Source organism: Neomonachus schauinslandi, chromosome 7 (assembly GCF_002201575.2).
Source record: "Neomonachus schauinslandi chromosome 7, ASM220157v2, whole genome shotgun sequence".
NCBI lineage: Eukaryota > Metazoa > Chordata > Mammalia > Carnivora > Phocidae > Neomonachus > Neomonachus schauinslandi.
In genome coordinates, this window is record NC_058409.1 from 123,760,853 (window position 1) to 123,832,656 (window position 71,804).

Genomic DNA, 71,804 nt, shown 5'->3' on the forward strand with positions numbered 1-71,804 from the left:
TGATCAATTGGTAACTGGCAGAACCAGCTCTGGAACACTCTCGTCCCACACCCTCTGTGGCTCGTGTCATCTCTCTCTAGTGATGAAGGTTATTTTGTACCTGTCCAAATCCCCACATGTGTCAGTCCCAAAGGGTGTGAACTTGCCTTGGATCATGACTCCAGTTTGTATTCAACCCCAAGCCCATGAAAGAGCCCCTCGCAGCCTCATGGACTCTTATTTACCAGTGACCCATGCAAGCTGCCAAGCAAGAAGGCAAGGTGGACTTGTGGCTAGAAAGAGCACACTGATATGACTTTTCTTAAAAGACCCCTTCTAGACAAATGCCGATATCCAGGGAATGGTATTCCTGGCAGCCTCGGCACCAGACTTCCTGAATCTCTTTTCCTATGCACAAGACACAGGCAAGTACTGTTTTCCTGGGTCCCAAATCTCTAAGTCTGCAGTGGGAAACATGCCAGTGGCTTTTGCTTGCTAGAAAAAGATCCAGAAAACTGGATCGGATTAGTTCATGTATTGGACTTTCAATAGTTTGGGCCAAATATTTATGACTATTTATAACAGCTGACAAAACTGAGCTCTGTGAACAAAAGCAAAGGGGAAAATGCAACCAGCAGTGTCTGCCATGCTGTTATACCCAGGGCTGTGAGTTCCCTCCCCAGGGAAGCCGCCCAGCTCCTCCACCAGGTCAAATCTGCCCACCATTGGCTCGCATGGCACCTGCAGAACTCCCTCGTAATATATGGGTCATTTACATGTAAGTGTTTTACTAGCTTATGTCTTCACTACCAGACTGTTAGTACTGAGGGGGTTGTTTTAGCACAACACTGTATTCTCAGGGCCCTGCCCATGCCTGGTGCGTTATAGATGCTCAGTGGATATTTGTTGAAAGATGGATTGATGAGTGGATGGGTAGATGGATGTGTGGATGGATGAATGTTCCAGCCACTAAACTAGGTAGACCCTGCCTTTTTCTGCAAATGCATTAAAAAGGGCTGAATCATGGTTTTCCTTTTTCCTCCCCATTCTCACTTACTGAAACTGCCCTGGGAGTATTTACCCCCAGACCCAGCCTAACTCAAGGACCTTGGCCATTACATCTTCGATTGGACAAGTGGCTTTTTGTTAAGAAAGGGCTTCTTCCAAGGGAAGCTGAGTAAAGGGAAAAGAGAAAAGAGGGACTATAAGCCAGTAAGAGACAAGTAATTATCTTGCTGCATAAGTAGTTCACATATTTTGAAGGAAGAAGCAAGTTTGAAAGAACATATTGTACACGACTGAGAAAGGGTGATTAAATCCAGTAGAGACAGGATGTGCTTGTACAAGATGGAACAAAGTGAGGGAAAAGAGGGCGATTTGGGGACTGGTAGTGGTTTCAAGGCTGGGCAACAGGCAAGGAGGTGGGCCTTTAACCCTGGAGCACACAGGCTGTCCCACCTCCTCACCACTCTTTGAACTTCCAGATCTTCCTGCTCTGCATACCAAGGATGAATAGAAGCTGAGGGGCCAGGGTAAAACAAGTGGCCAGCTTCGGAGAGAGAACCCTAACGAACTCCTTAAACTCCTCTTGAATAAGATGACCCCCACCCTTCTCTGAGGCTCTGAAAAAAAGAGTTTTTCCATGAAATTGCCTTTCACCCACTTGTCAGAAGCTTAATGGCAAATAATGGCTAGTTACCCCCTGGGTATTTTAAAGAATTCTCAGGTGGACACAGTAACGGAATTCAGAGAAGTGGAGGGAATTCTTAAAAACAAGGAAGCAGGGGCACCTGGGTGGCTCAGTCATTAAGCGCCTGCCTTCGGCTCAGGTCATGATCCCAGGGTCCTGGGATCGAGCCCCACATCAGGCTCTCTGCTCCGTGGGAAGCCTGCTTCTCCCTCTCCCACTCCCCCTGCTTGTGTTCCCTCTCTCGCTGTCTCTCTCTCTCTCTCTGTCAAATAAATAAATAAAATCTTTAAAAAGAAAAAAAAGGGAGCAGGCTATGGGACATCAAGAACTATTGCAGTCACTCTTTACAGCCTGGGCAGAGATGGGGCTCAAGCTCAGACTCACACACTGATTAACACAGGGAAGTTGGCTGTCAACATCTGCTGAAAATTTTGCCACAACATAAATAAGTAGTTTCTGTATTCTCCAAATGGGGACCTTTTCCATGTATTTACACCATGAAAGGACAGGTTTTTATTAGGAGACTCTTTTTGTGCTGTTAAAAATTTTATTGTGACTTTTTCCCCCTCAATGACAAAAGTGATAACTTTTTATTTAAGTATTTTAGTAATATTTTATTTTATTTCAAAAGTAATCATTTACTTTATTTTAAAATCATCCTCCTAGAGATAACTACTGCTAATATACTGGTGTGTGTATTTGCTAGTCTTTCTTCTGTGCACATAAAATAGAGAGAGATACAGATATTAGAATTGAGGTCAAAGACATTTACTTTTCATACCCAGTCTTCTTTTTCCTTTTCACAGGTTTCTATATTATTAAGTTTTTTATTGTATTTTTTTAAAGATTAGATAATACTTTATTGTATGACCATACCATGATCTAATTAAATAAGCCCTTATCGTTTGATATTTAGATTTCTTCCAATGTTCTCTTTTTACAAATAGTGTTGGAGGGATTTTTTCTTTTTTGTATGGAATTGTTTTTGCACATCTCTGTTCATTTGGAACAAATTTCTAGAAGTGTATTTTTCATTTCAAAGTGTATCTACGTTCACGAGGCTTTTAATATATGTTACCAAAAAGATTGTACCAATTTATACTCAGAAGATAAAGTGCCAGTCCCATGTCTACCCTTGAGCAGCCAGAAGTGTTTGCAAACTCAGTGATACCATCCTGAAATCTTACAGGGGTGGGAAAAGAATAAAATAAAATATTTTACATGAAAATACTTTGAAAATTGAAAGTCCCATGAAAACGCATATTGCCATTATTATCAATTTTTAAACCACCCAAAACGAAAAAGGCATTACCTCTCTCGACCACATATTCCAATAAGTAGCAGCACTTTAAAAAATAAAATCCTTCTCAATTTCCCTCTAAATACAGCTGACACCCAATAAATTCCATTTATTCGAAACCATTTACTGAGCACCTTCTATGCATTGAGCTTTGCATTAAGTATGAGGAATATGGAAGGAAAAAAAATAAACACAGTTCTTGACATCAATGAGCTTCTAGCCTCAGTAGATACAGGGAGAAAGAAGGGTAAATCGGGATTCATTATCAGGTCCTGGAACCTCTGTTAGGGAGGGCATCCCCCATTTGGGGGAGATCCAAGGAAGTCCCAGTCTGGAGGAAGGAAAGCTGAAACTGAGGATAAGGATGCAGGTGAGTTTTGGTTGGGTGGCCATGTGCCAATCCTTACTGCTTCTGAAACAATACAGAGAAATCACAATGAACTAGCAGCTATATTCCTGCACAGAAAGGGAGCTGTTTCTGGGGGTGAAGACTTTAATAAGCCACATGCTGGGAAGGCTAAGACCCCAATGAGGGCATACTTGGAGGAACACTGGATAGGTGTAATTTCTCTAGAAATCAGCCTGGTATTTTTTAGTCAGGCAGGAGAGCAGAAACCGAGAGGAGAATTGCTTGGGACCATAGAGGGGATTTTAGAGAGGTCTGGAAGGAAGATGAAAAGGGTGAGATATGGCATTGATGGGGACAGGAGCTTTGGAGGGGAATACAGAGATGCCTAATAAGGAATTTTGCCAAGTGACTGTTGTGAAGTATGCTTCCTGTCTACCCCCCAGATCCTTGCTCTTGTGAATACATAAAGCGACGTAGGGCTGCGTGTGTTGTCCAGATGGGTGGAGAGTGAGAACGGGGGCTGCCTGCTGGAGGCTGCCACACCTGGTTAACTCATCTTTCATTCTGTAGGCATCTGAGCACTCCTGTGTGCTCAGAAGACTTCTGTGAAGCAGGAAAGCCCTCTTCTGAACTGCATAGGATATTAAAGTGAATGTTATCTGCTGTTCCTCTCATCCTGGTTCAGCGTGCCCACTTGGGCTCCGTGTGTCTGGTACATGCACAGAGCTTTCAAGAAGAGGCTGGGATTATAACGGGGCCTTGTAGGCAATCAAGGACATTCAGAAATGCATGCCAGAAATCCAGGTGTGTATCAGCCCCTCTGCTTAGGCAAACCCATGGAAAGCATCCCAGGCCATTTATATTTTGACTTGTAAATAAATTGGCAATTAACAGAACTTTGAGTATCAGCAAAGCAGTAAATTTCCCTTTCAAATCATACTGTTCTTGTGGTGATATTAAAATTAATTTCTGTCTCTAAAGCTGAGTTGAGAAGCATGGGAATGCAACAATAGGATATCTGCCAGGCCAAGGATGAAAATCATTATGGATAATCTTCCAAGAAGAGCGTTTACAAAAATAGGGAAAAATTGACTAACCTTTTGAATATTGACTTCCTAATCTTTTTTCCTTTGGTGGTCTTAGGGTTGTCTGGAAAACACACCATCAATTATATGTTATGCAAAGAGGTGATGTTATTATTATAAAGCTATGAGTCAGCAATGACTTACCGGATTCTGCCAGGCCAAGGTCATGGTGGCCAAGTATGCAGGTATTTGCATAAGCCCACTCACTTCTGTGAGCAAATACATTGGTACAGGAAGCCTAGCAACCAACTGAGAGTTAGACCTACTGTTTGTTGTTGTGCTAATGGTCTGGTAGACTTACTAAGAAATACAAGAAGAAATCCTTTTATAATTGACAATAGCATTTGCTTTTTAAGATGTTAAGCATATTTTAGCATATTTTTCTAAGTGCATTGTCTTACTTTGGGATACAGAAACGCATCAATATTCAAAGCTCACTTATTCAGCAACCACATCTTAGTTAGCTTTGTTACCCATCTGTCCTTGAGTTCAAATTAATATACATGAACAGCTTTATTGGAAGAATCAGTAAGGGCTCATATCCCTCAGTAATAGGAAGGGCCTATTGATTAATGGGAAGAATGGGTTTCAGAGCTCAAGGTCAAGTGCTCTTTCAGTGGATCTGTGAATCAGAATAATGTATTACATATGGCCTTATAAACTATTCAGTCAATCAGTCGTCCAACAAGTGCTGTTGAACACCGTGAACATACATAAATGTGACAGTGAGGTGGGGGGGTGCGGAAAATGTAGAGGAAGCAAGACAGGTTACTCTGAGAGTTTGATGATGGTATTCAAGATGGAACAGTGGCAGTTGGCCACGTGTCAGAGATTTCCCATTTATTTGCAGGTCTTCTACTTGGTTAAATATAGTAGTTACCACCTAACTAAGCTGCACTGACTCTCCCTGGATTAGCCAGACTAAGTAATGCGAGCCATTATAATACCCAGCCTCTCTATATCTTGGAAGTTTGATAACCAAGGGTTTACTTGTCACGCAAGTCACAGTTCATTGGGTATCAGCAGGGGATGCAAGCTCCTTCCATCTATTGGCTATGCTTGGCTCTTAGGACCTTCAAGTCCTTAAGTTCATCTTCCCCTGGCCAGTAATGGATGAGAGAGAGAGAATGAATGAACAAGAGAATGAGAATGTATGAAAAGTTTTAAATACCAGGACCAAATTAGAAGTATATCATTTTTGCTCACTTTCAGACACCACAGCTCAATCACCTGATCCCATCTAATTACAAGAGAGTCAATCCAGTGATCTTTAACTCTGCACCCAGAAAGAAAAGGAGAACCAAATTTCTGATGGGCAACAGAAGTTTTTACCACTCCTGTGAATGGTCTCCCAGGCTTCTAAGATGATGGGGAAAAGCAGGAAATAAGGAGGAAAAATGCTTTTGACACATTCTTGAGAATTTCTTCTTAGACATGTTAACTTTCTCCAATGTGCGCACAGCCCACTCTCAATGTTTTAAAGATTCTCCCATTAGGCACTTGGCCAGTGCACTTCATCTTTCCAGACCTTAGTCACCCCATATATAAAAGTGAGAGATTGGATCAGAATTATTTAAAGTCTTTTGGTTACTTCACATCCAAAATTCTAGAGCTCCTGCTCTGCATTTCCTCCTGAGACAAATAAGCAGGGAGCCAAGGAAGCAATGCCATGAGACCAATAATTTATTTTTTTTTAAGATTTTGTTTATTTATTTGACAGAGAGAGAGAGGTAGCGAGAGCAGGAACACAAGCAAGGGAAGTTGGAGAGGGAGAAGCAGGCTTCCTGCCGAGCAGGGAGCCGGATGCGGGGCTTAATCCCAGGCCCCTGGGATCATGACCTGAGCCAATGGCAGACGCTTAACGACTGAGCCACCCAGGCACCCCGATAATTTATTTTTTATTTTAATTGTAACTTCTCTTCTTACTTCCCAAGCCCAGGTTTCTACAAATTAAACTATACGTAATAGACAAGACTATTACCAATATAATAGTGATTTTTTTTTTATGGCAAAGTAAAGTTGTTTTGTGTATGGGTGAACAGCACATTCACACACACACACACACATATATAACGTCCACAAAGATCTCTCTGTGAGAAAATAATCTTGTTCAAACAGTCTTGTAAAACATGTTCTCCTCCTACTCTCCTGCCCTGTATTAGTTTCACAGTGATAACAAACAGCGCTGTCTCCGTGGCTTTCAGCAACACTTATGTTTTGCTCACTCTATGTAAGGATGGCAGATGAGCTGCAGGTTGGCAGTGGCTCTGCTAGGAGGAGTATAATCCCGTCTTCTCACCCCCACCACCTCTACTGAAGTTCTAAATACAACACTTCTCATGGAGAAGTAGTCACTTGACCTCCCTCCTTCTGTGGTGGAAAGTTCTTGGGTTAGAGACAGTTTGGGAAGGAGAAGCAATCAGCAATGGGGAAATGGAGGGACTTAGCAAACATTTATATAGTCCTCATTATAGGCTGGGCACTGTTTCAAATTCATTGCCAGTAGTAACTCATCTGATCTTCATCACGGCCCTATGAATTTGGACCTCATATTGTTCCCATTTTACAGATGAGGAAGCTAAGGCACAGAGAAGTTAAGTAAGTGGCCTATGATCACACATCTAGTAAGTGGCAGAAACGGGTTTCCAACCCAGGTAATCTGGCTCCAAAAGCCCTATTCTTAGACACCAAGAAGGGAAGAGAAATGGGAGTGGTCCAGCACCACAGACAAGCTGGTTGCTGGTAAGCTATGCTTCTAGAGGAGACATAATAATAATGTCTGAAAGGAACAGACCTTATTTCAGTAAGACAAGTATTACTGTATAATAGTAATGTTTCCGTAATACTTGTATGTTTTTCAGAATATACACAAAACTGGACATTCTCAGATTGTTGGGATATAGGTCACTGTCCTAGGCACTGCCCTGCATGAATCTCTTCTCTCATGGAGTTTATGCTTTAGTGGAGGCAGGCTCACAATCAACACATAGCTAAGGAAAAAATATCATAGGTCAATGATGGTAAGTCCTGTGGAAAACAATAAAGTAGGACCGGGAGATGAAGAATGTGGAGCAGTGCTGGAGATGGGTTGCAATTTAAAGACGGTGGTCAATGAAGGCCTTGCCGATAAGGTGACATTTGAGCAATGGCCCAAAAGAGGTCAAGGGGATCGGTATTTGATGAAAGAATGAATGAATGTTCAAGCAGATCTAGCTATCCCTGTAAGCCTTTAAAAAATAAATAAATAAATAAAAATTAAAAACAAAACCAAACCAAAAGACCCAATTACTTATTACTTATGCCCAACCCAGCCACCCTCTGCCCTGGTGTCTCTCAAGCTTAGGTGCTGGCTGAGCCCTGCTCCTTCTCTCTCCCTTGGCTGCGGCCACTCCCATTCCACCAAAGGATTTCCTGCAGGACAGAAGGGGACACAACCGTTAACTCCTCTTTAAATGGCCAATGGATTTTTTCTGATTGGGAATATGCAGGGGTCATGTGGTGGTGGCTGTTCACATTGTTCTGGGGGGTGGGATGGAAGGAGAGGGCTTGACGTGGGCTGTTATTAGTATGTCTACACATGCGTGCGTCTAAGACAAGGCTGAGCATGTTTTGCTCAACAGGATAGTGAGCCAGAGATGACAGAGCTAATAGAATTGCTCAGTAATGAGCAATGAGCAAATGAGAAGGTGTGAAGCCTTTGGTGGTGTGCAGCAGAGATTAAACCCGGCTGATATCAAGAATGCAAAAGGAAAAGACAGTATCTGATTTCCTGCTCTCTGACTTCTCTAGGAATGAGAGGGGTCAGATCAAGAGGAGCCAGAACCTGCAAACCGGTCATCCCCGCAAGAAGAGCCGGGGAGTGGAGAGGGAGGAGGAGAGGGATTGCACTAGAGGGAAGGGGGCAGGCAGCCAGCTGAGCTGTGACGACTGGGCATTGGGCAGAGAGCCAGGATCTGCTGGGCCTGGTCATGGGAGAACTAGGGCCTTCACAGTTGACGGCAGAATCACAGAACCAGGGCACCGGGTGGGACCCATGCAAGACTTCCTTGGGCTTCTCTCACTGGACAGACATTCGTCCCAGCGCCTACAGATAGGGCTCCAAGGGCCCCAGCCTTGGGAACCTACCGGTAGAGGTAGCCAGGCAGATCAGCGCGCTCTCCAAGCTGTGTGAATAGACAGACGCTAAAACCTTTTATCACAGAAGCCCCAGGCTAGGGAGAAGGCACACTTAGGAGAGTCCAGCTAGGCTGAGGATTTGTTTGTTTTTTTCATTTCTTTAGGCTATGGTTAAGTTTTTGTGTTTGTTTGGTTTTTATTTTGGTTTGTGTACCATATTTAGAAAACTGATTAAACAATCTGCCCCCCCCATCTCTGATGCAGTTGTCAGCCAGAAGGAACAAATTAATACTTTGAACATTAACATGCAGAACCAGCAATGGGCACTGCCTGAGCAGGGGAGGAGGGCCTTCTGAAGTCAGCACAGGAGAGGGGAGCAGAAGAGGAAGACAGGGAACTGTCTCCTTGAGAGGAAAATGGAAGAAGGGAACGAGTCTGGGCTCACGGGGCATCTCCCAGTCAGAGGGGATGAAGTTTGACTCCCACGTCCTCCTCTCACGTGGGAGAGCATCGAGTCCAGAGCTGGACCCACGTTGCAGGTGTGCCGGAAATATTTAACAACTGCCCCTGAGAAAAAAAGAAGAAACAAGAAATCCTGATTTGTAGCATTTGCCAATTCCCGTGGTACAAACACTCCCACTGTGGCTGATCTCAGGCTACCAACATGACGCCACGCGGCTTCCAGCATTCTGAAAATTTCAACAATTGCCTCCTGGTCTGAGCCAGCCTCGGTGCAACCTGCAGAGAGTCCCCTTGATGTCACAGTTTCTGACACGCTGAGCCATCCGCACAGAAAATTCCCTCAGGTCTCAGGAAAATGCCCTGTCTAGGCCCAGAGGGTTGGAGAAGCAGCCAACTCTACCTTCACCACCACTATCTTCCCTCCCCACCTCTTTGCCTAAGAACCAGCTAAGTGCTTGTTGAAAATGCCCCTTCTGGGACAAACTTGCAACCGGTAGATAAATAAGTCCTAGAGATCTAATGCGGAGCCTGGTGACTATAGATGACAATGCTGTGTTACAAACTTCAAAGTTGCTAAGAGACTAGATCTTAATTGTTCCATCAACGGGGCGTGATGGAGGTGTTAACTAACACTACGGTGGTAATCATATTGCAGTATGTAAATGTAGCAAATCAACATGATGTACACCTTAAACTTATACAATGTTATATGCCAGTAATATTTCAATGATTTTTTTTAATTTTAAATGCCACTTTCTAGGTCCTGCCCTCTAAAACTTTTGGCCCATTATATCTGGGATGGGCAGTGGTGCTTAGAACACTCTAGAAGCAGTGATCCAGGAACACCCATTCCTATTGACGGACTATCCCTGCATCCCCATGGCACCCAGCCCCAGAGCCACCTCTGGGTAGGGGGAGTGTGCTGAGGGAGCCCTTTATCAGGTAGAGGGCCCCTTTAAAGGGCACAGAACCCACAGCCCCAAGGGCTTCTGCTGGCCATGGCAGGGTGGTTAACAATACAGATCTCAGAGCCCAACTGCTGAGCTCGTCCCCTTCCATACAGTGCTCACTGGCTGTGTGACCTTGGACAACTCATGGAGCCTCTCTGGGCCTCTGTGTCCTCATCTGTAAAATGGGCATATTAGTAATAGTCCTTGCATCTCAGGTTTGTTATGAGGGGGAGGCATGTAGTGTATCCTGTGTGAGGGTTTGCCAATTTTCTCACCACACTTTTTTTTTTAAAGATTTTATTTATTTATTTGAGAGAGAGAATGAGAAAGAGAGAGCACGAGAGGGGGGAGGGTCAGAGGGGGAAACAGACTCCCCGCTGAGCAGGGAGCCCGATGCGGGACTCGATCCCGGGACTCCAGGATCATGACCTAAGCCGAAGGCAGTCGCTTAACCAACTGAGCCACCCAGGCGCCCCTCACCACACATTTTTAAGCACGCTGGAGGCTTTTAAGATAAGGTTGTTGGCCCAAACCACTTACCCCTTTGAGCTTCAGTGTTCTTATCTTTGAAATGGGAGCAATGATGTAGTAGTCATAGTAGCAGTAGGAGGAGTAATTATAGTAGCTTCCCTGCCCACTGCCCAGGATTATTGTAAAAATAACATGTGATAATGATGAGAAAGTGCAAAGTGCTTTGTAAACTATAACTCACCATGTAGACAAGAGGTTTGTCAACTGATGTTTGATGTTGTTAGTAATTTGAGGCAGGACTCAGAGTCTAAAGACCGGATTCCCGCTTTTGCTCTGCCTTCTACACTGAGTGATGGCGGACAGAGCCCGTTACCTCTCCCAGCCTCAGCTTCCTCTCCCGTCAAACGGAGCCTCTTAGCAGAGGCATGACATGTGTCAGGTGATGCTGTGCCAGTTAGTGCTCCCCCACCTTCGCTTCACACTGGAATATGCCGGAGGGCCTTTTAAAAATGCCTGCGTTCAGGTGGGTCCAACCCTCAACCAATGAAGCAGAATCTCTAGTGAGAAGGCACAGGAATGGGTACTTTTAAGAAGTCGCCTATTTTGTCCTAATGCGAATCCTGGATTGAAAACCACTGATTTCTGGGGCGCCGGGGTGGCTCAGTCGGTTAAGCCTCCGACCCTTGGTTTCCACTCAGGTCATGATCTCTCAGGGTCGTGGGATCGAGCCCCGCATCGGGCTCCGCGCTCAGTGGAGAGTCGGCATGAGGATTCTCTCTCCCTCTCCCTCCCATTCTGTCTCTCTCTGAAATAAGTAAATAAAATATTTTAAAAGGAAACTCACTAATTTCTGTGGAGCAGCGATGTAAAACACAATTTACAACGTAGGGTGTTTTTAAAAATGTTTTTAGCTGATTGATGATCTCATGAGAAACTACTCTGAAAATCAGGCCCGCGTCTATTTTGCGCCTTCTGCCCGAAGCGTGCCCTTGCCGGGGAGGATTGCAGCCCCGCCGCGTGCTCTGGCCTTCCAGCCAGGCAGGCCGTGCGAGACCCAGCCTCCCTCAAGTCCGAGATGCCGCTGGGGTGCCGCTGGGGTGCCGCTGGGGTGCCGTGGGAGGGGAGTTGGCGTGCGCGACGCCTCCAGCCACACGGACGCGTTCGGCGCTCCGCGTTATTAAAAGTGAGTCCGGTGCAGAGGTGCGTGCGCGGCAGTGTGGCAGCTTACCCCGCTTGGGTCAGGAGCCGGGAGATCTTTCTACTGAAGTGCCGTGCGCGTGCGGGACCAATGCAGGGTCAGCTCCGATTTGGACAAACGCTGCCTCCGCCCACCCTCTGGCTCCCAGGGCTGGGCGCGCCCACCCGGCGGCCTCCCAGCAGCGTCTCCACCACGTGCCCCCTCAGTGGCCCCTCTGCGGGTCCTGGAAGAGGGGGGCGGGAGGCTGTCTGAAATCAGAGGTGGCCAGTTTCTATCAGCCCCTGTATTGTTTCTAATAACTCTGACACAGCCATGGTGTTCTGACGGCGCCGCCGGGCTCTCGTGGGATGGTCATTTATAAAAGTCGTTCCCTTGTGGAAAGTGCCAGACGTTTCCCACCAAAGGATGTAAGGAATAAGATGGACAAGTGTTTGAGAAGCAATAAAACGTCCACTTGATCATTGCAGTGATAAAAAATAATAATAACGGATGGTCACATGAGCAAGGATCCCGCGGTGAAGGTTCCCTGGCAAATGTGTAAATATGCTGTCGGCGCTCCGGCCACAGAAACAGGTCTTCCCTGCAGCCGCCCCCCCCCCCCCTCCCCCCCCCCCCGCAGGGTTCCCCTGAGCACCGCATCCCCAGCTTTCTGTGCCTGCGTCAAAGAGCAGCTACCCCGTTCTCCCTAAAACCTCTTCCCTCCCTTCTGTCAAAGACAGAAAACTAGGCCGGCTCCGTCTAGTGTTAGGTAACAGGAACACAGGACCAGTTCTCTTGTATGCAGAGTTTCATCCCATATCTTATTAGGTTCTTGTTGGGCTTTTTCACCTTTACGGCTTCAGGGATTCACTTGGTCACACTACAGGCAGTCACTGACCATTGACTTTGATCAAAGTTTATATAATGCTCTTAATCTTGAGCCTTAATCTCAGCCCTCTGCAGCTCTCCCCACCCTGAGCAGATTATGGCTTGTCTTCCAGACTGAAAGTTGGCATTCTATATTGGAAAGACAAGCCAGACTATTGGAAATCAAACGGTACCTATGGGGTTCTCTCCCTGTTATTTTAGCCTCAGGCCATCTAACCAGGGTGGAATCGCAGGTAAGGAGACCCGGTGGCCAGACAACCCCAACCAGGCAGACCCCAAAGGAAGCACCTACTACAGTTCCTGACGCTTAAAACCAGGGATGAAGGGCGCCTGGGTGGCTCAGTTGGTTAAGCGACTGCCTTCGGCTCAGGTCATGATCCTGGAGTCCTGGGATCGAGTCCCGCATCGGGCTCCCTGCTCAGCGGGGGGTCTGCTTCTCCCTCTGCCCTCTTCCCTCTCGTGCTCTCTCTCGTTCTCTCTCTCTCAAATAAATAAATAAAATCTTTAAAAAAAAAAAAAAAAAAAAAAAAACCAGGGATGAATACATGTAAAATTTGTTTGCAAGAAATAAGACTTTTTACATTTTTAGGACAAGAGAGACATTTGAAATTTGATTATACCCATTATGAGCCTTTAGCAACTTGATTTAAATTGAATGACCCAAGGAGTTGGATGGGGTAGGTAGTTTAGAGTGTGCAACCTGGGGAGGGGGAGGCATTTGGAAGGATTCCTGGAAGAGCAACTAGAAGGTCCCCAGAGAACAACATACTGGCTTCCTCATAGGAGCCGTTACTAAACCAGGAGACCCAGTAGAAGAGAGTGCTTGATGGTGCCTGGATGCCCCAAATCTCTGTTGCCACTAAGATTTCTATTTCCAAGTATGTCTCAGAGGGAGTGGTAGCAGGTAGAGAAAGGCTTCTAGAAGTTGTCCATGAGGCGGTGTCCAGTGGGCACGTGGGGAACCAGCTGTGGCCAGGAGGGACGGGCGAAAGCTGGTCTCTTCAGGGCTCATCAGACAACACCCAGTCATTCCAAACGTCTCAAATGGGCCTCTGGATGTTCTTCCCTTGATCTGTATAAATCGTAAGATTTAAAAGAAAATATATGCCATGTGTTTCCAAGAATTTACAGTTAGTTCATCAAGTCTGTTGTTTTCTGAGAGTTTTTTTGGAGTCCAACAAGACTAATGAGCCTTTTTCAAATGTCCTTAAAAAATGTTTTCTTCTCAGAAGGACATTTAGAGGCTTTGAAATTTGTTCCAAGGGTAAAAATAATAGTATTAATAATAGATTGCTCAAAACTCTCAACACGTGCAGGTTCAAAATTTATTTAATACTCCCAAACCAAGAGACATGAATTATTACTGGGGTTTGTCATTGCTTGAGAGAGGAGAAAGAAAGCACAAGGAGGTTCAGTAGAGTTCACTCTGTGGTTCACAGTTATGCCCATAGCCCAGCAAACTTCTTGCTCAGCCTACACTTTCAGAGAAAGCCCCCCACCTAATTCGGCATCCATGAGGCCAGGTTGATTTTGTACTGAGGCGACTTACTGAGCAGCTGACTTTTCAGCCTGCTTTATTTTTGGCTGGTCGATCAAAGCCCCTCCCAGGATGGTTCTCTCGTAGGGCATGCAATCTGTGTCACGTAAAATGGGTGATATATGGTTAAGTGACCACAGGGTGGAAAGAGGACACTTTTTCTTGGGGGCTCTGCGCACAAGAGCGGCGGCCCCGCGGCTGCCCGTGAACGTTGTCATCTGGTGACCTCTGGTGGTAGAATTTTTCCTAGCATGTGTGCATGGATGCTTCTGAGCCAAGCCATCCAACCATGTTACATTTTCCTACATTCCTTTCCTCCTGTTTTGTCATTCACATTAAGCAAGGAGCAAGGATCAGTTGCAAACACCCAGAATAAAGTGGGGCGTGTGCCTGGCCAGAGTGTTACTTTACAAAAGTTGCCCGGTGCCTTCTCTTTCAGTGAACGTCTGATACATTTCCTGTAGAAAGAGAAAGGAGCCAAAATGAAGGAAAGTGTGGCATCCACAGCTGTTTTCATTTTGCTACTTTTTCTCAACACCAGTCTCCTGAATGGTAAGTAAGGGACTGTCCTGCTCTCTTTAATTCCCTGGGGTGTTTCTCGAGAGGGTGGAGAGTCCATCTCATCCTGCAGTTACAAGAGATGAAAATGTCATTGGCTGCTACTAAATTATCTGCAACATTTTTGGCATTAAAATCAATGCAGAAATTAATGCAAAAGAATGAATGCAGTGAATGCAAAAGCGTGTCCCTGTGCTCTGCCTTCTATCCTCACCCCGGGACTATAGCGAAGCATCTCCTATGAATGACAAGACCAGAGTCTCAGTCCAGCTGCTGTCAGCTGCTACTAGCTATGTGACCTTGAGCCAATCACCTAATCTCTCTGGGTTTCCACATTTTCAGTGAGGACTATGATGTTCCCTCCACCTGCGATGCAATAGTGTACGTGGAAAATCTTTGAAAAACAGTAAAGAGATAAAAGGGATTGCTGTTATATGGTGGGAAACATGTAGCTAACTCTATTATCTGGGCTAATGGGAGAAATAAAGTTCACAGCTAGAGTGTGCATGCTGGCGTATGTACATTTCTGTGCGCCCAGCTCTGTGCATCTTTGAGTGTGGATACTTTTGAATATACTTCTGTGTGTATTAACTTCTCTATGTGTATCTGATTGCAAATGCTTCTCTGTGTATACCAGTGTGTGTGCCTCCATGTATGTGTATATTTCCATGTATGTTCCCGAGTGTACTTCGGAGTATGCAGCTGCAAAGATGTCGGGGCGGGGGGGGCTGTGCATGTGTGTGTTTGTGAGGTGGGCTCTAATGTGGACGTAAGTGTGTACGGTACCTAGGTGGTTGTCCCTCTGTGTGCATTTTATAAAGATAGTGAGACAGTCCATTGATTTTCACTGTCTCTGCTAAAGTGAGTGAAAGGAACATTTGACTAGTTGTAATTTCACAACTGTGCTCTCCTCTCCTGAATTTCCTAGAGGTACCATGAATAACCAGTGAAATGTGAAAAAGATAAGCTTCCAGAGAGAGAAAAAAGAGAGCAGAGATCAGCATAATCCATAGAGAAACTTTTAAGTACTCAAAGAATCAACAGTTGCCTTAATTGGCTTCCGAGGATGCTCATTATTGAGCCATAGGGTTTGGGTTTGGTCTTTTTTTTTTAATTTTCTTTCTGTCCCACATGCTCGTCCCCAGCCACAACAAAACACAACAAACAAATCACTTCAACCTGTGACATTATCCTAAAGAAATTTTCCCTGGAGCATAAACAATGTTACAAATTTTGGCAGACCTAACCCCAGGCTGGCTGGCATGGAGTTTTAAGGTTTCCTATAATTCTTTGATGGTTTTCAGGGTGGCTGGGAGCTAGAGGGTAGCTTAGCCCACACTGACACGATCAGCCTGCTGTCCTCAGCCCCAGCCTGTGCACTGCATCATATCATTCCATGACTCTCTGGCCAGTTTTGCCTGGTGTCCCCTCTTCTCATGCATGTTCTCCTCAAACTTACTCTTTCTGATCTGGTGCTCAGAGAGAAGTTCTGGCCAGGAACCAGTGGGAAGGGGTGGGGGGAGACAAGTATAAGAGAAAACAGAGAGAACACCCCTGAATTGCTGAGACTGACACCTTTCAAAAGCTCTCCTCTCTGCTGCTGATTTTCTGAACTAAACAGTCAGTCATCCAACTCGGCCAAAAGGAAGATCACCTGGGGTTAGTTATGTGGATGGGCAAAATGGGGGTCCTGCCCAGCAGCACAAGGCAAATGCCCAGGGCCACCCTTTTCCTCTTTGGATCTGACAGACAAGGAAGAGGAGAGGGGGGCCAGGTCATCAAGAGCTTTGGGGATTCAGCAACTGAAAAACCCCATCCTTTTGATATCATACTTTCCCCATCACCTTATTCAGACCTTCTAGCTTCCAGCTGCGTTGAGATATGGCTCTTGGATAATAATGGTAGCTGGTAACCAGGAGAACAGCTAGCCACCCCCCCCACCTCTTACCATGCCTCCCCCCACCAAAAAGAGCCAGAGAACTACAAGGAAGCCCTTTGCTAACTCACCACAAAAGAATCCAAGAGGAAAGAGGGAAATATAAGACAAAAAGGGACTAAAAAACAAGAATCGGAAATGGGGGCAGGAGAATGAGGAGATAGACGGTGAGGCTGGGTGAGAGGTCCAAGCCAAATGGAATTAAGGAAAAGTGAAGGGAAACAGGAAGGAAAGGAGAAGATAGGGGAGGGGAGGGGAGCAGCCAAAGGAGCGTCAGTGATGCAGAGAAAAAAAAAAACAGAAGGTCCCAGATGGAGTTAATTGTGTGGGAATGGCAGAAAAATGGAGAGTCATGAGCAGATGGAGAAGTGCCAGAGAGCACTGTGTCAGCAAAGTGTCCCAGGATGCTTGTGCCTGGAGCAGAATTCTTTTCATGGTCACCCTTCTGCTATGGGAGGATGTCAGCTGCATAGACTCTGGGATTGTGGAAGGGCCACATACTCTTCAGTCCACATGCATCCAGCTTACCCTTCATGTTCACTCTGTTAGAATTTTACAGTTAGTGACCCATCCTAGTTAGTGGCCATCTCTACCTCACAGGGCACACACACACACACAGCTCTCTCTCTCTCAGTCCTGCCAACACCGGGACAGCCCACAGAGGAATGTTGCTGGCATTTCTGAGCACCCCACCCTTAGGCCCCATCACACCTCATCACTGACCTTGTCCCATCAGTCTGCTTCTGTCACCAGCAGGAGGGTCCAATGGTTGAATGCACCTTGTTCCTAAGTGACTTCTGGCTTTTTCTAGGACAATCACCTCCTGGAAAACCTGAGATCTTTAAATGTCGTTCTCCTGAAAAGGAAACATTCACCTGCTGGTGGAAACCTGGGGAAGACGGAGGACTTCCTACTAATTACACGCTGATGTACCACAAGGAAGGGTAAAAAGTTCTCTTCTCTCCTATCAACTGCCACGTGACTGCTCTCAATCTCCCGGCCTAAAGTTAGAGTTACCACACTCCCCTGGATTGGCATGAGTAAGGCTCCTACCACCGGGGAAAAGAACTTCACTGCCCATGCCTACACTCTCCTGTTAATGTCCTTGACGAGCTCTCCATGTATATAAGGTCATCCGCTACCCCAGCAATATAGTACAGCATTATTCCCAGTGTCTGTCCCAAGGTCAGGTTGTATCCCAAGGTCACATATGGATCTTTCCTAAATGCTAGTTACTTTTAGATGTAAACCTTGTGCCATTTGTTACTTTTGCAATCTCAGCGAGATTATCATGTAATCCTTTTGACCAAGAAAGAGCCCTATAAGCCAAGAGAGGTAAGGATTTTTTCCTTAGCATTTGCTGATCCAGGATCTCTGATCTTCCAGAGGGCATATTTGGAGCTAAGGTTGCAGTGAGGGCTAAACAAGGTCATCTCTGGGTGAGGATCTTGTTTTGCTCACAATGAAACCATCCTGGAAAGCCCAGGAGGGCTGTATCCTTCCTCAGTGAAAAAAGCATTTACCGGTTGCAACAGCTGACCCACATCCCAAAGACGGCACTTTGTTGTACACAACGCTGTCATCCCTTCTGGGACCTGGAGGAGTATCATGTAAATAGAGTTCAGGAACTCAAACTGACGACCAAAATGAAATAAGCCTTCACACCTTGTGCTGTGTCTTGCGTTGAGGCCCTGACATCTACATGTGAGCAGCCTAATGAGGCCACCTGGTCCTGAAATAGCTCTTTTCTTAGTCATGTTACTCTGTTGCTGACTTAGGGCAATCTGGAATATACTGATGGCAATGCTTACCCTCTTTCATCTTTTTTTAATGAAATGTAATTCAACACATATGCACAATAAATGGTACGTCGTGCATGGCCCCCGGGATGTATGTACCGGGGAGAGTCACATTTCCTGAGATGACCAGCAGCAGTTCCCTGGGTAGGGCGGCGCCTTGGCCATCGAGAGCTCAAGCATTTATTGGCAGGGGGCATATATCCCAAAGCCCACAAAAACCTATCGAAGGGAGGTGTTGATGAGCAGCAGAGTCACTGAGGACCTCACGTAACCCTTCCACCATCTCCGGCACCCTCTTTCTTGTCACCCCCGGCTGACATGGGCAGGACACAGAAGTTTGGGGAGTTGTTCCTCACTCTGGTTCTTGCATCCCAAATGTCTGATCCATCCCCAAAAGCCAGTGTTACTAATCTACTCAGGAGATTAAACTCTGTTTACTACTTTCTTATTCACTGCTAATATATTACTCATTGCAGAGAGACAATCACACACGAATGTCCAGACTACATAACCAGTGGCCCCAATTCCTGTTACTTCAACAAGAAGCACACCTCCATATGGACAATGTACATCATCACAATAAATGCCACAAACCAGATGGGAAGCAGTTCCTCAGATCCACGTTATGTGGACGTGACTTACATAGGTAAGGGGAAGGGCGACAGGTAAGGAATGTGTTATTCAGTTATTGATTTACCAATAGTCAAACTCAATTTGAGTCTTCTTGGCTTTTGGTTGCATCCCCAAAAAGAAAGATCAGAAATTTTACAATATCCTTCTCAACTGAGTTTCTCAAACCAATTTTTATCAAGTCATTCATGGCAATAGGACTGGCATGTGGGATCCTTATGCTTCTGTGCTTTCCCTTAACCCTTCTTCTCATCCTCTTGCATCCAGAAGGAATGTTCTGCTTATGCGTCCCTTATCACTCCTTCCCTCCAGCCCTCCTTCTGCAACCGATGTCCCCTTCTCCCTTACTTTCTCTCTCCCGATGGAACACAGAGCTGCTCCATGGAGTAGCAGCTCCTAGAAGGTGTTCATCTGCTTCTGCACCCACAGAGATTGCGCCAAACCGATTTCCCCCAAATTCAATTCTCAATATACCTGTGCTTCTTAGCAACTGGAGCTATTATTTTAAAAATAAATAATTTGAGGAGTAAATACTACTACTTGAACAACAGGCTGAAGGCCAAGATCACAAGTACAACGTTTGGAGAAGTCATTAGCAAAGTAAAACAAAGTCAACCCAAACGCTGCTTCTGGCTTTGCATGATCAACAGTGAGCTGCAGGGCAATTAGGCATCACTGTAGTGGCCTGGACGGTGTGGCAGGGGTGACAAAGGGAATCTTAGGACAAGAGATGGCTTGGCCAGGCCGGGGTTCAGCCTTCATCTTGGGTAATAATCTAGGGAATAGCTAATTAGGTTCATGTTTACCCAAGTCTTCTAGATTTACCTAACACCACTCAGCAAGGAAAATCAGATTAGGATTCTGAAGTGTTCATTTGCATATCATCCCAATGGCATGTTATCAGTGGTTTATCCTTAAAAACTAGAAAAGCTTCCAACACCAACCAGTACACACAAATAATTTCTCTTGCAGCAAATCACTGGAATGAGCCTGGGGGTGGAAACTGAATGTGATCTTAGTTTAAGAAACTCAGAAAGGCAACGCCAGTGGCAAGTAGGAATAAAATAAATTCTAGTCATATAAATTACTTGAGATGCAAAGTCTTGAAGATGCTAAATGCCAAATAATTCCTTTGTCGTGGGCTCTCTCTTACAGATTTAACATATGAGGGCAAAACAGCAAAAGCAAAAGAAGTTCTGAAATGAGCCATTGCTACAATGAATGTAGTCACAAAAAACGGAATCACTGAAGAGTAGTGCATTTAAAAAGTGAAATCGATGAGGGCATCAATTTCACATGAGCTGTGGAAAACAAATTCTCTGGTGAAAAATTGTTGGGCTGTATTTTCCAAAATAATGGAAGAAGGGTTTATGGAACTCTCATATCACCCTACATCATACAGTGTTGATGACAGGAATTCTATGTTGATGCCATAGAATTCATCTAAAAATCAGTGTTGGGTGCCTGGGTGGATCAGTCAGTTTATGCCCAACTCTTGATTTCAGCTCAGGTCATGATCTCAGGGTTGTGAGATGGAGCCCCATGTCGGGTTCTGAGCTGGGTGTGGAGCCTGCTTGGGACTCTCTTCAAAAAAAAAAAAAAAAATTTTTTTTTTTTTTAATCAGTATTAACCACAGTACATTTTCTATCAGCCTGAGTCTCATCCAGTGATAACCCGCAGTTCAGAATGACAATATTGACAGATAATCTCTCAGAAATAGATTTTGTTCTTGTTCTTGTTCCTACTGCCCTTGAATTACATTTAGCAATGTTGAAGATGCTTGAAAGCAGTGATTCTCAACTCGGGGCTATGTTGCCTCCCCCAGGATATTTAGCAATGACGGGAAACATCTCTGATTATCACAACCGAGGGAAGAGCTCTCAGGATATTATGGACATTTAATGGGTAGAGGCCACAAATGCTGCTAAGCAGCCTACAGTGCTCAGGACGGCACCCCACCCACCCACCCTAACCCACCAATGAAGAAGAGTCTGGTCCAAGATACATAATGCTGAGGTTGAGAAACTGTGCTTTCAAGGATTCATCCTAAACATTTTGCTGGCAGTTTTGTACCAGTGGTTTTTGATCAGAGGCATTTCTCAGTATACAGATGATGTTTGTTTAGTAAGTACATATAAAATGATCTTTCTTAGGCATTTACTTATTAACATATAAGCATTAGGATTAGTGGCGAATGTTCTAAAGTTCACTTTTTTAGACAACTGTAGGTTATAATGCCAAATATACTACAGTTACACTCACATCCCCCCCTGGCATGGAGACTGACTTGAGGAGGTAGTAAATGAATCAAGAAGATATTACTGACCAGCAGGACTGAGATTAGGGTAAGACAAGCTGGTACCCAAGGCACTCTTCAGGGCTACTCACAGACCTGTACTTAAAGGAACCGGAGAGTAAGTGCCTCCTTATTTTTGTGTGTGTGGCATAATACACATAACATAAAATTCACCATTTTACCCATTTTAAAATGTGAAATCCAGTGGTATTAGTTCATTCACACGGTTATGCAACCATCACTATCTAGTTCCAGAACACTTTCACCACTCCAAATGGAAACTTCATACCCATTAACCAGTTACTCTGGATTCCCCGCTTTATCCTAGCCCCAGAACAACCACTAGTCTGCTTTCTGTCTCTATAGATTTGCTTATTCTGGAATCATATAGTATGTGGCCTTTTGTGTCTGCCTTCTGTCACTTAGCATAATGTTCTCAGATTCCTCTATGTTCTAGCGTGTATCAGTATTTCCTTCCCTCTGTGGCTGAATCATGTTCCATGATATAGACATTATTTATCCATTCATCAGTTGATGGACATTTGGGTTGTTTCCACCTATTGGCTCTTCTGGATAGGATATTATGGACATTTAATGGGTATTATGAACACTCAGGTACAAGTTTTTGTTTGAACACCTGCCTTCAATTCTTTTGGGTATATACATAGGAGTGAAGTTGATGGGTGACATGGTAATACCACATTTAACTTTCTAGGTAACTTCTAGACTTTTTTCTACAGTGGCTGTACCACTTTACATCCCCATCAACAATGGACGAGGGTTCCAGTTTCTCCAGTGTCCTCACCAACACTTATTATTTTTCACTCTTTGAATTCTAGCCACGCTAGCGGGTATGAAATGGTATCTCGTTGTGGTTTTGACTTGCATGTCTCAATGACTTTTGAGCCTCTTTCCTATGCTTCTTGGCCGTTTGTGCCTTCTTAAATTTTGCATCTTGCTTGCTTCAACCTAACCCCAGTTCTGCTGACCAGCACCTGATATCAAATGCCAAGAGTCTCATAACCATAGTGGAGTGAAACAGTAGAGAGAGCCGCCTCTAAGTCATACGGTTCTGTGTGCAGATACCACTTTTACTAAATGTGGAGTTTCTTTCCTGTCTACAGTTGAACCAGACCCTCCTGTGAACCTAACTTTGGAATTAAAACAGCCAGAAGACAAAAAACCATATCTGTGGATGAAATGGTACCCACCCACCCTGGTTGACGTTAGATCTGGTTGGCTCACACTCCAGTATGAAATTCGGTTAAAACCTGAGAAAGCAACTGAGTGGGAGGTGAGTCAACTAGAAGCTTTTGGAAAGAAACAGGTCCTTGGCAAAGATGAAGCCCTCGCAGCTGAGAATAAGTCATTCCTCCTCATTTTGGGGTAACCCTGTTGCCCTCTTGATGCTGATGTGACCCACCCCAACATGGAAGGGCCTCCTCCCCTCCACTGGGATTGATGGGGGTCATCTTCATACTCACCCAAAGCTAGCTCCTTGCACTGAACAGGTCTTCCACCAGGTATCCAACCCACCTCCCTCAGGATATCTTAGATTGAGACACTTGTGAGTGTACTTACGTGGCACTAAGTAGGAGGAAAAAGTCTCAGTGTAACCAGTCCATGATCAATGGTATTTTTATTCACTTGCAAATACTTCAATGTAAGGAAGAAATAATGCAGTAAATTACAGGCATTATAATAGTCTACTCTTAAATATTTTAGTATATGTTTCTTTTATTTTTATTTATTTTTTTATTATTATGTTCAATTAGCCAATGTATAGTACATCATTAGTTTTTGATGTAGTGTTCAATGATTCAATAGTTGCGTATAACACCCAGTACTCATCACAACACATGCCATCCTTAATACCCATCACGCAGCTACCTTATCCCCCACCCCCCTCCTGGTTTGTTTCCTGGAGTCCAGAATCTCTCATGGTTTGTCTCCCTCTCTGATTTCTTCCCAGTCGGTTTTCCTTCCCTTACCCTGTATATGTCTCTTTTAAAAAGAGAACATTTGAGGGGTGCCTGGGTGGCTCAGGCAGTGAAGTGTGTGACTCTTAATCTCAGGGTTGTGAGTTCTAGCCCCACACTGGGCATGGAGCCTGCTTAAAATTTAAAAAGAAAAAAAGGGAACATTTGGTTTCACTCATATGTGGAATTTAAGGAACAAAACAAATGAACAAACAAAGAACAAAGAGACAAACAAAAAAACAGACTCTTAAATACAGAGAACAAACTGGTGGTTGCCAGAGGGCAGGTAGGCTGGAGGATGGACGAAATAGGTGAAGGGGATGAAGAGTACACTTATTGGGATGAGCACGGAGTTATGTATACAATTGTTGAATCATTATATTGTACACTTGAAACTAATGTAACACTTGTATGTTAATTATGCTTCAATTTAAAAAAAGATACTCTCAAACCCATTAGCGATGATAACAATGCAAATTTTTTAAAAAGGGAACATTTCCAAACATAGCCAAAATAATAGGATCACACTTAGAAAATTAATTAAAATTTCTTAATAACATTTAATAGCCAGTCCATATTTTAATTCCCCCAACTGCTTCCCATCCAAGTACTAACCAGGCCCGACCCTGCTTAGCTTCCGAGATCAGATGAGATCCGGCGCATTCAGGGTGGTATGGCCGTAGACTCCCCCAATTGCTTCAAAAAATATCTTTAACAGCTAGTTTGTCCAAACCAGAATCCACTCCAAGACCACACGTTGTGGCTGGTTGTTCTATTGTTTCCATCTCAACGTGCTCAGATGATGTTCCATCTTCTGCATTTGTCTGATGAGTTCTCTGTGAGGTCATTTGGCTAATTTCTCTGCCCCTGTATTTCCTGTAACCAGACAATTAGATCTAAAAACTTGATCAGATTCAGGTTGAACAATTTTTAGCAAGAGTACTTCAGAGGTGATATTAGATCCTTCATGCCAGGAGATGGAAATCATCTGGTTAACCCACCAGAAATGACTCTAAGGCCAACTGTGGGATCAGAGAGGTGACAACCTGATCCCTCAATTGTAAAGTTATGTTTCTCTTGTATGCTATTGTTTCAACAAACTTGAAGGCCTGGTTCTCTTTATACTTTATAAAGTATAAAGGGGCTTTATACTATTTGGTAATCCTTGAATCAATAAAATTATTAGGGTTGACAAAATAACCAATAACCATTTTTCAATTGTATTCACCGGCTGTCCTCCACAGACTAGAATTTAGAAGGGGGTAGAGGATAGGGAGCAGAATGTTTGACTCTATGTCGATAGTGTTCCCCATGGAGAGTTAGAAAACCCATTAATTTTTGTGTGAGCAATGCGAGGAGGAAAAAATGAGCTAGGAGGGTGAAGTGATGAGAAGAACAGAGATTTATCTACAAAATTGAATCTGCTGGCCTCGGTTCTCCAAAAGTTTATTATCTAGAGGAAACGTCTATGAAGAAATATAACACAAGTCAGAGTGACTTCTATCTTCCTTGTTTGTCCCTAGACTCATTTTGCTGGGCAGCAGACTCAGTTTAAGATTCTCAGCTTATATCCAGGACACAAATACCTTGTCCAGGTTCGCTGCAAGCCAGACCATGGATTCTGGAGTGAGTGGAGCCCAGAGAGCTCCATCCAGATACCTAATGGTGAGTGTCTTGCCTCGCCTTTGCCTATACTCCAAAATATTTCTAAAACAAAATGAATCTAGTAAGTTTGCATGTAGTAACTACTAAGAGAGAAACTATTTTAGGCCTTGGCCAGAAGAATAGATAGAGGTGGGTTTATCATCTCTCCATCCAATACAAAGACACCTGGAAGTGTAGCACTGCTCCCTAGGTCACTGTCAGTGAGGACCAGTTTCCAGGATAAGGCTACAAATGCGGACTTGGCAGGTTTCAGAGGGCTTGATGGTCAGCCATTCTGCCCTCCCCATCTGCCCTATCCCTCTAATTCACTCAAGGTCATCATCTAGTTGTCCCAAAATTTGTAAGGTGGTATGCCATCTCAAAGGCATGAACCAATTTTCAGTCCATGAGGTCAATTACATCTTGACCCTTGTATGAAGGTACAGTGTATAAGAGGTGCTCAGTTCTAAGTGCCATTAAACATGGCAGCCTGTGCTCCACAAGAGAATGATTTATCTTGCTTTTCTAAAGTATGTTATGGTTTATAAAGTCTTCACCTTGTTTGGCCCTTCCAACCCTCTCAGGTCTTCAGAGAGAATAGGATTAGCATTAGGAATCAAAAGTGAGGAAAATGAAGCTCAGTGAAGTTTGAGGTCCTACCCAGAACCCCATGGCAAAGCCTAGCTCCTCTGCCAGCTTGCCCAGCCAAAGTACAAAACCTGCTTTGGCTTGGCTTTGAAACAGCCCTGAAATGTGGGCCATAAGATTCACATGTGCGTCCAGTTCAGCCCTGGTTCTTATTAAATAAATCAAAGCACAAGGTCCAGAGGCAGAAGATCCAGGTTCAAATCCCAACTGCAGCTTTATAGTTGACATGTTTGTGGGGAAATCGCTCTTTGAGCCTCCGTGTCCTCATCTTTATATACCAGGCAGTGTTTATAAAGAGGTTAGTTAACAAAACCTTAATACGTGATGGCCTTTATTATTATTACTGCAGTGGGCCATGTGACTTTGAATTTCCTCCTAAAGGGCCAAATAAAATAATATGTAAAAGGATTTTGAAATTTATAGAGTACTGTAAAATATATGCAACATATTAAACTTTAATAATAAAAATTAAACCTGTCACTGAGACACTCAGTGACCTGAGCACTCTTTGGATTGCTGTTCAAATCAAAAGAGGGGTAGGGAAGTGGGGGGAAACTCTTTGGTTCATGACTTTTGCTTATTTGGGGTTTTTTTGTTTTTGTTTTTAATGATGCTTTCATGTGATCAAAGCTTTCCGACTGTTTGCTTTGTAGATGTCACCATGAAAGATACCATTGTGTGGATCTTTGTGGCCGTTCTTTCTGCTGTTATTTGTCTGATTATGGTCGCAGCTGTGGCTTTGAAAGGCCATAGGTACTTCACTGTCTATCAACCCTCCTCCCAATCATGGTTGTCAGGGATCGCAGCCAAAAAGGATAATGCAAAGATGTTGAAAACCTACACATAAGCCAAGCACTTCCTTTGAGCCATTAGCTACAGTGTGCTCGCCCATAGAAAATCTTTTATCGGTGCTAGCAAAAGGAGCAGGATGGACTCCTTTGAAGCTGGTGCTCTTTCCATCAAACTGAGGTTCCCGGTGGTGCATTAGTAAAACCCCCATTAAAAGCAGCTCCAATCAAGAGAAGCAAGTAGGCCAAATAATCCACTCATTTCAGCATCGGCCTCCTCAATGAGCCAGAGTTAAATACTATGTAGGCCCCTAAAATTATTGTCTTCACCATTGATCGTTAGTCTCATAGAGCCTATGAGAGTCTCCCAGAAATCTAACTCCTGTCCACTGTAGTCCGTGTAGCAGGTAGTTAGAGAGAATACTAATCTTTCAAAAATTACAAAGTGAGAAGGTGAGTCATCTAATTCTTTTTCACAAATTATTTTAAAGCATGGTGACCTGCATCCTTCCACCAGTTCCTGGGCCAAAAATAAAAGGATTTGATGCTCATCTGCTGGAGGTAAGTGGGAGAGGTGGGGAATGTAGTGTGACTCACTGCTTTGGAATAATGACCTTTACACGGGCGCACAAAATTCCCGTCACTTCCGCCTGGCCGGCTCAGCCCCCGCCCAGCTCAGCCCCACTCCTCAGCATGCATGTTTCCAGAAAGACGGTTGGAGGCGTGAGGGTCCTTACCTTCAGACACGAGACGTCAGAGGGCAAGGAGAGAAAGTCAAGAAAACATGCAAACACATAGTAATACTTGGCTAGCTTTACCAGGTCTGTTCATAAGCATAGAAATAAACATTTTGTGCAAATAACCAATTTAGAAAGAGGGTGAATATTTTAATTAATACAAAACAGGGACCCACCACCACCTCCTTTGTCACACTTCGGTTAAAGTTTTCACTTGAATGTTCTTTGCATAATTGCAATATCCTCTTGTAATTGTTGCTCACTTTGAGCACTCAGTAGAGACTGGATCAGTACAAGGGGGCTAGTGTTTGCCAGGGCCCACTTAGGCTGATTCAAGAGGGATTTAAATTCAAGTGTTTTGCATAAAAAGAGGGGTTAGAACATTTTACATTTCTGTCCAGATTGAAATATGTAGTTTCAATTTGACTTCAGCTTAACACTGATGTATCTAAAAGCAATGACCTGCACATTACATCACTTGACCCAGCCACTGTGAGGCTAACAACACAACAAGAATGTGAAAAGTGAGTCCCAGAGAATTTGGCTTGACTGCATTCAGTTTGCAAATACCGGATCAGGGCTTAGAGCCCCAGAACTTGGGCTCCTGGTCCAGTGCTCTTACCTCGCTACCCAGTCCTAGTACTGACCTGCACAGAACCAACATGAACATCTCAACTAAGTAAATTAACCACTGTCTAGCTCGAAATTTGACCTTGTAGCCACAGGGACTTAATAATAAAATAACTACTGTTGGTGTCACACACACAAAAAAGTTTTCATATTCTTAATCACAATTACCTCTCATCTTCAGAAGAACCCTCCCAGATGGCTACTATTATTCCCATTTTACAGATGGAGAAAGTGAGGACCATAGAGCAACTTGTCCAAAGTCAGTACCCTTTAATAAGTGATAGGGTCAAGATTTGGGTACCAGTACCTGACCTAAGTCAAGCAATCAGGAAGAAGAGTGAAAAACAAGAGAAGGCAGGAGGAAGGAGGAGGGGAGAAGAAGGAGAACAGAGAGGAGGAGAGGGAGGAAACTGGGACAGCAGGGAGAGAGGGGGAGGGGAGAGGGACAGGAAATGGAGCAGAAGGAAAGGAAAGAATAGGGTAGGACGAGAAGGGAGGGGAAAGGAAGAAGTAGGAAGAGGAGGAGTTGAGAGAGAAGGGAGAGACGAGAATCTGCTGACCACTGCCAGACTCCAGAAGATGGTGGAGTTGGTTAGGAGGCCAGCAACCAGATCTCAGGGCCAGCGGGTCCCAAGGCACCAAATGCAGGCATGAGCACTGTGGTTTTTGATGTTTCACAAACGTCATATTTGATAGGTGCATGTTTATTATATGTGCATATACTACTTGCCCATTAAACTCATCATCATTATTGCTTAGAAAGAGACTAAGTTAAAATCATGAATTAACTGAAAGAAAAATATGAGATGAGGAGTAGTCCAGGAGGTGACTGTAGATAGCTTGGTACATAAATGTCTGACGTTTGGGAAGTTTCGCGAGGCCATTAGCACATCCCACTTGCCCCTAGTCAGGACCACGGGCTTGGCCGACGTCGAATGTTAGGAAGCTAACGGCCGTCTCTCCTTTTCCTAGAAGGGCAAGTCTGAGGAACTGCTGAGTGCCCTGGGGTGCCAAGACTTCCCTCCCACTTCTGACTGTGAGGACTTGCTGGTGGAGTTTTTAGAAGTGGATGACAGCGAGGACCAGCAGCTGATGCCAGCCCATTCAAAACACCCGGATCAAGATATGAAGCCCACACCCCTGGATCCAGACAGCGACTCTGGCCGGGGCAGCTGCGACAGCCCTTCCTTTTTGTCTAAAAAGTGTGAGGAAGCCCGGGCAAATCCCTCCACGTGTAACATTCCTGAGGGCATTGAGAAGCCAGAGAATCCCCAAACAAAGGTTACCTGCACTTGGGATGCCCAGAGCACACGCTTGGAAGGCAAGATCCCCTATTTCCCTGCCGACGGATCCAAATCCTCAACCTGGCCTTTACCACAGCCTCCCAGCCAGCACAGCCCCAGATCTTCTTACCACAACATTGCTGATGTGTGTAAGCTGGCTGTGGGCACGGCAGGGGCATCGGCCGCTTTGTTGGGCAAAACAGACGCACACGCTTTAAGATCTTCAAAAACCACTGAGACTGGAGGGGAGGAAAAGGCAGCTGAGCGGAGAGAAGTAGAAAGCTTCCATTCCAAGACTGACCAAGGCACAGCATGGCTGTTACCCCTGGAGAAAACCCCTTTGATCTCTGTGAAACCCTTGGATTACGTGGAGATTCACAAGGTTAACAAAGATGGAGCACTGTCATTGCTCCCAAAACACAAAGAGAACAGCAACCAGCCAGAGAAGCCCAGTCCTCCTGAAGCCAGTAAGGAGTACGCTAAGGTGTCCAGGGTGATGGATAACAACATCCTGGTGTTAGTGCAGGATCCGCGAGCTCAGAACCTGGCTGCGTTGGAAGAACCAGCCAAGGAGGCTCCGCCATCTCTTCAAGAGAATCCAGCCGAAGAAGACCTGGCTTCCTTCACCTCGGCCCCAAGCAGCTGCGGACTCCAGCTGGGTGGGTTGGATTACCTGGATCCCACGTGTTTTATGCACTCCTTTCAGTGATAGTTTGATTAACGGAATGATTGGTTAAAATGTGATTTCTTTTCAGGTAACACTACAGAGTACAGGAAATGTACCCTACTAGAGAATGCTCAAGAATGTGGTTAGGATGACACTATACAGCCCATAGTTCACTCCTCATGCTCCATTTTCAACCAGCTGCCTTTCTCCAACAGTTGATTCCAGAACAAATTGTTTTGTTTCCTGTGATTTGTAGATTGACTTTTTTTTGCTCTTAGTTATAAAATTATGTGTTCAATGAAATAAAAGTACATCGTTTAGTATTTTTGAGGGACAGTGCCAATAGGTATATCCTCTGGAAGGGGCTTTCATGGTTTGGTATGTGACCGAAGGAAATGAAATACTCACAGTTGTTTACCACAGGAAGATGATAGATGTGAGAAAAATGCCATGAAAACCGCTTTCAAAAAACCAACAAACCTTTGCACTCCTCTTTCATTTTTATTCGGATTAACCAAATACGACCCATTTGAAGAAAGAATGCATTCCAGAACACCGGACACATTGTTTACATCAGTTCCTATCACCTTAGTGATGCATTGCCAATATGCAAGCCAAAATGATGCCTCCAGTTTTTTCTTAAAATGGTTTGAATTTGTTAAGCATGGATTTTTTTTTTCTCCCCCTAAATTGTATTTTATTCTGAAGCCTCTAGAGAAAATAGTTTTGGAAAGTGAAATTTTCTAACATGACAGGTAAATGAGTTTCATGTGGTAAATTCTTCTAAAATGTTTTCCTGTTTCGTTTCAGCATAAGAGAGAATTTATTATACACCCTAGTCTTCGGTTAGGTTAAAAAAAAAAAATCCCCAAAGACTAATTTTAAAAGATAATCACAGCAGGATGCTAATGGAAATACTGCCTTACTGTACATACAAATTCTACGTTAATATAAACCCGTAAGTTTCACAATGTATTTTTGAAGACTATTTTTCTATCACTTAGGTAAAATAAAAAACTATTTTCTATCTTCCCAGTACAGCTGTTTACGTATTTAGCAGGTACGGTATGTTCTGCTATGAGGTTATAATGAGTATTTGCAGTACATAGTATACACAGTCCCTGTTTGTGGAGTAAAATGCCATAGCAACCCAAAGCCCATTGAGGAATATGAAGTGGATGATTATATTCAATTTCCAGCACAGCGTTGTATAGTTTATCTGATTCTATCTCTGTGATACTTTCAACAGTCGCCAGCCAAGAGGTTTAGGGCTTTCCACAGACCAGAAATTACTTCTGTAATTTAGGGCTACTCTGGGGCTTCTGCTCTTCTCTGGGTGAATATTCATAAAACCACCCTGAAAAGGTGAGTGATGACCTCTCACATACTGTTTTAGAGAGAGGGTTTTGTTTGGTTTGGGTGTTCTGAGAAATCCTGGGCTGCCAAGAAAATGTAAGCAAAGCCAGGAGTTAGTATCTCTCCGAAGTAGATCCATTTGCGAAATCCTGGCAGAGGCAGATACAGCAGTCCCAGCGGAAGCGTTCAAATAGAAGTTCTAAGGAAGCAGGCATCTGGGCAGTGGCAACAGCTACGGCGGCCAGGGTCTGGTAGCAAGAGTCTCCAAGTCTGTTCCAAAGGCAGCCTTCCCACAAGCCTGGCTCTCCATTTTAAAGAGAGCGCTCGTGACTCCAACTGCCTCCCTCTGTTTTTCATTTCATCTGATAGCAAAGCCATTCTCTGTGTTCACTCACTAACTGGACATAGTGAATTTGCACTCACCCCTGGGAGTTAAATATGCCAGCCCAGCAAGCCCATGCTGACAGGAACTGGGCTCCACGGTGGCCCTGATGTTTGCAAGTGAACTCATCCCTAGGGCTTCCAGGGTTGCCAAAGTAAATCAATCTGAGCTCTCTTCTCCCAATATAGACCAGCATTAAGGGTGAAGGGAACGTTCGGGAAAGTTGTCCCAGTTCATCCAGTGCCCTAGGTCCTTGCTACTCAAAGTAGGCCCTGAGGACCAGCTGTCTCAGCATCGCCTGGCACTGCTTGGAAATGCAGACTCTCAGCTCCCCTGCCCCAGACCTACAGAATCCGAATCTGCCTCGTACTAAGATCCTCAGATGACTCATGTACGCAGGGAAGTTTGAGAAGCACTGTCCTGGGTGACCATTTCCACTAAAGGTACGTTAGTGCCTAGAGACAATCCTCTCTCGGAAATACAAGTCAGGTCTCACTTGCCCTCAATGACACTCTATGTAAGGAGAAGGCATACTTTTTAAAAAACCCATGTAGGGTTTAAATTTACAGAATGATAGACAATGACTTGGCAAAAGTACACACAGCTCCAAGAGGGCCAGGGGATATACTCCACTTGGGATTGACTCTGCCCTTCCAAGCCAGTCCAGACCAAACTTTTCCCAAAACAGTCCATTCTCCTCCAAAATGTATCTCAATCACTCTGATAATTCAAAAATTCAAAAATAACCTGTTTTGACATACGACTTGGCATGTGTGAAAAAAAAAATGTCCTGGTTAAAGACTCACCTTGAAGTAAATCCCCAAAATACCCCAATTAGCCACTCATTAAGTAAGCCAAGGTTACAATTCTATGGTCAATTAACACTCTTTATTTGAATTAAGTAGGTTTTTTTTTTTTTCCATCTTCTGGCACATTTCCTACCAAGGAGCCAGCTGGTGCAGCAGAAGGATGCAGACTGAGGGTCAAGAGACCTGGGTTCTAGTCCCCGCTCTCTTGCCTTAGAGTAATTGCCTTTCCTGGGCCTCAGTTTCCTCTGAAGGAAATGGCAGGCCAATCATCTCGAATATCCTTTCAAACTCTGGCTCCTTGATTTCATGACTCACTAAATATTTTCCAGCAAAGATAATTTACCCAGTGCTTTGATCGTAAGGAAGCTAACAAATAATTGCCCTTCATCAGAGACACACAAGTACTCTCCAGTGATGTGCTTTTTTGATTTCATTTTTAAATCATCAGTTCTAGTTGGTCTTCACATATGACACATGCATGCTGTAAATTACGTAGGTACGGGATCAGAGTCCGAGATAACATGCAAGTGTGTATGTAGAGAGGAGGCATGAGATTTTTTTTTTAAGACCTACTGAATGAGGCTCTGATTTTTAGAAAAAATGATCTTTTACTGAATCAAGCCATGCTTATTTTTTGCTGAGTCCAACAGCCCCAAATCGCTTTTCTTCTATCTGACTGCGGCTTCTGGTTTTTATTTCTTTCTGATGAATTATAAACCACTATTGCACAGTTGGTTTAAAGAGCCATATGCTCTGAATTATAAAAAGTCATGTTTTTATAAACAAACACCTAAATATTCAAGTTACAAAGCACATGGAGACGGGCTAGCCAATGGGTGATTTATGGAAGATTCTTACCCCAGCTGCAAAATGTTCTCTGGTCAGTTGTAACGAACGGGTTTAAGGCACCTCAACATGAGCACAAGTTATTATCAACCGCGTCCTTGACATTTAACAGAATGTCCATTCTCCCAAGTGCCTAAGACCAATCCCATTAGGCAGGTATGTACCAAAACCTTGCTTTCGCTGGTTTGGTCCAACATGAGTTAATCCCTTACCACCTGTACGAGATCAAGGAGTTTGACCCCTTGTCCTGTAGTGCCCAACTGAGTCGGAGAATCCTATGAGTTCATGAGCTCCAGGACGCAGTTTGGCTGTGGAGGAAATCTGGCTCTTTTCTCGAGATTCTCCACGGCTGCAGTCACTTGCAGAAAGACTTGGCCCTGCCTTTAGTATCTTCTCTATCTCCTTAGTGTAGACAAGGAAGAAACAGATTTGTACATAGTTTACAAAGTGCCTTTCTTTACTTTTATAAAAAAAAAAAGTTTTGTTTTTGCAAGATAAGCGTATCAATTGGAAAGTACATTTTACTTGTTTTATGTAAATGAATGGAGAAACCAGAAAGGGAATGACAAAATGGTCCGAGGTCCAACCAGCAACTGTTCAGTGGATTTTTCTATTTATTGCTTAACTGAATTACCATAGAGCTGATGTGAATAGTGTAACTTATTTTGTCTGGTGAGAAATTGACTCTGGCTGGGATTTGAGGATATGCTGGCCCCACTGTGATTTGAGACTCCTCCATTTAAAAACATATTAATATGCTTTTGAATGGCTTCAAATTGCATGCCTGGGCCTGAAAAGGACAATGCAAGCACGGTGGAAGCTTGCACACATACAGAAAAATGCAAATGACTCTGGATTACCATCCTCAGTGTTGCTAACGTAGATTTGCCATTGATGAAAGCCTCGTGTGTACTTCAGTGAACAAATTTCTTGTTCTGCATTTTTGGCTCAAGCACAATAGTAAAACCCAAGGTTTCAAAGGCCCAGGTGCAGTGCAGGAAAGTATTGCTGACATGCCCTTAACGTGATAATTGTGCGGTGTCACAAAGCTTAAGAGAACTATAGACATCTGTTGGTCCAAGTCAGGTTGATTTGCTTTAACATCCTGGCTTCTTTTTTTCTTCTTAGCTATCCATACTTGTAGGCTTTTTGTTCTTCTGCTCTAGGGCCTGTATTTTTCCTGAGAGTTAATTATGTACACTAGCAACCATAGGATCCACAAGAAACTAAGTTACTCGTGAACAATGACTTTGGCCCCGCAAAGGACTAAGTCAGCTGTTAAATCAGCCACACAGATATCACATTGCACGTTGAGGGTCATTAGTCACCTCGTTTAAAGATTTGCATAGTTAGAAATTGCAGCTCAATTCATTAACTGCTTAATTAATTCAAAGGCCATTAATAAACCCAAGGTACATCCATGACTCAGTTCCAGAGGTCTTAAGTAGAAATTTTAAAATACAAAATGATTGCTCGAGAACCCATGTTGTAACCAGAAGTTCTATTTATAATTATGGCCTAGACTTATTCCATGATTACCAGATATAATCTACAAATCAAATAGTTCTCTCCCTAGGCTTGTGTATTTCAGTAAGGTGATTTAGGGTCTGAGATCATCATGGTCTATTTCAATGAAAGGAAAAAAATAGGAAATAGGACATTTCCAAAGGTTTGGGCATCTCAGGATTCCACAAAATGTCAACGGTAGCCTGCTAAACCCAAATTTTATTGGACAAAGTGAAATCTGTAATCTATTCAGTGTTCTGAGTTTATGGCTAAGAGATGTACATAACTGACAAACACCATACGCCCGTCATTGTCTTATCCACGTCCGTTCCTTTGATTTATGCTCTGATCTCAAGTCAAGAAGCACTGAGGCGTGTAAAGTGAAAAAACATATCCTGTTTGTGTGACTGTGGTCAATGAATACAGAGACCCTTAGACAATGGTATTCTATTAATTAACTTTTTACCTGCTCCTGATTAAATAAAAAACAATGAACCCTAAAAACCTTTGGCTAGTGAGGTAGTAACATCAAAACTAATCTTGAATAATTACGTTTAAATTATGCTTCACCTGGATAAACTTCAAAATGCAGTCTGAGTTTTTCCATGCAAATTTCACAAATTCTGAAGAAAAAAAATCTTGTTATTACGTTACTCTGACATCAAAAATCTGTATGGCAAAGATACCTCTGAAAAATAATCTGTTTTATAAAATTTCTGATAAGATGTTTTGAATTTTTAAAAGTAACTACCTCCCCTCCTTGTCCTACTGCCCTTCCTCCAAAGCCGCTTATTGTTTAGAAAGGAAAGATTATCGGGGCACCTGGGTGGCTCAGTCGTTAAGCGTCTGCCTTCGGCTCGGGTCATGATCCCGGGGTCCTGGGGTCGAGCCCCGCATCGGGCTCCCTGCTCGGCGGGAAGCCTGCTTCTCCCTCTCCCACTCCCCCTGCTTGTGTTCCCCTCTCTCGCTGTGTCTCTGTCAAATAAATAAAATCTTTAAAAAAGAAAGGAAAGATTATCGCGTCTCATGCGTTGACTGTTTTGCAGGGGCATATTTGAGGTACTGGCCATGTGACATTCCTGACTTTAAGATAACTGTTCTATTATATTATATTGCTTTATGTGGTTCAAAACTGTTTGATGCATTGAAATACATAATTCTTGTATTGTGAAACTCATCATGTAATGCAAATGAAAATAATTACATAATGATTTATAATCTATCCTTGTGTATTTTAGTATGATTGTGTCTATGTCTATAAAACGAAACTGAAAAAAAACGTAATCATATATTTCTGTCAAGACTGCGAATGTACGCATTTTTTTTCTTATCCTTTGTCTGGAAGTAGTACTTATGTCACTGTACAGCTGATCTGGGGTGTTAAGTGTTTCGAGTACAATCCAACCACTGTTTAAAAGTCAACCCCTCAGCTTTGCTTCATGTGACTTCTGAGAACATCTTGAGTGTTATTTGCATCATGAGGCTTGCTTTTGTCTCGATCATTCATTCTAAACAATTTCATGAGAGTCTCATGTGGAAACCAAAGCAATCTAGAACCAGCCTGTTGTGTGTTGTGTAAAGCCATATTGAAGCAAAGACTATGTAATAGCAAAAGGTTCCATATTTTCAGAGATCTCACTACCTCTGCTTTTTCTCTTTCCTTATAAAATACCAAGCAAAATTCTTTAACATGAAGTGGGAAATTAGAAGTGATTGTTACAGTAAGTTGCTGGGGGTTGGTTTTGGTTTGGTTTTGTGTTTTTCTTTTTTTTTTAACATGAGAATATACCTTCTAATTCACCACTTTGTAGTTTTATGCTAGGTTTTCTCAATAACCATTTTTACATTTTATAAAAACTGGCCGACGAATAAAGGCCAGAAAGAATACTTAGTAAATCACCAGATGAAAGACCAACAAAGCCATAGAGTGCAGATTTTTTCCAAATGATGAGTCACCTCAAGGTGGTTACCCAAAGCCATAATAATGATATTTCTCACAAGTTGATTTCCCTAACACCCCTAGAAATAAATATTTTCCTTATTTGATTTTAGCCATCAAATATATGATGGTATGGGAAAAGTCAGCCATGTGTCAGAAATAGTCTTATTTCGATTTAAAAACATATTTACATGTAGTTATTGTAATGCCTACTTTTTTTTTTAGCTTTAAGGAATTTTGGAGGACTACAGTTGTCCGATTTATCTTGCATTTTTAATTCTGTAAATCTTTGGTTATTGCACATTGTACTTTCCATTTTCCATGGATTTAATTATTTGCCTCCTTGCATTTTGAGGGGACAACAGAGACCATTAAATCCTTGTCAGTAGTATGGGAGATTATGCTAACGGCTCTTGTCATAACATCCTCACTTTTACTGCACGCCAAAAACAATGCTTGCCAAACAAAATCTTAGACATCCCAGTATAATATGGTCATTATATTTCTATTCATGTTATTGACGATACCCAGTTCAGTGCCTGGCTCAATAAATGTTTATTTCCCTTGCCTACCCTTCTTTTATTTTTATTTGACGGGTAAATAAGCAGAAAAACGTGTGTGTCTGAAACAATTTTCTTGAAGCATTTTTGCTGCTAAGGGATCTATAACCTGGAAATTGTTGGTATAAGGTGGATCAAAACAGTTTGCCTCCTTTATCTTCGTCCTTCCATACGATTGCAAAACATACTTTCCTTCCTCCACCCTATCACATTCACATGAGAAGCTGCTAACAATAAAAGTGAGATGGAATGAGCAACACGGGGATGAAACCAGAGAAGCTCACTTAAGCATTGTGAAATAAAGGAAAGACCAAACCATTTTTAAAAATGGAATCCTTTTGAATGGTGTGATTCGTTCACATTAGTAACAATCGTTTCTGACAAAATCATTGGGTTAAGTATAAAATGATAACCTTTTCTTTTTAATGGATCTAGATCTAGAAACCTTCACCTACTGTCCATGCTTGTGTTAAGAATTATGAAATAGTGTGGAGGTTTGCTTTAGGGATTCTTCTCTCTAATTCTTTCACACCATGTCTCACAGGAACAATGAGGAATTTCTTACGTGACTATCACACTCCAAAATGTGTATCACACTCTACACTTCCATCAAAGAACCACTGACTCTCCCATGCTTATGTATCACCTGTCTTTAATTCTTGGGCACACTTTTACTTCTAAACTAAAAAATCTGGAGTGTCATGCACCAGACACAACATTCATATAATTAGTGATGAGCTGGAGAAGAAACGCATAGCCAATTTTCCAGAATTATGGTATGCACGTTCCTGCAAGAAAATAAATTATATTTTGCCACTTCTTACCAGAATCACATCTGAAACCTTAACCTCACCAGACTTCCTACAACTTATTAACCAAGTTGTATACATTCTACATCTTCCCTACTTTTTAGGGACAGAGAGATAGAGCTTCCATTTAATAGCACTCTTGAAATGTTGCGGGTTGGGGGTAGGGTGGTACTGGGCAGGGGTAAAGAAAATAGGGTTATTGAAAAGGCCCCAAAAAGGAGCTCACTGGCCAGGGAAGCAGATTCCTGCTGCATTTACCTCTGAGAGTCCCTCCAAACCACGCAGGTGAGACTGAACCCATTCTCAGTATTGGAAAAGCATATTCTACTTTGGAGATCTCGACACCTCACAGTGGAGTTCCTTTACCTACAACCTCCCCCACCCACACCCCCTCACCCCTCGATTTCTGCTGCCGGCACAAGTGTCAAGCATTTTCTCTTATTATGATCAGGTTCACATTAAAACTTGGCTGACAAACAGACTTGAAGCACAGTTATTTTTATGAATGTGATAATTTTTTCTTTTTTTAAGAAAAAGCTAGAAGACATCAGTCAAATAAAACACTACATGGATGTGGTTTGGTGAACACCAGGATAAAAAAAGGGAGCTCAGGAATTTTTATTGCTGTATTTATACATGTGTCTGAAAGAATTTGTAAAATGTCACAGGTACTTTCTAAGGTGACACACATTCACTCCATAAATTATTAAAAATTCCAAGATGAACTTCAATGACACTTGGCAGTAGTTTTATTTAACATGATCAATATTGATATTGTTACTGACCTATGTAATCTTATGGTGTATTTTTCTTTCTTTAGAGCAACTGCTTTTGCGATGGTAACAATGCTTAGTTTAAACTGAATCAATAAATTATTTCCTGAGCAATGGTTTTGGAGGGTCTTTTTATATACATGTGAAACATGTATTTTAATGAAGATACAACTTTGAGAAGTTTTTCTTTGCTTCAACACCTTTTATTAAGATGTATTTTTTTTTAAGATTTTATTTATTTGAGAGAGAGAGCATGAGCGGTGGGGAGGAGAAGCAGAGGGAGAGGGAGAAGTAGGCTCCCTGCCGAGCAGGGAGCCCGACATTGGGCTCAATCCCAGGACCCCAGTGTCATGACCTGAGCCAAAGGCAGATGCCTAACTGACTGAGCCACCCAGGCATCCCAGGATGTATTTTTTTAAAAGAAGGGAAAGAGGCACCTGGGTGACTCAGTCGATTAAGTGTGCAACTTCTGATTTTAACTCAGGTCATAATTTCGGCTCAGGTCATGATCTCAGGATCATGAAATCCAGCCCCGCCTAGGGCTCCAAGCTCAGCAGAGAGGCTGCTGGAGATTCTCTTACTCCCTCTCCCTCTGCCCCTGCCCTCTCTCTAAAAAAAAAAAAAAAAGAAAGAAACAAACAAAGGGGAAAATGTCATCCTAAGCCTTTCCGGAAATAAACACATAGTCACATGCTGAATATTTGTCTTAGAACACTCTTCAAAGGCATTTATTTCAGGCATGCCCTTTTATGCTTGTCTTTCATGCTTGTCTTTCAACACCTTCTCTTTTTTACTAAATCTAAATCAAAATTGACATCTTGCTTCCAACTCAGCTAAGTACTACATCTTCTCTTTCCACTGCCCTCAAGTTCCCCCACTCGTAATTCATGTGCCAGAGCCGAGCCTAAAAAATGCAAATATGCTTAGAAACACCCAGAAGTTCCTTGGGCCTTCTGGGAACAATGAAGAATGATCAAAAGAAGAGTTCCCAAATCTGATATGCCATCAACTTTCCCAAAGGAAGCTTAAACCACAAATCTCGGTGCCCAAGAATCCACATTTTCTTTTGTTCAATTCTTCCTACCTAGAATCATCCTGTCTTCACTTAAAGCTTCAGCTGTGATTTAATCTCTCATTTATCATCTTACATTTATTGCATAAAATAGTTCATATACACTTGAAAATTACAGAGGGTGATAAAACAAAGACTCATTTACCAACACCCGAATTTCACAAATATTAACATCTTACTTTATCTGTTCCTGACCTTTAAAAAAAAAAGTGAAACATCACAGATGCAGTAGTAAATATCTCTCAGTAACCAAATTCTCTACCTCCCTCTCCAGTGGCAACTACAATCCCGCAGTTGTGTATCCTTTCTGGCCATGTTAAAAATTCATTTACCTCAGGGCACCTGGGTGGCTCAGTCGTTAAGCATCTGCCTTTGGCTCAGGTCATGATCCCAGGGTCCTGGGATCGAGCCCCGCATCTGGCTCCCTGCTCAGCGGGAAGCCTGCTTCTCCCTCTCCCACTCCCCCTGCTTGTGTTCCCTCTCTCACTGTCTCTCTTTCTGTCAAGTAAATAAATAAAATCTTTAAAAAAATGCATTTATCGGGCGCCTGGGTGGCTCAGTTGGTTAAGCGACTGCCTTCGGCTCAGGTCATGATCCCAGCGTCCTGGGATCGAGTCCCACATCGGGCTCCCAGCTCGGCGGGGAGCCTGCTTCTCCCTCTGACCCTCTCCTCTCTCATGCTGTTTCTCTCTCGCTCGCTCTCTAATAAATAAATAAATAAAATCTAAAAAAAAAATTAAAAAATAAAAAAATGCATTTATCTCATATATATGCACCCATAAATAAAAATATATACAATTATCCTGGGTGTTTATGAGTTTTACATAGATAATAACATATGCCTTTATGCACCTTGATTTTTTTTTTCATTCAGCTTTGGGTTTTTGAAATCCAAATAGCTCCAGTTTATTGGATTTATCTGCTATATGATTGTATACATATATACAATTTATTTGTTAATCCTATCTTAATCAACTTTCCATTTGCACTATTAGCAATGACTCTGCAAAGAACATTTTATGCAAGCTTCACTTTTTAAGAATTTGCCATATTTTCTCTAGGACATACATCTAGGGGTATAATTGTTGGGTCATACAGAACATACATCTTAACATTTCCTCACTATTGATAAGTTGTTCTCTGAAGCAGTTATACCCATATATATCACCATCAACTGTGTAGGTGATTCCATTCCTTTCTTAATCATCACCTGATATTGCCAGATATTTGACAATTTGATGAGCATTCAATGATACACTGTTGTTTTAACTTCCATTGTCCTAATTAATTCATTCTGTATCTGAATAACTCATCCTTTACCTGCTTATCTTTTATGTCATCTACCAAGTTTCTACATATGTTTGAGTCTTCCATCTGGACTTCTATTCCAGCCCAGTGGTTGGTTCATCTATCCCTGCCCTGATGTTTCCTGTTTTAGTACCCCAGTTTGATACAGTCTTATCTGCTACACCTACCCCTACACCTCCATCTCTTCTTCAGGATTATTTTAGCTATTTTGGCCATTTATTCACCATGTGAATTTTGAGATAAGCCTATCAACTTCCAAAAAAAATTCTGCTGTCAAAAACAGACACATAGATCAATGGAACAGAATAGAGAGCCCAGAAATGGACGCTCAACTCTATGGTCAACTCATCTTCGACAAAGCAGGAAAGAATGTCCAATGGAAAAAAGACAGTCTCTTCAACAAATGATGTTGGGAAAATTGGACAGCCACATGCAGAAGAATGAAACTGGACCATTTCCTTACACCACACACAAAAATAGACTCAAAATAGATGAAAGACCTAAATGTGAGACAGGAGTCCATCAAAATCCTAGAGAAGAACACAGGCAGCAACCTCTTCTACCTCAGCCACAGCAACTTCTTCCTAGAAACATCGCCAAAGGCAAGGGAAGCAAGAGCAAAAATGCACTATTGGGACTTCATCAAGATAAAAAGCTTTTGCACAGCAAAAGAAACAGTCAACAAAACCAAAAGACAACCAACAGAATGGGAGAAAATATTTGCAAATGACATACCAGATGAAGGGCTAGTGTCCAAAATCTATAAAGAACTTAACAAACTCAACACCCAAAGAACAAAGAAGCCAATCAAGAAATGGGCAGAAGACATGAACAGACATTTTTCCAAAGAAGACATCCAAATGGCCAACAGACACATGAAAAAGTGCTCAACATCGCTCGGCATCAGGGAAATCCAAATCAAAACCTCAATGAGATATCACCTCACACCAGTCAGAATGGCTAAAATTAACAAGTCAGGAAATGACAGATGTTGGCGGGGATGTGGAGAAAGGGTAACCCTCCTACACTGTTGGTGGGAACGCAAGCTGGTGCAGCCACTCTGGAAAACAGTATGGAGGTTCCGCAAAAAAGTTGAAAATAGAGCTACCCTACAACCCAGCAATTGCACTACTGGGTATTTATCCCAAAGATACAAATGTAGTGATCGGAAGGGGTATGTGCACCCCAACGTTTATAGCAGCAATGTCCACAATAGCCAAACTATAGAAAAAGCCAAGATGTCCATCAAAAGATGAATGGATAAAGAAGATGTGGTATATATATATATATACAATGGAATATTATGCAGGCATCAAAAACACGAAATCTTGCCATTTGCAACGACATGGATAGAACTAGAGGATATTATGCTAAGCGAAATAAGTCGATCAGAGAAAGACAAGTATCATATGATCTCACTGATACGAGGAATTCTTAATCTCAGGAAACAAACTGAGTGTTGCTGGAGGGGTGGGGGGTGGGAGGGATGGGGTGGCTGGGTGATGGACATTGGGGAGGGTATGTGCTATGGTGAACACTGTGAATTGTGTAAGACTGATGAATCACAGACCTGTACCTCTGAAACAAGATAGTAGGAAGGGAAAAATGAAGGGGGGGAAATCGGAAGGGGAGACGAACCATGAGAGACTATGGACTCTGAGAAACAAACTGAGGGCTTTGGAGGGGGAAGGGGAGGGGGGGATGGGTTAGTATGGTGATGGGTATTAGGGAGGGCACGTATTGAGTGGAGCACTGGGTGTTATACGCAATGAATCATGGAACACAACATCAAAAACTAATGATGTAATGTATGGTGACTAACATAACATAATAAAATAAAATTTTTAAAAAATTGTGCTGGGAATTAGATTTTGTTAATTGAATTTATGTGTTAATTCTAGAAGAAGTTAGATCTTTATAATATTGTGTCCTAATCATAAACATGGCTTACCATTTCATGTACTATGATATTTAGTAAAGTTTTATGCTAACCTTCATAAATATCTGGTTGTGTTTTAGTAGATTCATTCCTAGGCACCATAATTTTGTTGCTATTGTAAATGGTACCTTTTTAAAAATTATTTTATTCTAAGAAGTTGCTGCTTATATATAGAAACTACTGATTTTTAAATATTGATTTGCTAATCCTGAAACCTCACTGAACTCCAATTATTAGTTCTTGTAATTTGTAGTTTTTCTTGGATTTTCCATTTTTACAATTATATCAATGTTAACAACTTTGTTTCTTCTTTTCCAGTCTTTATATCTCTTATATCTTCTTCTTGATCTATTTCTTGGGGTTGGATTCAATACAATGTTGAAGGTAGTGGACATTCTTTCTTGTTCCTGACTTTAAAGAGAATTTTACCAAAAGTTCACCATTAAGTATAGGGTTTCCTATATATTTTTACAGATACTCTTAGATAGATTGAGGAAGTTCCTTTCTATTCCTAAGGTGCTAATAATTTCATATCTCGAATTGGTGTTAAAAGCTCTACATTTATTGATAACAATTTTTTTTTTACATCTACTGATACAAAAATGTGGCTTTCCCCTTTTATTTGATTAATATATAAACTATTACAGAATTAACTTGGAGAAAAGGCTTTAGGGCGCCTGGGTGGCTCAGTTGGTTGGGCGACTGCTTTCGGCTCAGGTCATGATCCTGGAGTCCCGGGATCGAGTCCCACATCGGGCTCCCTGCTCGGCAGGGAGTCTGCTTCTCCCTCTGACCCTCCTCCCTCTCATGCTCTCTGTCTCTCATTCTCTGTCTCAAATAAATAAATAAAATCTTTAAAAAAAAAAAAGAAAAAGAAAAGGCTTTAATGCTAAATTACTCTCACATTCTTGGAATGAATTCTACTTCAGCATGATGTATTTTTACAAATTTTGCTTTATTCAATTTGCTAAAAAAATTTTTAAGATTCTTGCATTCATAAGATTCATCTCTTTTGCTACTTGAGATATACTTTTTTGAGGTGATTTGTGAGTGAGTTAAAATCTTCTAGGATTATAGAAATTCCTCTTTGTCCTTGTAATTCTATCAATTTTTGTTTTGAGGCTATACTATTAGGTATATAGAGATTTAAATGTTTACTCTTCCTAATGAATTATCTCTGTCATTATTAAATACGATGTCCTTTATCCTTAATGATTTTTGTCTCTTTTTTTTAATATTAATATGGCTCCACCAGCTTTCTTTCCACTGGTTAATTCTCTCATGGGTCTCTTTCTATATTCTTATTTTCAATTGTTCAATGTCACTATGTTTTAAGTGCGTCTTATAAACAGTACATAGCTACATTTTGTTTTTCCATTCTATTTGAGAATTTTTTCCTTTAGGTGATAAGTCAGGTCCTTCTGCTCTTCTGGCACCCTTCCTTTGTTTTTCTTTTGCAATGTGAATTAATTTGTAATTTGCAATTTAAACCAGCCAATTTTGTAATAATCATTGTAAGAGCAGGATATAAATAAAAGGTCCTAGTTAGATAATTCACTGTATCTGAGTGCCTACATTTAGGGAGAGCTCTTCTCCCAGTCAGGAATAAGCCCAGTCATGGGGACATGGGGAGCCAAATTCTACTGAACCTCATCCTGCTGCAACTGGTAGAGACATTGTCCTCTGGTTACAACGTTCAAGGGAATGAACAACTGGAGAAGTCCAGTAGCTAAGGGGCCTATGCAAAATATATCTATACATATATGAATGTACATATATAATATCTTTCATACATTTAACAAAAAGAGATTAATTTGGATGTTCAAGACCCACCTCTTATTTTTTTTAAGATTTATTTATGTATTTGAGAGAGAGAGAGAACACGTGCGTGTGGGCGGGCAAACTGGGGGAGGGGCAGAGGGAGAGAGAGAGAGAGAGAGAGAGAGAGAAGCAGAATCCCTGCTGAGCATCATGGATCCTGAGGATCCTGAGATCATGACCCGAGCCAAAGTCAAGAGTTGGTTGTTAACTGACTGAGACACCCATGTGCGCCAAGATCCTCCTTTTAAATACAAATCTTCCTCAAGTCTCTGTCAATCATTGGACCAGACCCATTACTGAACAACTCTTGATGAGCACTGTGTTCCAGGCACCATGCCAGGATACAGGAAGCTCATATAGATGAGCTCTCTGTCCTCCTGGGCATCACACTCTAGTCCAGGAGGCTGAGGTAACCGTTGTGTGTCTCGCTCTCCAGACTGACTTTTAAAAAATATTAAGTCTAATAATTCCAAATGAGCCTGGTCCAAAGAGCTCATCCTCATAAACAAATTAAAGGACTTTGACTTTGCACCATTTTTCAAGAAAATCAGTGCTGCATGAAACTCTAAGGGTTATGGTATTGGAGCACATCTCCACACAGTTATTGTCTTTGAAAGCACCTATCATCTCTTTACTTCATTCGGAACACACTACACCTGCCCTCCTTCACAGTCCATTCACTGTGAAATGGGATACCTGAAAATACAAGGTTTCGAGTAAACTGGGTTTTATCTGAAATCCTTCCAGAATTTTCCCTTCAACTCCAGGACTCCTAAACAAGTTAAGAAAGAGAAAGGATCACTTTGGAAAAGTATTATTTATTCTCAGTAATTCTGATGGACCCTGTTCTGTCATTGGCAGAAGTACTAGGATCAAAGAGCAAAGTTCACTCAGACTTAACTGATAAATCGTTAGCGAACCTGTGTACAAAAAAAAAAAAAAAAAAAAAAAAATCCCTATAATTATTAACTTGACAACAGAATTTGTCAGGTTAATAATTTTCCCATTACTTCCCCATGGTTTTCCCATTGCTTCCATAATCATCAATTACCTTTTTTGAGGAGAGATTCCAATATTTTCCTACCTGATAAAATATATTAAGCTTCAAAGTAATTCATTATATGAGAAATAGAGATGGCAAGCCTCTTAACTGACACCCTGCCCCTCCTATTTATCAGTCATGTGAACTGGGGTCCTTTCTCATCTTCTCCAGTCCTATATATAATGGAAAAAATTATACCTAATCTGTATGAAGGAAAGAGAAGAAAAAGACCCAGAGCAGATGTCTCTTAAAGTCCCTGATAATTCAGAGATAACATCTGTTTATTATTTTTTTAAGATTTTATTTATTTATTTGTAAGAAAGAGAGAGAGTGTGTGTACAAGCAAGGGGAGCGGCAGGCAGAGGGAGAGAGAAGCAGACTCCCCACTGAGCAGGGAGCCCGATGTGGGGCTTGATCCCAGGACCCGGGATCATGACCTGAGCCAAAGGCAGATGCCTAACTGACGGATCCATCCAGGCATTCCTGAGATAATATCTGTTTAATAGTAATTTTGCCTGTGAACCGGGGGTCAGATCTTGGATTGCTATTTCAAGTGACTCCTAGATGGAGGAAGAAGATCTAAGGCAATCTAAGCTTGTCCCTCATCCAGCTTTCAGAATTGGTGGATATCACTGTAATTCCAAAATGGTCAAAAGACCCACCATCTTGGAAAACAGTCTTGTTCAATGTTAGTTGATATCTTCTTACTAGAGTGCATTTTAAATGCACATACATTCTGACCCAGAAACCCCTCTTCAAGGATTTATCCAATGTCGGGGGGGGGGGGGGGCTGGCAGAAACAAGTTCATTTAGAGCACAAAATTCTATGTCCTAGGATGATGCAGTAACTACAGCTGTCTTCAAGAGGGACTTACTAAGTAAAATATACGGAGACTTCCAACTTCCTCTTCAGCATGTAAAGAGCTTGGAAGTTGTCACTTCCATCCTTACAAGAAGAAGCTGGACAAAGAGAAAATGAATGACTTTTCTTGAACCTGTCAGGAATTGAAGTTGCAGAGTGACTTGTCACTGTGAAATCTAGGGATACAGGCAAATCCTGAAAGTCACAGCCTAGAGCTTCTTTACCTGCAGCAGAAGCCACTGGAGCCATAACTGGTAGAAACACTTAAACAGTAATTTGGACAAATTGCTGGAGACTGAGTGTGGACTAGCATGAGAATGAGAAGCTTCCAGGTTTCCAGAGTCATTGGAGGACCCCAGGGTGTTATGAGCCATACCTACAGTAGGAATATCACTAGGTTGTCATAGTGAAGCTCCCTTCATTGCTCTGGCTGGGGAAGGGGAAGAATAATCATTGTGAAAATGCTCGGAGACTTCACTTTAATAAAGATCTATTCTCTGGGGGAAATGACTTGGTCAGAGCCCTGTGTCTGCTGCTTGAAAGGCATTTCTCCCCTACATTCCCCTCTCTGCTTCCTACCTCACCTATGAGAGAGAAAAAAGAAGAAAGTCAAGGTTTCAAGGAAATAGATTGGGAAAACTAAGGCCAGGGAGGAAAGTAGAGGGTAGGAGATTTAAAAATATATATATATTTTTCTTCACACTGGAGAAATACATGTAAAAGTCACAGTCCAGAGACATAGGCCCACTAAAAGACTGAGATCTAATCATAAGATTCTAGGGCTCCTGTAATAACAAGTGAATCACAGCTCAAAGAGTTGCCAGATCTGACTCCATTTAAGGAGTTTTTAAGGGAAGCCCTAAGACAACAGAGAATAGGAAAAACAAGGACACTACAGGAATTTGATTCCTTTGGCATCTACAGCTACATCAGATATTAAACACATCTCAACTTCTAACCAGATTAACATAAAACCTCACACTAAAGACTTATTCACCAGAGATCCTATTATCCAATGCAGCATGTCCAGCTCCCACAAAAAAGTTGCAAGGGATGCTAAACTGATAGGAAGAAAATACAGTCTTTAGAGACAAAGTAAGCATTAGAGCCAGACTCTGATATAACACAAATTTTGAAATTATCAATTTAAAGTAACTATGATTAATATGCTAAGGACTCTAATGGAAAAGGCAGACATTACATAATATCAAATGGATAATGTAAGCAGAGAGAAGAAAGCTCTAAGAAAGAATTAAAAGTAAATGTTAGGAATCAAAAGCACTAACAGAAATGAAGAATGTCTCCAATGAGCTCCTGGGCAGACTGCACCGGGCTGAGGAAAGAATAGGTGAGCTTGAAGATGGGTAATAGAAACTTGCTGGGTTAAAACAGTGAGAAAAAAAGAGTAGGGGGAGCGGAACATAACAGAACCTCTGAGAACTGTGGAACAATTTCAAAAGGTGTAATATATGTGTAATTGAAATATCAGCAGGAGAAGAAATACTGAAATGATTATGGCCAAAGAATTTTCCAAAATCAAATAAAACAGATGATGGAATATTGTAAAAGAAGTAGGAATCATGACTCGGATCTATATTTTTTGCATGAAAAGCTGTACTATTGACTATAAGCAGGTTATGAAATGGTATGTGTATACACAGGTGTACATGCGTAATAAAGGATTTCTGGAAGAATCTTTACTAAACTATAACGGTCAGATTTGTCGTGGTTACTTTCTTCCTTATGCTTTTCTAGACTTGAGTCTGTTTTCACAAAGAACGTATCCTGTTATTATGGTAACCAGAATAAATGGTTTCACTTTTAAAAAAAAATGTTTTCCCTTTATATTTTTAAAGATTTATTTATTTGTTTGAGAGAAAGAGAGAGAGCATGAGTTGGGGAGGGATAGAGGGGGAGAGAATCTCCAGCAGACTCACTACTGAGCAGGGAGCCCGAGGAGGGCTGAGAGCCGGGCCTGAGCCAAAATCAAGAATCTGACACTCAACTGACTCAGCCACCCAGGCGCCCATTTTCCCTTTTAAATAATGAAGGTACAACTTCCCAATTTGAAGTCAGGGAGCCTGCGGTGTTTGGCTTCTCCACCCAAGGCAGCCCCTGATGTTGGGTGCCTCTCACCATAACAGTCTTACAACCCAAGAAAACTCTAAAGGCAAGGGAGCCTGCAGCCTACAGTGTTCACAAAGGCCAAAACTGATCACAGCCCAGTAGAGCTGAAGAACACATGCCGACTTCAGCAACTCAACATTTCCTCAGCTCGGGCCCCCCGCATGACAGACCGGGTGCCCCGGGGACCAACAGCTGCCAAAGCCACTCCCGTGGGAGCCCACGCAAAAGGGGACAATTTACATTGAATTTCAAAGACTTCCTGTGCTTCTCTGGGGCCCTCACCTCAGATTTGGGGTGGTGGATGTGACCAAGCCAGCTGGCCTCCCTGCCAGGTGATGCAAGATGTCCCCTTGCACGGTGTTCACCCATCCCCCACCACTGTTGCAGGACGTCATGGAGCAGACGGGACCGCCTGTGGCCCTGAGAGCGGGACCCAGGCGGGCAGAAGCTCCTCACCCCCTCCCTTGTCCTTGGAATACACGTTCTGCTCACCTTTCCCACACTGAGAGTTGTTTCGAAGACGCTGCCTTGAGAGAGTCAAGTGTTGTTGAGACCATGTGGATGGCCCAGCTGAGAGGTGGAAACTCTAAGGAAGAATCCAGTTAACCAAGTTAAGGTCTTTATATAAACTTGGAAGATTCCAGTGGGTCCGTGTAGAGATGTACTTGGCCTGTGGCTGCCCCCGAGACAAGCCTGGGAAGTTCCGCTGCTTATTAGAGCCGCCCCCCCCCCCCCCCCCCCCCCCACCCCGCCCTGGGCAATCCTGAGCAGCCTGCCCTCCGCCTAGGGGCCCTTCCCCACCAAGCTCCATGGGCCCTTGTCGCTGTCCCCCTTAGGCCCTGCCACGCACAGGCCCACGGACTCCCAGTCTGCCCCAGAGATGCACTTAGAGCAACCTGGATGGGTCTTAAAACCATGGCTGGGAGCGGAAAGGAAAGGACGCATTTTACATAAATTAAGAACGCGTCCGCTCCACACGATACACGTGTTACAAGAATACATACCAACAAAAAGATGCATATTAAATACATGAAATAGTCGCCTATGGAGATTAGGGGTGGGGTAGGCAGGAGTGACAAATGGGAATTTTAGAAATTAAAATATAATAAAAATAAAGCACCCTGACTGCTCAGGCCTCAACGTCTTGCCCTACTCGGATGCACTGTTGTCCAGAGCCTTCCCAGCTATTTCGTGCCCCTCTCCTTCCCTGGAGAGCAGCACCCTTTACCCATAGTCCCCTTCTCTTCCTCAGAGACCCTCAATACCCACAGCCATTTCTTCATGCACATCCTCTTTTTCTCTCTCTTACTCACACGCCTCATGTCTCAATCTCTGACCCCTTCAACTGTATCTTGAGCCCTCCCCTCCCCCACCCCCCAGCCATCACCACCCTCACAGAGAGACGCTCCTCCTGACGAGAACCTGCTGGAACAGAAAACTAACAAAACTCGTCCAGAAGGCCTTCACCTTGTTTGCCTGCCTTCTTTCTCTTCTCTCTCTCCCACCTTCTTTTCTTTTCTCTCCCTTAGGTCATGGACTGGGAGCTTTTCCCTCCCCTAAGGTGCTGCCCTGGGAGCTCTGGGGCTGGTCCAAAGTGAAGGCAGTAACCACTTCAGGACCGCCCCCCCCCCCCCCCCCCCGGGAGCTCCTCCCCTCCCATCCTAAACTCAAAGTCCAGCGGCTGGTGAGCAGTTTGGAGCTCTTCCTCTGACCTGCAGTCCCCAGGCACTTGCTCTCTGACTGGGAGGGATGACTCCAGCCTGGAGACACTTGCTGAGAGCTTGGCACCTGCAGACCTCCTCTCCCAGGATCACCAAGATGTGCCCTTCCTTGAGCCGTGAGTGGAAACCGGTGGCCTGTGGGTCAGCTGAGGGTTGGCCAGAGGGGCAGCGCTGAGCTCAGAGCCTGTTGCCTGGGGTTCTGGGATTAGGCCTGTGTAGGGGCTTGGAGATGGGCCACCTGACACAGCAGTCCTCACTCCAGCTGATCCATGCCTCCTGCCCGTGGCCAGAATTTGCAGTGCCCCCCTCTTGCCCTGAATGGAAATCCATAGATCATGAAACCCAATGATGCACAAAATGATGCACAAAACCTGCAGACTGCTGCTTACGCTCATGTTCCTGGGAGGCGATTTGGAAAACAAATCGGGCTTCAAAATGAAAACAATATGGTGTCTTAGCTGTAATATAAAGAAGAAATAAAAGGAAAGCCATTCACAATTAAGTGTTAACTGCAATAAATAGATACTCAAGGATGATGACTTTAGAAGGCATAAAGCCTCCTCGTGAATTCCCACCCTGCCTCCGGGAGGTAGGACCATCACCTCAGGCGCTGACAAGGAAACAGTCTCAGAGAAGTGCAGCCATTTCCCCGGAGACACCCAAGAGCTAGGACTAGACCCTGAGCCCTCTTCTTCCACCCAGACTCTCTCTCCAGCAGGGGCACAAAGTGTGAGGAGACCTGGGGTCACCAGCCACTGGTGGCTTCATGTATTCTGTCCTCCGTGCTAGTGGTTTCCCTGAACCCCACCTCCTCCCCAGATCGCCTCCCAGGAACCTGAGCGTAAGCAGCAGTCTGCAGGTTTCTGTGTGCTCACAGGCCCTAATCAGGTACGGGAAATCCTCTTCCATCCCCCATTATGATCAATGTGATCTTCATTTTCTCATCTCGCCCTTTTCTTTCTCCTTCCTTCCTTTTCTATTTGCTTTTTATCTCCCCAGCAGTCACTGTTCTTCGAAACTTAATAACTTCTCATGCTTTAGATGGTTACCTCCTTTCATCTTCAACCCAAGCTTGTTGGTGAGTATGACTAACCCATTTCACAGGTGAGGAGACAGGAGAGTAGAAGTAATGAACAAAGTTGGTCAAAGACAAACACAGAACGATTCCACCAGGCCCTCCCTTTCCTACTCTTCTTCCTCCCACCCTCTTTGGGCTTCTCTTTTCCCTCAATCATGGGACTTTTGCCAGAACATCATTGAACCCTGTCATTTTCTGAGGAGGAGCTAGGATTATACCCAGAGTCTTAGGCTCGATAAGGAGGCTACTGCGCGGCAAAGCAAGAGAGAATGCCCTTTCTGCCCCCCTTCCCCGTTGCCAGCCCAAACCCTGCCCGGTGCAGAGTTGGGCTGATGGTGGCAGCAGCTGAAATCTTCTTGATCAACTCCTGGGGACTCCTTAACATAGCTGCACCAGGGAAACTACACAGGAAAAGGACTCTTGCCAACTTAGGCCACAGACACGTGAATGCCATGCTCTAGAATGCCATGCCCTTTCAAGAATCTTTGGGGCTTTATTTCTACTTCCGGGACTATAATACCTAGATATACGCCTGCTTGGGCTTGTTCATTCAAACGCACACTCATCGACCACATCCTTCTTAAGAACCTGCTGTGTGCAAAATACATATTCAGTCAAAAGTATCGGAGGGCCTACTATGGACCCATGGGTAGACCAGAGCCATGAGGAGCAAAAAGCCATGGTTTCGTTTTGCATCCCAGTAGGGGAGACCGAGCACAAACAACGATAAATATGTAGAAAACATCCAGTAGAAACACATGCCATGAATAAAAGCAAACTAGGGTGAGAAGATAGAAAATTAAAATGGGGGAGGAAGGAGCAGGTCTGGCTTAGATGCGGGGATCACCAGGTGTTAAGTGTGGCCAGGTAGGCGAAAATAAATATACCACCATCCTTGTATATCACCTACATGGAGTCTGGATGATGTCTGTGTGGGTCAAGGATTCAGCCTTGCCTACGTTTGATATGCACAGTCACTTTGGGCTAAACATGTGCACAGAGTTATAGAAGCAATTTGTTTCAGTACAAAAGAATAGAGAAAATATCTCCGAGGTGACTTCTTCCTTACGAATGATAGTTGTTAAACATATATCATTTCTAGGGAGATAGGGTATGTGCTTAAAAGTACCATTTTCACATGCCTGCCTACTTTACCACAAGGAGGGGACGGGCAGGAGGGCAGATGGATGGCAAATAGTGCCCATTTCCAGCTGAGAAACTTCCCAAGACTCCTGCAAAGCCTGTTCTAAGAAAAACATTAAAATGAGCCCTAAAGGGAGGTCTCCTGCCTGCTGTGCTCTGAGCTACAGAACTGATTTAACCCCTGCAAAGGGGAAGGCCTGCTCCCCAAAGTGCCAAGAGGAGGGATGGGCCCGCCAGCCTCGGAATCAGGCAGAGCTCTTGCTTGAGGACACCAGCAACTGCCTTCACTTAAGCAAAAGGCATTGATGGGAAAGATATGGAGGGAGGGAACGGAAAGAATCAGCGGGCGGGTGAGGAGGTGGGCAGGAGTGGCTCTGAAGAGACATCAGGAGAGATAGAAATCCCTCCTGGCAGGAACGGCCTCAGAAGCAGGTCATGGCTCTGATGAGGGCCTGCAGCCGTTCCCTCCATGCAGGGCATCTGCTCAAGACATCACATCCTAAAGAGAGAACATCTTCTTCACCCTTTGGAGGTCTCATGCCCATCCCTTGGCCTCGCTGGTGGGAGGCAGGCATCTGATGTGAGCACACAATTCAGAGGGACTGAGTGCTGTAGCTCAATTCCAAGTCTCCCCTATAACTTCCTGCAGACCGTGGAACAATTTACAAAGGGAAAAGGATCCCCTCTTGGGTCTGGAAGCAGACGACATAACGTTTCTCCCCAGCCAACCACTGCCCCTCAATTACCCAGACTTCAACAGAATCTCAACACACCTCCGTGGGAGGGGGCATCTCTAGCCCTCAACCCTACCAAAGTCTCTCAAAACTGCAAATTCCCCGTATGTAATCTGTCCCTCCCTTGGCTCTTAGGTGAATAAGATCTTCCTTTCTTTTTTTTTTTAATTTTATTTTATTATGTTATGTTGGTCACCATACAATACATCATTAGTTTTTGATGTAGTGATCCACGATTCATTGTTTTCGTATAACACCCAGTGCTCCATGCAGTATGTGCCTTCCTTAATACGGTGGGGGGATGGGTTAGCTCGGTGATGGATATTAAGTTCTTCCTTTCTTAATTCATTGGCTATCCTAAGTAAATGAGATGTCTCAAGTGACAAGTTTTTTTAAAGTTACCTAATACGCGGGGGGAGGGGGGATTGGTTAGCCCGGTGATGGGTATTAAGGAGGGCATGTACTGAATGGAGCACTGGGTGTTATACGAAAACAATGGATCATGGAACACTACATCAAAAACTAATGATGTATTGTATGGTGACTAACATAACATAATAAAATTAAAAACTACAAAAAAAAAAAAAGTAAAGTTACCTAATACGCTATGTAGAAATAAGGCATAGTTAGCATTTTAATAAATCACCTTTACATTCTACAAACTATGTTCATTGTGTATTATTAAATAATTTATACCTTTTTTAATTTGAAAGGGTAAGGAAGATCTTGTTAAATAGCCCCTCTGTATTGAAAACTGGTTATGAATGTTAGAAAACTCTTTATCATTACCAAGAGAATTTCCCCCCAGAATTTTCAAATGCCCACAAAAATTGATTTCCTTTCCTTATCTTGCTTGCCCCAATAGATTTTCACTTTTTGATACTATGATTTTTAGGGAAAGAAAACCAAGTTAAAGTGACTCTGTTGTGGAACTCTGTGAGAATTAGGTAGCTGGAAAATTAAACCCAACTACCCATTTATAATTTGCATTTATTATACAATGGCAGTGGTGTTCTCCAAAGAGAATTCCACCTTTAAATATCTTGGGTTGTCCAGGTGAACTGGAGAGGAAATTGGTGAATTGGATGAAAATCATTAGCTGTCATCTGTATTCAGCACCAGGCCTAAAAGGGCAGTATCAGATCAGTTAAAACAACAAAGAAGCCAAATAAATGCCTATACAGAAATAGACCTGGAATTCTGTTTTATGAACCCAGATCTCAGTTATCCCTTCCCCCACCTCTCCTGGGTCTGTCTTCCCCCCACTACACACACACACACACATAGCCCCCATGTGTGTACATGCACACCCACAATCTCTAGGAACCCAAAAGTTTATTAACCCTCAACTCTTGTGTCGTCCTCAAAACAGGCTATTTTGTGAAGGGGGGGAAATCGGAGGGGGAAACGAACCATGAGAGACTATGGACTCTGAGAAACAAACTGAGGGTTCTAGAGGGGAGGGGGGTGGGGGGATGGGTTAGCCTGGTGATGGGTATTGAGGAAGGCACATTCTGCATGGAGCACTGGGTGTTATACGCAAACAGTGAATCATGGAACACTACATCAAAAACTAATGATGTACTGTATGGTGACTAACATAATAAAATTAAATTAAAAAAAGAACAGGCTATTTTGAATAAAGAATGCAGACAATTATCCAGATGTTTAGACTTTACATTTCTTTCTAGCAAATAAGGAAAACCAAATAATGAAAAGCCTTTTTGTTTCTTTATGTCCATCAGTTATTATCATTACTATTAGTTTTGAGTTTGAGTTGTTTGGTGAGAGGGGAGATATGAAAGGCCATAGACTTGTGAGATGTTATCTAGACTTACTTCACTATTGACTAATTCCTTTTCCTCCTTGCTTCCTTCCTCCTTTCCTTCTTTCCTTCCTTCCTTCCTTCCCTCTCTCCCTCCCTCCCTCCCTCCTTCCTTCCTTCCCTCTTCCCACTTCCCTTCCTTCCTTCCTTCCAACAGGATTTCATGTATTTCATTTGGAGCCCTCACTCCACCATCACATTCCTATCAGTTTGGTGAGCAAAGAACTGAATAAACCTGCCTTGACTGTTTAAAATTTGTCTCTTCTTTATCAAATCCTTCTCCCCAACTCTGCCCCACCCCCCAACCTACTTTCATAATCCCTATAGCTTTGGCATCAAGAGAACTTATAGCCTTCTCAATGGGCAGCTCCAATTGTGCAGGTAGGAAAAAGGGACTAAAAGAGTGAAGGGAATTTGGATTCTTAGAAACACTCAGAATATTTTTTTTCCATTTCCCCAAAAGAGTAACTAATGCAGAGAGACACAATGAAAAGCTTTTCAAAGGATGAAATTCTCAGAAAACTTAAGCTGTTATTTTTTTTTCTCATTTCTATGCATGGATAGCCTCAAGTCACTTCTTTTTAAAGTAAGAGCAAATTAATGACATTAGTGATTATTTAGAGCAGAAAAGTGAATGAGATCTTTTTGAAAGAAAACATATTCAGAGCTGTTACTTTCCAGCTTCATTTAAAAACACAATTGTTCATTGTGTTGCTCAGGAGTGTGACTTCATTGCCACACAAAACAGCAACATTTCATCGAGGGATTCAAACCTTCATGCTGGATAAGAGGCATGATTTTCTCAGCTCTCTCCACCTGGAAAATGATCTTGATACTGACCTTGAATCTTCAAAAGTAGCAGTATTCTTTTCTAAGAGTACTTACAAGGTCTCTAGACATCTCTTCCAACTGTGATATTCTGTAACTCCATTGTCCCATCCCACAGCTTGAGATAGGTCAAAACCTGTGTTGGAGAGGAGGGTTGGCCAATGAATGAGAAAAAGAGAAGTAGGCTGGAAGCCAGACACTTGGAGTTTCATTCTTGTTCTGCAGCTAACTAGCTTGGTGAACTTAAGCAAATTAATTTACCACTTGGGGCTGGTTTCCTCATCTATAAAGTGAGCATTTTAACAACAACAATAAAAATCTGAGGTCCCTTCTAGCTCCAAACATTAAGTGATTCCTCTGGCTCACCTTATCTTTGCTTTGCTGTGGTCTGGTCTTGTGTTGTCATGGTCTTTGTGTTGTATTTTGGAGGAAGGTTTTGTCTCCAAGGTCTATTTGTGTGTATTTGTTATCACAGTACATGGCCTACCACCTATCTCTACTCATTCTCTATAAGGATAGTCAACAGCCATTCATTCACTGTTTACCGAAAGCCAACCTGGTATCAGGAACTGGGATTGGCACCAAGACTCGGGCACTACGCAGCTCAAAGCTTAGAAGGCGCCTCTATTAACAAAGAAGATCTATTCCAGCAGTGCACCCCAGTGGCAGAAGTTTGGTGGACTGTAGAGAGAAATATAGCCCCTTGGGCAGGGTGTGGAGGAGCTTGTGAGGGACCACAGTGGGAAAAACAAGACTTCCCCCAATATCCTTCATGCTTTTGTTGACTAGATTGGAAAGAAATTCCTTTTTTCCTCCCAAAAATTTGTTATTGAGATACCTCGGTTTTTAAATCCAAACTAAAGGTCGATTGGAATTATTTTTTTAAACTAAGAAATAAATGAAATTGCCTAAGGATCTTGATTTGGATTACTGTATATAGGTGATTTTTCCAAACAGGCTTGTTTGATGTTTAATTGAGGACCCTAACTCACTTCACTTTCAGCAGGTGCTTTCTGGACATCTGTTGCAAATCTTGGTCTTCATACAAAACCCAGAATGCCTCCATGTGACTTCACACCTGAAAAATACCAGGTAAGAGTCAGTACTTTAGGAAAACCTAAGAAAGTGCTATTTCTTGAAAGGGCTAAATTAATCATTTCCTCAAGAAGGACCCACAGATGGCCCTGCCTGCCACTGAGTTCTAGCATCCTAGATATTCTATCCTTTAAGTCACCAGGAGCATCTGAACCCTCTTACTCCACTCAATACTGTTGCATGAATTGTTGTACATGTGTGAGAGAGAGACAGAGCAGAGACAGACCAAGAGTACTATTTGTATTTATCACAGGGATATAAATATAGATACACACACACAAAGACAATATATCACAAATGTGGTACCACACATTTACTTTCTAAAATATTGTTTTGACTGTCTCATACAGCAATGCGTGATCTGACGTTCAGGAATCCTTCCCTCCAAAATATAAAGTTATAATTTTGCTCTCACATTAAGAAATATTGGGCTTCTCTTTCTCTCTCTCTCTCTCCCCGCCTTCCCTCTTTCCCTCTCTCCCTCCCTTCCTCCTTCCCTCCCTTTCCATCCCCTTTATTCTACATACAAAATACTCATAGGTTAGAAATTGTAGAGTCAATAGTCAGGAGGTACCCATAAAGAAGAGGAGTATAGGAGAAAGTTTGGTAAAGACATGAACACCACCAGCACTTCATTTTCTTTTCATTCAAAAAAAAAAAAAAAACTGCAGGAAAAAAGAAAGGAAGAAAGAAGAAAGAAAGAAAGAAAAGACATTACAGCAGACATTTACTTCTAAAGTCTTTTTATTAAATGAAAGGGGGGAAATCGGAGGGGAGACGAACCATGAGAGACTATGGACTCCGAGAAACAAACTGAGGGTTTTAGAGGGGAGGGGGGTGGGGAAGGGGTTAGCCTGGTGTTGGGTATTAAGGAGGGCACGTACTGCATGGAGCACTGGGTGTTATACGAAACAATAATTCGTGGATCACTACATCAAAAGCTAATGATGTATGGTGACCGACATAACATAATAAAATTAAATTAAATTTTAAAAAATAAAAATAAAAAAATAGTCTTTTTATTTTTTCCTACAGCTGAAATGAATTCAAAGAAAAGGCTTTCCACTGAGAGGTAGAAAATCTCAGCCTCCTTCTTCATATTTGATCTAGAAAGGGATCAAAGGGCCACATTAATGATTTCCTGTACTTGGGAGGAAGGAAGGACCTTGGGTAAGGAGGACATGGGGCAAATACACCCACCTGTGGGCACCGGACAGCAGTCTTATGCTCAGTCAGTAGAGAGGCGAGGCACTGCATTTGGACCTGCTGTTGATCTTATAAGAAATGTGAGATCTTCAACACTTCAATTTTGCCTATCTACAGTCCCTCACCTATGAACGTGTCCTGGAGATCCACAATCACCATCTTATTCCCACGCGGATTGCGTATTTTCGGAAGCCTTTGTTGCTTCACCAGGGTCACATGGAGTGGCTGTTTGATTATGAGGGAAACAGATACCTGGATTTCTTTTCTGGGATTGTCACGGTCAGCGTCGGTCACTGCCACCCGTGAGTATCCTTAAAATTCCAGTGTATTCACTGCAGAAGGATATATGGAGAACAGGCTAATGATCACGTTAGTGATTCAGAAGTCTGGCTAAGAATTCTCTCTCCTTTGGCATAGCCCGGTTTGTGGCTGCCATGCTCCCTGCTATTTCCTGGGTGCCAAAAAAATATCTTAACCCTGCATTTTTTGTTTTCTTGACAATGCAAGATTGATTCATTCTCACGCCATGTGGTGTGTACCACGTGACTGGAGTGTGGCTTGGCTGTGTATGTGGGCTTGTCCTCACTAGTAACAGCTTTGCAGAGAGAGGCCATGCACTGAGGGAAAGGCAGAAAGAAGAGAGAGGCAGGCAGTTCTCAGAGAACACGTGGGGTGGTTGGCTGGGGGGTGTGGGATGATGAGATGAGAAATCACGTCTAGCCTAAGGATCTTCCTCACCTCTGACAGATGATGAGGAAAGAAAGGATGCTAAGAGAGAGGTGTAACCACAGCTGGGAATTTACATGAGAAATGCATGGATCCATTAATCCTGAGGGTCTCTGGACCCTTGGCCATCAACCCACCCATACAAATGCCCTGGGCAGGTTCTCTGGTGGTCCTTTTGGTTTTGATGCCACTCTCTCATTTTAGTGCCTATTCTCTCTTGCCTTTAATCATCTGGCCAACAAAATTTACATTACATGAGACCAAAATACAGCAGCAAGCCAAAATCAATTGAATAAGTTTGGGTCCTTCTGTGAAAGCAGGAGCAAAGTCATCCCCTCCAGCAGCTGTCAGGTGGTAAGAGCGAGTTCTAACTCCAGGGTCTAGCCTCACCTAATCCTCCCAACAGCCTTCTCCTTTCGGCTTCCGTCTCCGGGAGGCACTAGTCCCATGCGAGGTCCTAAGGAGCATGTAAAATTAAATTCAGAGGCGGTCTAAAATATGTGATAAGCACACATGAGAGAAGGAAAGAAAACAAAGTAGAGACAAATTTTAAACATTCTTATTAATAATGTTGGATGTTGTTCCTGTTAGTCGACCACTCGCCGGCTTTCATGATCTTTGTGCTTCTCCTGATCTCCCTCCAACCCTGCAGCTTGCCCTCCGACCCCCTGACTCTGGGTGTCCCAGCTTCTTTCCTTAGTCTTCTGCTCTTCTCTCTACAACCCCTTCATGACTTATTATCTCCCCCATAGAATGGGCCCCATTCCTGGTCAATGAGTGGCACTTTCTGCAGCCTTCCCCAACTCTGTTTCTTCCACTTTGACCCCTCACCAAGCTACTATTATAACTCTAACAAACCCAGAGTGGGCATTAGGATGCCCCACATTTCCCACAGCCTCCAGGACACCCCCACCCTGCCCCATAATATTCCACCATCAGCTGAAATCCAGCATTACAGAGGCCAAACCCATCATACCCTCCACTATACTGTTTCTACTGACATATTCGTTTATTCAAGGCGTACCTGTGAGCCTCCTACTCTGTGAAGGTCCTCTGCCAGGAGCTGGGAAGCCACTGGTTGCAGCTCTTAACTAATCCTGGAGTTTCCCTGATGTTACAGGAAGAATGGTGAAGTCATCTTTGACTGATTCCTGCCTTTTACTCCCCTTAGCCAACCTGATACTGAGGTCTAGCTTTCCCTCCACTGAAATGCCTCTCCTACCAGCCCCCCACTAATTCCCACTAACCCCAATCTCCTAGGAGCTCTCCTCCTCCCACACCTAGAAGGCCACCTTGCCCTCCTGGCTGGCCTCATCATTACCAGTCTTCCCCTACTCCATCCTACCCTCATGTGTTCCACATGTTTATTTTGTTGAACAATGCTTTTAACAATTACCTCTTCTGTTTAAGAGTTTATTGATACTCTGCAATTTTCTAAGGTGAGTCATGGAACCCTGAATGCAGGAGAGGCTAGTTGGTAAAGTGTCCCATGAAAAAATAAGTTTTAAAAACAGTTTAAACTGTATCTCCCTCCTGGGGAGAAACAGTGGGTATTTGACTAACAGAGGCACTGGCAAGTCCTGCAGTAAAGAAATCTGTTTGATCTGGTATTTCTCAAAATGATTTAATTATTATTTATTTATTTAACCACTGAGCTGATTTGTGTGTGTGTGCATGTGTGTGTGTGTGTGTGAACAGCTATTAATAACGAACAACTGGTATGTAACTTTAGCCATTGCTGTCCTTTAGATCAAGTTCAAATATCCTGGCCTATCTTTTCAAAGCGTTCCTCGTCAGGACCTACGTATCTACCCTTAGTTCTTACTATCCCTCAACATGAGCCTTCTGATCCTTCACAGAATATGGTTTCAGAGTTACAAACGTTCATCAACACTGACCACTATTAGGAATCAGACACCAGCACCTCCTTTGAAGGAAGAAGTGTTGCTCTTACATACATATGCATGATGGATCTATACTTCTTTAGAAGAATAAATGAAAAGACACCCAGGCTTACATCTAGTCATCTCTAGTTTCCAAACTGTTCAAAGGGTATTTAATAAGAAGACCTAATTAGAAGAGATTCTATGTCCTAAAGTAGGAATTTAGTTCTAAAATCCCTACAAGATCATCATCTGGTCTCCATTTGAACACCTCCCTTGGTGAAGACCCCATGACCTTTTAAGGCCACCCATCCCATTGCCAGACAGCTCTTCTGGTTAGAGTTCTTTCTATGTGTGGATGAAATCAGCCTCTTGAAACTGCTCAAGAAATAGCCATAAGTTTGGGTTCAGTGGCCAGTGGGGGGGGGGGAGGGGGTGTGCCCATTGGCAGCACGGGGAACTCTGCTCTCCTGTTTATCCAGGAAGGTAAATGCAGCGGCACAAAAGCAGCTTGGACGCCTGTGGCACACAAGTGCCCTCTTCTTCCACTCTCCAATCCATGAGTTCGCAGAGAAGCTTTCGGCACTTCTTCCCGAGCCTCTAAAGGTATGATGCTCTCAAGGGAACAGGAGTCTCATGATCCCAAGGAAGCAGGAATATGAACAGGGAATTTGATCCATGCACTGAACATCTGAAACAGTGAGCTAACAAATCTGAAAGGCATCAAGGAGAAGCCAGCCAGTGTTCACTCATCCCCTCCCAGTCTCAGCCTCTCCTTGGAAGTTCTCCTCGCAGCCACATGTCTGCAAGAGTCACTTCACGGAAGGCCCAGGCCTCCTCCCTGGACACTCTCCTCTGTGTTCCTCCAGGGGTTTTCATCTCTCTGCTCCAGGTCCCCTCTACCAAGTCATTTGCATGTCTCCTTTTACAGAGTGAAACCATTTTTTAATAAAATTAATATCCCATTCAGTTCATTCGATATAAGATGCACTGAGATGGTTTTGCTAAATGAGATGTTTTTCCGCATCTGAAATGACTGAATGTTTTTTTTAACTGAACTGAGATGGTGAAATGTTGGCCAAGATTCGCATTTTCCGGATTCAATGAGTTAATATATGTTGTACCTAGGACAGCGCCCAGCACCTAGTGTTGGCTTTTAGTATTATTTTACTGTATTCTCTAGATTCTCTATTTACTATATTATCTACAAGAGCTGAAGAAAGCTGGACCAGCTGCCACCTAAGCGCAGCCCAGGCGTGTTCATGGAGGAGCAGAAGTAGGGATGTCAGCAAAAGCATAAGCACATGCCTCCCGGGCCCTGAGCCTGGAAGACCGAGGTCCCATCACTTCTCCCCTTTCATTTAGCCAGGAGGAGCTGCGTTTTTTCTGTTTGCTTGTTTTTTCAATATTCACACATACTGAATAGACAGGCTGCGACATCCTCTGGAGCTGCAGGATCAGGGAGCCTGCCTTGTCCAAGCCTTCAGAATCCAGGCAGGTGGTTGAGGTTCAAGAGCTAAGTAACCCAATCCTCAGATCCACTCACCCACTAACCATTCCATACCCTTCATCATGTCTCCTCATCTTGGCATTTTGCCAAGAGCATTGAAGAGAGCCAGTGAAAGCCTGGAATGTTTCACAATTGGGATAATCCTTGGCCATTTTTGTACCTCTAGCACATAGCTGCCATTCAAGGAAAAGCTGTAGAATTAATATAGTAATTCGGTGATGGGACTGCTTGTCTGAAGGGAATGCTCCTTAATAATAGTCTTTAACAATTTTGAATTAATTGGGTAATAAGGAAATAAATTAACGTATGAGGTCATGTGTCTCTGTTTCCCTCCAGGTCATTTTCTTGGTGAATAGTGGCTCAGAAGCGAATGACCTAGCCATGCTGATGGCCAGAGCACATTCAAATAGCACAGACATTATTTCATTAAGGTAATCACACCCTGGAATAGTCAACTTCAATAACATTGCCTTACTCCAATACTAAATGTGCATCTTTAAAACATAGCCTGGAGGGGAAGGGGGCTTTCCCAGGAGTATCATTCTAATTTTAGGTGTTAGGGCAGAATCCGTCAAATGACTTTTAGGACGGGATAACCCCATCTAAATTGGCCTGATCCAAGGTAGGGGTCCCTGACTGGGCTAACAAACAGCTTGGAGTACTACTTATGCCATTGATCCTCCTATAAAATTAAAGAGATGGTCATATGTCAGGGTTGTGTTTTTTTTTTTACTTTGAAGGTATGGTATTGACCAGGACATATGCTGAGTGGTGAATGACTGGTCGATACCCATGGATGCTCATGGCTCTGCCATATGACAGTGGGCCCATTTTCATCTCTGCTTATACTAAGGAGCCCTCTACTTTCCTCTTAGTGCCAGCTACCCCAGGTTTTTTTACCTTTGATTCTCTTTAAGTCCAGAGGATGCATATTTGACCTGTAAACTTCTGCTTCTTCAGGTGACTTTTGAAAATTGATAATTTAATAACTTAATTATAAACCCTGGGCAGCTATATTAGCGTTAAAAATAATAGAAAACAAAGCATTTTGCTTGCAGTTGCCTCCTTTGGGTCATTTTATATAGTACATTGAAACAGGCTCTTCTAATAAGCTTTATGTCAAAGAGTGACTTACAGTCAAAGTAGATGGAATGAAGAGATAGTCCCATTCTGTCACCTGTCTGGCCATAATTTCTGTCTCAATTCAAAAGAAGATTTGATTACCACAGCACATCCAATACTGCACATTGCATATAAAACACACATGTAGTAACTACAGGAGTAAGGAAATATTTGTTATCAAAGAAATATGGCAACAAAAAAATGTGATTGATGTTTTACCCAAATAAACATCCCAGAATATACATGTCCAGATAAGTGCTGATCTATTCAAAGCAGTCATGTGTTACTAGGGCTCAACACACCTTTGTGTCTCCTCCTTCAAGACAGATGACCATCCTTTTGAATCATCTTGATAGTCATAAATCCTCACGTAAGGGTGATTTTGACTTGAGGAACTGTCAAAACCCACTTGAAGCCAAGACTGGTGATTAGGATGATTTATATTAAATATGATAGTTTGGGGTTCAAAAAGAAACAAAACCTGTGTTCCTCATATGCCAAATAAAGTGGCTTATGAGACATTTGTGCAATAGCCACATCTCAGGAACAAATATTTGGCTTCTCAAGGTGACTGCTTTGAAGACTAATGCTCATTGAATATCTAATTTCTGGCATGTTGCTAAAAGATGAGTCTCACTACTGTAAAGTAATCCAGTAGGGCAGCGGTTAAGGTCAGAGTTCTTGCCCAGATGTTCTCCAAAGCTTCCTTTCACCATTTCAAATCTATGACCCCAGGAGAAAAGACAAATAAGTAAATTTTCCTGGCATAGCCTTAGAAGATTTCTTAGAAATCACTGGAGTTGCATGTTAATGGTGTTCTATTAACATGGTGAATTGAAGAAAAATGAACTTAACCCTACCTTCTCACTGCTTCTTCTCTACAGAGGAGCCTACCATGGGTGCAGTCCTTACACACTTGGCCTGACAAATGTAGGGCCCTACAAGATGGAGCTCCCCAGCGGGTTGGGCTGCCAATCGGTGAGTTCTGAGATTTTTATCTTGTTTCTCTAAAGGCTGTTGGGTACGTGGTATGATTGATCAGATTGTCCAGGTATTAGGATTAGAAATGAATATAAAGCCTATCGTTAATCAGGGGCTGAATTTGACTTAGTTGAACTTGGAGGAAATGTTTATTAGAAAGGCCTTCAGAGTCTGAGTAATAATTCGTGATAGAGATCTTTAAAATTTGTTTTGTTTTTAAATAAGATCAAGTAAACAACAAAAAAAATGCATTGAAATTAGTTCTCAGAGCCTTGCGTGCGTAAGATTTCTATAGAACCGTCCCTGTACTCACCTCCTGTTCTCACTTGCTATATACCCACCTCAGCAAAAGAATCAGATACCTAATTATTCCTCTTCTTTTAAATGCCCTTACTCACCAAACTCTTGAGCGAGTTGTTTCCAGGCTGACACTGCAATCAGTCTCCTTTGTAAAGTACCCACATAACTGATTTCTAGGAAAAAAATTATCTTTTCAAGCCAAAATATTAGGGTTTCATCCTAGATGGGAGAGGAGCACGGGGGGAATCTCAATATCAAGTTAAGAAGCCCTCTTACCCTGATCAGTATCACATGCTCCTTCAAATTGGCTACCTTGTCTTCTTGGTTTGCCGAATTCTTTCTTTTGTCATTTGCAGACAATGTGCCCAGATGTTTTCCGTGGCCCTTGGGGAGGAAGCCACTGTCGAGATTCTCCGGTGCAAACAATGAGGAAATGCAGCTGTGCACCAGGTTCAAGGGGGGGAGGGAGGGAGGTGCGTGGTGGAAGGTCAGGAGGGGTAAGGAAACTAGAGAAAGACTGAACCATTCCTGAGTAAACGGATTGGAAAAAATTGGAAAAGGAAAAAGCCAAAGGAAACAAAACTAGAAAGCCACCCCCCCACCAACCCCCACCCCCGTAGAATCAACGTTTCTCCTGCCCACCACCACCACGGTGCTATCTGGCTGTGAGGAAGAGCATCTCATGCTATCAGAGCTAAGCTAAACAGACTATCACTTGGTACTTAATTAAAGGAGGTCTGTTAGCTCTATTAGCAACAGTTCTGCTATCAATTTTAAAAGAAAACAAGGCTGGTGGAATTGTTTACCAGTTCCCAATGGGGGAAGGGGAGGTGGGGGAAGAATACTTTTAGCAATCTCAAAATGCCAGTCAAGAAGCTCCCCCAGGGACTCGGAATACCAGCCAAAGTGAGAGCATCTGTCAAAGCTTAAGGCCATTCCCAAAAGCTGCTGACATCTCTTGCAAAAGTTTTAAAGGCTTTCTCAAAAGGGAGGTTTCCACTTACCCATCACGTTTTTATTTTCATTCTTTACCTCTTCTTACCATGAGACAAGGCTTGGAAGAAGAATCTCTTCTTTGCTAATCAACAGGTCTCCCCTCATGCGTGTTGGCACAGTTCAGGACCTTTGAATAGCTGCTCCTGAGTAGTGCTGAAAGAAAGAGCTAAAGGCTTCTGCCAAAGATATTTGATGGAATAATCTGACTCACGGGGTTGAGAAAAAGAATGCAAATGGCAGTCTTAAAAAATCAGCTTTGAAAGGAAGAAAATTCACAGTCCCCTTAAAATTCAGATGGGATAATGGCAAAATGGAGGTAGGAAGATAAAAGAATGAGCATTGAAACAGGATGTCATGGTCACAGAACTGAAAACTGTAGGGAGATTTAAAGGTATATATATATAACTCTCCATTTTAAAAATGAGCAAACCAAGGTCCACAGCGGGGAGGCTGGAGAGCTAAGACTTAAGCCCAAGCCTTCTGACTCCAAACCAGTGCTCCCAGCCTATGGCCATCCTTGTGAACACTGACATCCCAGCAGGATGAACCCAGGCTTAACAATAATTCCCGTTCTGCTGGCCAGGATTGAGGAGACCCGTGAAGTCTGGAGACCTGGATTCCACTCCCAGCCCCTGGTTGGTTCAGCCATGAGCAAATGCTCTTATCTGTTGTGTCAGTTTTCTCCTTTGTAAGATGGAGATAGCAGTACCTTATTACCAGGCTTTGTGAGATCAAGAGAAGAGAGCTTTCTGTACAGGAAGGCAAACAATAGCAATGCCAAGTGTACCCGTAGAGCCAGACCTGTGTATCCAACCTCAAGGGCATCAAGAACTAAAATCGGTTTCATGCACCTCAGAGACTTCAACCTGACCATAAAAGCATGAGCACAGAGCCTAGCAGGCAGAAGCGCTCAAGAGATGCCCGTTGCCTTCCCTCCCCACTGTGGGTCCCTCTCTCTTTCCACCCTCTCTGCCTCCTCCTTCTTTGAGGCCTTCTTGGCTCTAGGCCAACTTGAAAATGCTGGAACCCCATGGTCATCTCCCTAGTGGCATCTGGAGGTTAAATGATAGTGACAGACATACATTTCTGCTTCTCTGGACTGTTGTCTTTGACATATCTGAAGTCAGCTGTTTTCTTAACTCCTATCTTCAAGAGACATGGCTGATATATATTTAAACAGAATAGGAATACCAAAAGGGACTTCAGCCTCCTCCAGGGCTTTGGGGAGCTGAGAAGTGTTTGGCTTTTGCTGTAAAAAGGCAGATTCACATGTTTGCAAATGCAAGCCAACTTTGAGTATAGAGGATTCCAGCTCTCAATTCCTCTTAGGGTTCATTCACTGGGCGCATACAGGTGCCAATCTTGGTAGAAGTTCTTTTACTTCCGGATTATGTCATCACTGTCCACCTGGGCATAAGCAGGGGTCCATGTTGTGAGCTTGATCTAGCTGTTGCTGTGGGAGATTCCGTTACCTTCCTCTCTCTTTCTGTCAGGTTTTTGTCTTTCTAAGTGTTCATTCCAGACCCCGAATTTCAGATGTCACCTGTGATGACATTCACCTCCTAACGCCCACTGCCCCCGCAATGCCCCAGACCTCATACCCATCATGTCATTCTTCCTCACCTTTTGCAAAATGAGTTTCCTTTTCCTTACGAATTGTTCTTTCTTGACCTTTCACTCCATTTAACTGTTTCCATACTAGCAGCTAAGATAAAAACTCCTCAGTCTCGTCTCTGTTGCTCGCATGGTATCCAGGAGAACATCCACTCTTCACACCCTTGGTGTTGTCTTGGCAATGCCACTGCTTCCCGTCCCTCTGCAGAAGCAGCCTGACCTAGAGTTACAGCAATGAGCTCAGGAAGGAAATGTGAAATGTGAAATGAAATAAGCTGATTACGGCAGGTGACCCCTCTCATCACTGAACTTGTGGGCAGTCGGGGACAGATCATTAAAGGTCTATCACGGGTTTAAGCAAAACCTCCCAGTTTAGTTTTGTCCCAATTTAAGCCACTAGGGTTGCTTTTGTTCTACCTTTTGATCTCTCTAGTTACTGCTCGGCTTGCTAAATGCCCAGATTACGTCTTTTGAGTTTACTATCCACCCTTCAGAATCATCTTTGGCTGTTTTCTCTTCCTTTCTTACTAAAAATTTAAAAATCCATTCTCTAGAGGCTTAGATTTATTTGTCTAGTATATCCTGCTCATCAAACAACATAAGTGATGCTAAAAATGTGCTTTCTGGGTTTGATACCCCTTTCATTACTTCCTTCTTCACACTTCCAACCCCCAACTCCAACTAACCAAAACAAGCTTTCCCAAATATCACATGTACCTTAAAATATGTTTGGGGCCAGGGAGTGTTTTTTTTTCCCATTTTTAAATGAAGAGCTGAAGTATAAAATATAATTTGTGCTACCGTTCTGATGATGATGACAGAAGTTTTCTGTCCCTTATCTCTAGACGTCAGGAGATAGGATTATATCCACGCAACTAAGCAAGTGCTAGGATGGTAGGTGGTGGGCTCTCTTCCCAGATTGCTTTCACGTCACTGGGGCTGGGGCTCTGTCACGTCCACACCTCCCTCTGCACCCCTTCTGCTGTCCGTGGATATAGGCTTAAGTTCAGAAACTGTGTGGTGCTGTTTAGAATCAAATTAGAAGCGTGGATAAAAATTCTGAAGGTTCAATCATGTATGGATGCAGTCGATCTGGGACCCTTGGTATTCCAGAGAAGAAGTCTTCCTCTCCCTTGCTACCATGGATGAACATTGTCTGGCTCCAGTACATCCCTCTTTAGACCAGATTCTAATTGTTCTATAAACATATTTATTAACTCTAAAGACTGAGACACTCCGTAGCTTTAAAACTGTACATCAGGGGCGCCTGGGTGGCTCAGTCGTTAAGCATCTGCCATTGGCTCAGGCCCTGATCCCAGGGTCCTGGGATCGAGCCCCGCATTGGGCTCTCTACTCTGTGGGAAGCCTGCTTCTCCCTCTCCCACTCCCCCTGCTTGTGTTCCCTCTCTGTCTCTCTCTCTGTCAAATAAATAAATAAAATATTAAAATAAAAATAGTTGACTGCAAGAGTCATTTAAAAAAAAAACTGTACATCAAATTAAGCGACAATAGAAGATAAATAGATTTATTTTCTAATAGATTAAATCCACACTCCAATTACATTTGAATTGAATCTCCGCGGTTGAGAGGATAGGCATCCTTGGGTGAAATAGCTCAGTATTCCAGACTCAGTGATACTTTGGGGCATTTCTTCCCCAGATGGAAATGACTGAAGTGTTTTTATGGTTATCCTGCTTTCTCTGCTCAAACCGAAGTACAAGTTGTTCCAAAAGAATGTCCCCTCCTTCAGAATTCTATATCCTCATTTCCTGTTTACTGTATCCTAAGGATTCTAGTCAATCTACTCATCCTATTTTCTTTTTTTCTATGTTTCCCCCATTCTACTGAATGCCATTCTCACATCTTCTGTTTGTTTGTTTGTTTGTTTGTTTGTGGTTCTTGTTTGCTTTTGCAGACTGCTGCCAAGCAAAGGACCAGTATATTGAACAGTTCAAAGATACTCTGAACACTTCTGTGGCCAAATCAATTGCTGGATTCTTTGCAGAGCCAATTCAAGTGGGTATATTGACCTTAGACATTAATTGGGCTGACCTTTAAATTATCAGAGAGTTTTAACTCATACATTCTAGAGAATTCCAAAATATTTAAGTGACCATTGCTGTGACCCTCTCCAAATTCAATTCATTCTCTTGGTCTCCTTGAAAAAAGAGGGCCGCTGATTTTCTACTGACCTTCAAAACCCCGTCTCCTGCATTCCTGGGCTGAACAGATGGATGAAACTATTGAATTCCTAGAATTCTGAAGAAAAGGAAACCTCAGCAAACTTTAGTTGCTTAATACCCACACTGTCAGGGGGACCCTTTCTTCAATTTTACCAAATCCCCTTAATCTAATTTGTTCCTAATCTCAGAAGAGAGTAAGCATGTGTGTCCTTTCCCCAAAAGGCGTGTCATAGAATAATGGCCCCTCTCTTCACCCATAGCTGGAACAGTTCTAAAGACCATTTTAAAAATTGTTAGTATTACTAATGCTACTGATGATAATGATCTATCTTCTTTCTTTTTCTTTCTTTTTCTTTTTTTTCTTTTCTAATAGTTTCAAAGGGCTATTCTGTTCTTAGAGACTCCTTGGTTTGGTCTTTTGCAGGGGGTGAACGGAGTCGTTCAGTACCCAAAGGGGTTTCTCCGGGAAGCCTTCGAGCTGGTGAGAGAGCGGGGAGGCGTGTGCATCGCAGATGAGGTGAGCAGCTGTGGAGGGGCTGTGGTGGAGGGAGCCAGGACAGAAAAGGCACAGGGAGAAACTTCTTCAAACCTTCCTCTGCAATCCAAGACAAAAATCATCTGTGGGAATTCCAGGATGTGGGTATGAATTAATGAAGCCTTTGCTAGTTGACTGGTTGGTTAGTGGATTAGTTGGTCCATTTAGCAAGCACAACAGAACTTAAATACCCAAATTGGAGTCTATCAAATGAGTGGCTAGTGGGCACAGATGACGCTGTCATCACCCAAGGCACTTTCTACGTTCCCATTTGGGGATTGTGTCAGGTGCAGCTCAAAAACCACATAGGAAATTTAATCTCATAACCAAGTTTTTATCCTAATTTTGCCAAAATGGTATTAACCAGCCTGGCAGCATTCATCTTACCTTAATAACAAAACTTGTTTGGAAAAGACATTAAAAGAAAAAAAATGCACAGGGCACCTGTGTGGCTCAGTTGGTTAAGCGTCTGACTCTTGATCTCAACTCAGGTCACCATCTGAGCATCGTGAGATCAAGCCCAGCTCAGGCTCTGCACTGGGCATGGAGCCTGCTTAAGATTCTCTCTCACTCTCCCTCTGTCCCTACCCCCCTAAAAAAAAAAAAAGGAAAATAATGCAGTCTCTCAGAGAGAAGAGGGCCACCACTACAAATATTTAAAAACTAGTTCCAAAAAAATTCTAAAATAGCTTGAGTTAAGGCAGCATTGGTGGATAATACCTCCAAGGGCACACTCTGAAGGGAGTAAAATTCATTGGCTCTGTGAGCTTTAGCCTCCATCTTTTTTAAAGGCATCAATTTAATCATAATCCCACCTCATATTAGAGTATATCAAAGACAGCAGTCTTTTGTCTACCAAGAATAGCAAAAGAGGTCAAAGGACCAGAGGATGGTCGCCAGGACCACAGAGTGCTCCCGGCTCACTCCTGGGTGACCGGTCATGATTCTACTAACAAGTGGTTACACGCACCAAGAATAGGTGGGGAGCTTGTGAATGTGTTTCACACCTGTTTCAGTCCTGCTGTTTTGGCCTGAACATTTTTCCTCAACTAAACATTCCCTACAGCGGTCTTTGGGCTCTCCCCTCTGCAAAACTTTTTTCACAATTTCCTTATTTGCAGCCAGGTGTCTGGTACCCCCAGGTGACCTGGATGGCCCCCAGAGCGCTGCACACGTAAGCGAGGGCCAGCCCAACCCCCTTCCCCGACCTGCCACTGGGAGTTTAGGGAAGGCAAACCAATCAAAGTCCTGAAGAAAGCTAATGGCTATTAAAAAAAAAAAAGAAGAAAAGAAAAGTATATTCTGTTAGCTTACAATTTGCTATGTCAGTGAGAGAATCAACTTTAACCTTTGGAATCAGCACACAGTGAAGCTGCCGCATTTGGAATAATGAGAGAAAGAAGATTAAATGTTAAAAATATATGACTTCCCGAATTTTCTAAGATAGATGGTATTATCACTGTTTTTATAAAGATTTATTTATTTATTTTAGAGAGAGAGTGAGCAAGTGCATGAGCGTGGGCGAGGGGCAGAGGGAGAGATAATCTCCCGCAGACTCCCTGCTGAGCATGGA

At 43.0% G+C, this 71,804-nt stretch overlaps 2 protein-coding genes across 5 annotated transcripts in view; both read left to right on the forward strand.

The window, feature by feature from the left end:
* Nucleotides 1-14,409: 14,409 nt before the first annotated feature.
* On the forward strand, nucleotides 14,410-29,992 carry PRLR (prolactin receptor). 3 transcript variants are annotated; one of them, XM_044916967.1, is made up of 9 exons: nucleotides 14,410-14,556; nucleotides 17,310-17,442; nucleotides 18,774-18,943; nucleotides 22,349-22,518; nucleotides 24,727-24,868; nucleotides 26,149-26,248; nucleotides 26,775-26,844; nucleotides 28,623-28,773; nucleotides 29,355-29,474. In XM_044916967.1, the coding sequence occupies exons 1-9, from the start codon at nucleotides 14,487-14,489 to the stop codon at nucleotides 29,393-29,395; spliced, it is 1,047 nt and encodes a 348-aa protein (XP_044772902.1). In that variant the 5' UTR covers nucleotides 14,410-14,486; the 3' UTR covers nucleotides 29,396-29,474. The 3 variants fall into 3 exon arrangements, with proteins under 3 accessions (XP_044772902.1, XP_021551832.1, XP_044772901.1); XM_021696157.1 differs by having other exon boundaries at nucleotides 28,623-29,992; XM_044916966.1 differs by lacking the exons at nucleotides 17,310-17,442; nucleotides 18,774-18,943 and having other exon boundaries at nucleotides 28,623-29,992.
* Nucleotides 29,993-50,500: 20,508 nt separating this feature from the next.
* Nucleotides 50,501-71,804, forward strand: part of AGXT2 (alanine--glyoxylate aminotransferase 2) — a 35,733-nt gene continuing 14,429 nt past the window's right edge. For both annotated transcript variants that reach the window (XM_021696141.1, XM_021696147.1), the window contains exons 1-9: nucleotides 50,501-50,588; nucleotides 57,084-57,172; nucleotides 58,499-58,683; nucleotides 61,473-61,596; nucleotides 62,837-62,931; nucleotides 64,507-64,600; nucleotides 65,260-65,353; nucleotides 69,429-69,529; nucleotides 70,121-70,213. In XM_021696141.1, coding sequence (XP_021551816.1) covers nucleotides 50,501-50,588; nucleotides 57,084-57,172; nucleotides 58,499-58,683; nucleotides 61,473-61,596; nucleotides 62,837-62,931; nucleotides 64,507-64,600; nucleotides 65,260-65,353; nucleotides 69,429-69,529; nucleotides 70,121-70,213 — 963 coding nt within the window. The remainder of the gene's footprint in view (nucleotides 50,589-57,083; nucleotides 57,173-58,498; nucleotides 58,684-61,472; nucleotides 61,597-62,836; nucleotides 62,932-64,506; nucleotides 64,601-65,259; nucleotides 65,354-69,428; nucleotides 69,530-70,120; nucleotides 70,214-71,804) is intronic.

Excerpts from the sequence above, each read along its gene's own strand:
- PRLR (XM_021696157.1), top strand. The coding sequence starts at position 14,487 with ATGAAGGAAAGTGTGGCATCCACAGCTGTTTTCATTTTGCTACTTTTT. Across the intron at positions 14,557-17,309 it reads CAACACCAGTCTCCTGAATG|GACAATCACCTCCTGGAAAA; the intron begins GTAAGTAAGGGA and ends GGCTTTTTCTAG. Across the intron at positions 24,869-26,148 it reads CTCCATCCAGATACCTAATG|ATGTCACCATGAAAGATACC; the intron begins GTGAGTGTCTTG and ends TTTGCTTTGTAG.